Here is a 63,031-nt window from a genome sequence, read left to right on the forward strand (position 1 = left end):
ACCACGTCACAACCTAGGAAAGCCTTAATCCAACATAAACCGATATAAACTTCAAAACTTATATACCACTGTAACGGCGTGGCACGTTTGCGCGGCCTCTCGAAATGGAAGTGGCGCGGTGGCTGCGAGTGCTAAAAGGGGTTGAACGGACGTGAGAAGTTGGTGGATGTGGTCGTTGCAGGGCGGCAAAGACCAGGTTTGGGTTGGGTTTGGCAAAACGTGCCCGCTCGTCCAAGTCGGCGCGATCGTTTCTTTTCTTCTTGCCTAGCCACATTTACGCTCTTCTAGCCCTTCAACTCTCGCTTCGCCCCCGTCTTCTTTCCGCCGCGTTTTTCTTTCTTGTCATCCCTCTTGCCCGGCCGACAGCACATCGTCGTGACAACCGGAAGTTGAAGAAGCTGCTCTCGATCGATGGCGCTGTTTGGCTCGCCTCTCGCATCACGAGAAAAAAAAAGGGTGGACGTCTTTCGCGGTGAGGAACAGGCGACGACGGCAATCACGGCACGACACGGAGTTCCAAATTGAGAGCGATAACGATAACATGGCGAGACGGCTTAAAATCGAGGACGGCCGAGCGCGAAGGAACCGTCTCGAATCTTTGCGGTTTGCGCTTATCCGAGGAGACGTGCATCGAAAGAGGCCGACGAAGAAACGCATTTCTATCGGCTATGTGACGTGGCGTATTTCTTCTTCGCGAGATTCTTTTCTCGAATGCGATTTCAGAAAGGTCAATTCTCGAAGGTATCCGAGATATAGGGATATCAAAATGCAGACACATGCAAAATCAATTTTTCATATTTTGGATAACTCAAAGCTATATATCCATCGTGCCGGGATATATTAAAAATGTAATGTATCTGTAATCTAAAATAGTTTAATATTAATCTATGACGATATAACTGCATTACTAAAACATTTAAATTACTAAAACATTTGGAAAAATTATTAATTTTAAATATGTTAAAAAGCGCGCACGTCGTAGTTGTACATATTAATAAAATTTGACTATATTTTCTCTAAGTACATTTAATACTTCTTTCTTAGATTTCATTAAAATTATTACGCGTTATAATTCAACGAAAGAAGCAGGTGCATTAATGCACTAAATTTAATTTCTATTTTCCAAAGAAAATGATTAAATTTTCACCAATTAACGCGTTTAATTTTTCATTTTTCTTTAGATACAAAGTTCTGTTTACTTTGATCAAGATCAGCCACTTTCAAGAATTATCATTTAATTATTTAATCAAATATTTCATTGAATTATGCATTCGATAATTACTTCACAGATTATGGACAAAAAGATCGAAAAGTGTAGGCATTAAAAACCTAGTTAAAACTTCCTGTCTGCGGTAAAAGCGAGAAGCTCGAGAAGTCAAATGGAGGAAAGTACTTATACGAAGTACTAGACTCGTGACACCCTCGGCAATTTGCATATGTTTCAATTAGACATCCCTTAACACACTGTTCCGAATCGGTACGATCCTAATCCCGTGCGCGCAGCACTTTGCATAACTTCGCCAGTATGCCAATTTCCATGTGGGATACAATCGTCGCGAAAAAATAACGAATATTGGAAAATCAGCAGAAACCACGAATGCAGCTGTAAAGGATGTAAATTTGAGTGAAATTCGCAAACGGATATGGATCGCTGTTCATTCGTCTCACGTATATATTTCCTCACAGACGACAAGCGTTTACCGTTACACTTGTGTTATGTACGGTACGGTGTGTCATAGTAGATAAAAGAAAAGAAGGCAGGAAACTGCGGGACAAGAAAGCAGCACGAGGGAAACGTAGGAAAATGTTTTGCGTGTAGCGACAAGTCGACAATGCGCGCTTGCTTTAAAACTCGATGCACTTTACCGTGGCTTACGTTTACACGTTTGCATTTGCATGCATGCAATGGACCGCAGAGGTACCTACCTAGATAAACGTACGAAAGAACTCGTGTAGGTTGTATACTTCGTCATACGGTGTGCCAATGCAGCGAGTATGCACGCGCACTCACATGCATGGGTGAGCGTATGTGCATCCACTGTGTGTAATCCATGATCGGTATAAAGTTGCCGAGTCGCGAATCCGGAATCGTTGGCAACGGCATATTAAAGTTTACGCTATAAACCGCTTTTCGGTTCTCTTGAAACTTTTGTCGGAAGAACCGCTTCCGAGCTATGACAAAACAATTTGCAAAAGACCCGACGACCCCAGTGTAACTATAAATTCCACCGCATAAATCCTACAAAAATTCAAAGCCGAGTATTGTTGCAATCTGAATAATTAAGATAAGTAAAATATATTACAATGAATAAAACAAACGTAAACACCGAAATTCTGAGCAGAGTAAATATTTGTACTGTACTATTAATATTATTATATGCAAATATTGTTACGTATCCAATAATAATCAGAACGAAAAGTAATTTTTTCTATTCGTAAACATTAAATTAATTGGAGTTTGAATATTTGATTATATATGTACACATTACACAATTCAGAGAAGAAACTATTACTGGCTCACAATAATGTACGCGGAATATTACTAAAACTTCTATCTGCGATACAATTCGCACAGGTAGGAACGCGTCGTAAAGGGACAGCATACAATCAAGTTACACATGAAATTCATTACAAATATGAATATATAATCCACGTAGAGTAGATGAAGCACACAGTTCTACGTTGGAAAGTTCCAATGCCATCGGCGAGAGTGTTTCTCACAAGTTGTGCTTTGTAGACAGAAATGGCACGAATGTATCATACCGAGATGAGGTTAAATGTTTCCCATCCGACTTCCCTTCGAGTAGTTAAGCCGCGAGCAAATACAAGTTCGGGGATAAGTACACGGTCGGGCATCTATCTCTCGAATGTCGATCGGGATAAAGATAATTTACAAAATTAAATTCCGTTCATTGCTACTCGCTACGAGGGAGGGGAAAATACGCGCGAATTCGTATACTGGAATGACAAAATATACGCGCGCTCTCCTGATAACAATCGTCCACCTTTTCCTCCTGCTGGCAGCGGTGGGTTTAAATGCATTTACATACGCGTGATTGTACGAGAGAGTACTCGGAACCATAATTCACCTGGTGAACTGTTCAACCGCCATATTATCTACGCGCTAATTAAGTGCGAGCATTGTAATACAGGCTCATAATTCATTCATTTGGTCTTTTGATATTCGCGATACCTGAATCGGTACATAGTTGTAATACACAAATTATGCAAATCGCCGATTATAGCGTTTATTTTATATACGTTTCACTCAATTTTTACTTGCGATAAATACAATATAAAATGTCACGGAGCAAAAATTTACCACGTGCTTTACGTATAATTTTGTAATTAAAATTAATTTAATTATGAATCTAACGTGTTCTTCTATCTCCTGGTATCATATGTAACTTCGCACGTATTAAACGTATCTTCACATGTATTTATCAAAGCGTGTCAAAGATGACGTTTCAAATAAAAACATAAATTAAATTACTATTATATACAATACGTTATATACGTATTTATCATATATTACACAAAGTATATATTATTATTTTCGTTATCATTATATTTTTTATGTTACTTTTTACCATTATATTCCAAAATAACGTACTTTGATTGATATAATCGAATTACTAGACAATGATTGTGCCTGAACGCTGCCTTTTGTTAGATGAGATGTACTTTGAAACAGTAATTCTAACCGGTTCATGAGTATCTCGATTCTGTTTCAAACTGCGATTGCATGCAACTCTAGTTGCGTGCAATCTGCACTTCCAACATTCGAGACAGAGACACTGAGAATATAGCTACAAGAACATACAATTAAAACAGTTTGGTAATGGAGCGCGAGCAAAGTGATTCTTCTCGTTCTATGTGCGTACAACATACAGCGGAGATATGTACAGTCTGTGCTTCCACAGACCGCTGTAAAGTATTGTATTTTATGCGCATACTTGCACTTGATATGCTTCGTAAATATATTAAAGGAATGTGCATCCATTAATATCAATATGTATATCCAACGCTATGTGTAACTTTGCAATAAATAAAACTAAAGTTTGATTAATCTTATAAATTGGAATTATTATAATATATTCTCTTATAAATTATTCTTGTTTAAAGCTTATATTTTTAGATTTATGAGAGATACAGAAATAATGCAAAAAAATATTTTATAATAAAACTCAGAATAGTGTCTATTATTTTTGTGAATTATCGAAAGTTTCGAGAACTCTTTCATTCAATATTAAAGTTAACACACAGTTTGTATGCACGTGTGTATGTTTATAGTAATTATTAACTATTGTGTAACACAGAATGTCATTGTAACTTGACTGCCTTTTTAGTTATTCATATTGTATTATCATATATGTATATTGCATAAGACTTATTAAATTGCTAAATGCTTGTTTTTCTCGGGTTTACATAATAACTTACATAAAGAAAATAATGACAAGAATGAAGGCTACACGTAAGATGTTTTCTATCTTATTCTATGCAAATATCGACAATAGTATTCCTCAATTTCTTATTGCAAAATAGAATGAAAACAGGAACGTCAATAAAATTGCACAATTACTAAATGCAACCGTCTGAAAGGAAAGTTACTGTCCTCGATTCTAATCCACGCAACGAGATTTTCACCAGTGCGTCGCCGCACTTCCAATGGTTGTGGTCGCTTTCATACGTGACCACCTGTTTGGCAAACGTGGCACTATAATTTCTATAATGGTCGTCGCGCCATAGGACGTGTCGAAATCTCACGTGGTAAGCGCATTATCGTAAGGCGCTTATCCAATTGCTGACCAATACAATTAGATACATCACGATTAGTCGCCAACAACGATTAACGACTTATGACCCGCGAAGACTGCAAAATCGAAGAAAGCATATCAAACACTATTTTAAAAGATGTGGAAAGAAAAAAACCAGAAAATTATTTCAAGCAAAACGCGACGACTATCCGAATATAGATTGTTCCAACGCTCGAAGGTAGTGGAAAGAAAAATAAAAGAGGTCTTCATTAAGATCTGAAAGGGCACTGTTTTAAGAGCAAACGAATAAGAATAGTTAACAATAAGACACAGACGTCGTACGACTACGAGTAATGCCAGCGAGAGAGAAAGAAGGAGAGTGCAGCACAAATTTGAACGCTCCACGTTAAAATGAACATTTTCTCGAGTATTATTTACTCTTGCTCTCTTGAAGGATACAAAATTGAATTAAGTAAATTCGAAATGGATGAACGAACAAGAAAAAAGAAAGTATTGTATCATTAAATAGATTGCAATAAATCTACTCGTGTAAGTGAATCTTCCAAGAGACAGAACAAATTTTTCGTAATTATCGCAATAATAATGTTTTAGCCAAACTAAAATCATTTCCATTCATCCGTAAATTTATTCGCAAAATATTATTTTATTCGACAATGTTATATTTTATTCAATTCGTAAAAAATTTCACTCTCAGTTTTCTTTACGATAATTTTTGACGATAAGTTCGAAGCTCTTATTTAAAAACCGTGTCGCGTTTAACTTTACGAATTGACCCGAATATTTCTATGTAAATTGCTCAATATGAGTATAGTACCGGATAAAATGAAGCTTTTTAAATGCTTTTAATGTTACCTTTTTAAACGGATTTCATTTACGTTTTCAGCAATAGGTACAAAGCTCCTATTTAAAAATCGTGTCGCATTTAACTACACAGATTGACCCGATGTTTCCATGTAAATTGTCGAGTACGGATGTAATGCCGAATAGAATAAAGCAAGGCAATCACAAAGATAAGGTCACATGAGTAAACGATAAACTGATATTCATCTATATGTGTCGACCGAGAAACGACCCTCGGACAATCGGAGAAACTTCAGCATTTTTGTCTCATACATTATGGAGTAGCCAGTTATTAGACGGAAGACAATAGTAAAGAAAGCCAAGGTTCGTTTTCTGATAGCCTTACCTCGCTAACCTCGCCGTGTCCCCATTGCCATGAATCGACCGATATTTTGACGAAATATGTGATTTGAACCTTGAAAGCGCTATCACCTCCATCCGTCAGCCTGTCCCTCGTCTGCATATCGATTTCCAATTCAGCCAGATATTTTCAATATCGTTGTCATGTCCGTGCTATTTGCCATTCCTCCACCTTGTCTATATTCTGCCCAACTTTGAAAGCTCCGAACAGCCCGACAAGGTTCTTTTTTCCGTTAAAGTTGCCACGATTTCTCATTAACTCTTTTGCCAATACTTCGGTGTTTGATTTTTATTATTACTTGTTTCACGGCACTTAATAATTTAGTAATTCTTAATCATTTTTCCTCTCTACTGTTAGAAAGAACTGTATATGTATTTATTCTGTACAGTATTCAAAAAACTACATTTATTTCTCAATTATATTATAACGTTTTAGGAAAAGAATAAGTAGTTTTTAAAAAAATATAAAATTGTTAAATTATTTTTCAATAACATGTTTATTTGATGTCTTTGCTATGTCATTTCAAAATTATAAAATATCGGCATACATTTTACAAAAATATTTTTCTATACATTCTGTGTTGCGACGAAAAATCCTCTCTCTCTGTTGTAAAAACTAAATTATATTATTTTTATCAAATCATTTCTATCAGAACATCATAAAAAAAAACGAAAACCATCACGAGCTATAGCGAGGTCAGCGTGGAAAGTACGCAATCAGCAACATCGCGGAATCGAAACTAACCTATCGACAACGAGACAAAATTAACGTCCCGTCGAAGGTGGATTGAGTTTAGCCCTGAAGAAGAGGATAGGGCCGAAAGAAGCGGAAAGAGGAAGACGTGTAGAAGAAGAGGGAAAGAGGAATCACGAGAGAACTCGTGGCACTCCTAGTTTTCGAGTACTTTACGGCTCTTGCTGGTTAAGTACGTACCGGTAGCCGACGTTTGCCACCGGCACACGTAAAGTATATATCGTAAAGAGGGCACGGGGAACGCGGTGGGAGGGCGGATGTCCTCGGCCGACTCGCCAGTTCAATCAACTGTACACCCGGCAACAAACCACCGCCGTTAATTGGATCCGAGCTCGCAGACCCGGCTTTACGAGGGCCAATCGTGCCGAATTATCCGACCTGCATTTCCCGATCGCCTGCAAGCAGCGGCGCACACCGCTGCGGATGCACCACTCGAAAGTTAAAGCGCCGACCGCGAGCAACTTCCGACTTGAGACAAGGAGAGTTCGAGGATAGCCTAACGGAGGATTAAGTTGGTCCGTTTCACGGAATGCAGAGGCTGGTCAATGATAGAAACAGCTTGAAATTGGAATTAGATGTAATATCAAAGGCATAAATTAAACATCAACCACGTCTCTCTATATATGTATGTGTTTATACATAATCGAAAATTACTACTCGAAATGATTGCATAAAATCAATATAAATCTTTCCGATTTCATGCGTATATAGATAAATATTCTTGGATACTTAAACTCTATGGAATACCTATTTAATTCATTGTAACACAATTATCATTTTATGATTATGCTTGGTTAATCATTAAAGAAAAGAAATAACCGACTATGAATATTATATAATGGACATAAACACATAATAATTATTTTTTTATTTTCTTCAACAGTTAAAATTTTTGTTTAACATTAAACAAATATAACATTTCATTTTTAAATATTTTACAAGAAAAATAAAATTTTTTTATAAAGCAAGATTTTTAATTAAAAAATTTTATGTACCATATCACTGTTTTTTATCACTGCTTTAAAACTATCCTTTTATACATTTATTTAGTCCATTAATATAATAAATTCGTATTCATTTTCCACTTTTTATCAGCTTCTTTTGACTGTTCTAAATTCGTAAAATTGGATTACATAAACAAAAATTAAATTTCTGATGAAATTGCGTAATTAAATATAAATATAAAGATATACATGATATTTTATGCACGGAACTACGTACAGGCAAAGCTAGATCCTTTTGAAGTAAGAACAAACTTTATCTCTTTACGCAGACGTTTCACGTAACTGAAGTAATGATTAATCCTTGAAATATTATATATCCAGCAATTTAGGATACGATCGTATGGAAGGTACTGCGGACTAGCATTACAAGTTGCGCGGATAGTCAGATAGGCAAATATTCCGTAAAAACCACGGAAATCGAACGGGAGTCCAAATTTCCGGTACAGTCTAAGCCAGCCCAAGGGGACGAAGTCTCATTTTATTTCTTCCGTAACGTATACGTATACATATACAACCCATTTCTACCCCGCCATCATCGTCCCCCGTAAAAATGCTTCCATCGTGCGAAGTATCCTTTTTGCAACGACCCTCCATTTCCGAAAACCTATAGAGCGACCTCTTCACCTTGACGAGCCGGGAGGGTACCAAGAAAAACGAGATACTACTCGAACGTCGTCGCTACCCTTTATTTGCCACTTAAAGAAGAGCCCCGCGCGCGCGCTTAAACCCTTTTACCCACCCAACAAGCGTTCACACTGAAACACTAGACCTTCGGCGAACACACGCAACGTTGTATACGTATATGCGTACATTACGTATACGTACCACTTTACAATCGCAAACAACGTCTTTACATAAATATTCATATACTAAGCTAAGAGATTACTTTCAAATCTGAATATTTAAATATTCTAAAATATACTAATAAACAATTTAAATAAAACATATGCATGCTTACACGTTTGCACAAAATTCTATTGCTGTAGGTACAAATAGCGCAGACATAATTTTACAGTTTTCGTACTGTATTCATCAAAAGTGGCGTGCACGCTAAGCTCGGCAATCTTAATTCAATTTACGATAGTAAGTAGTGGATTCTATAATAGAAGTACGATGAACACAATGCACAATGCGTTCTGCGATCTTCGCGAAATGACGGCACGGTCGTTAAAAGTGACTTGCAATTACAATTTGGAATCCTCTTTGAGGAAAATTCCATAAATTCTGCAAGGACAATCTTAATCACGCGCATAATTAATGCTTCGCAATAATTGTAATAAATGATCACGAAGTGACGATAAAAAATAGTCTATATTAGTTTTCTACTTTAGAAACGATACCTATTATTATGTATGTATGTATGTACTTTCAATCATTAATTTATATACGACTATATTTATTATTATATACATATAAGTATATACATATAATTTATGTATTATATACATATACATACAGCTATATATATAATATTTATATGATTCGAAATAATAGTTTAATAGTCATATTTGCTAACTGATGCAACTTTTGGGAGAAAACATGAAAATAAAGAAATTCTTCTATTTATTGATATTATAATTTTTGACTCCCTCGGTTTTGTATTTTTCCAAAAATTCAATTTTTATAACAGATTTATAGCATTACACAAAAGTTGTAAAATTTAATTCTCGCTTGTTTTTTGTAACATGTTATAAATAACTTAAGAATAGTATTGATATTACAATGTCGAAAAATACTTTCCGAAATAACAATTATAAATTACTAAGATATCACATTTAAATTCTAAACTTCCAATTTAATTATGTTTCTATATTTGCACCTTTTTTTATAAACTTTATTAACGACTATTCCATCTCTCTATTTCTCTCCTGCTCTGTTTCTCTCGAAATTAATAACAAACACAAACTAATTCTTCGTAAAGATTCATTGGCATATTAAATTAATCAGATCGGAAACTTTTATAAACAAACAATATAACAACTGCTAACAAGATTTTAAAAGAAATCGAGAAAAAATGCTAAGCGGGTAAGGAAAAAGGGAGATATTTAAAAGCAGCGGAAGGAAAAAATATTAAAAAGCTTAAAAAGGGATTAAATCTCAATAATAAGCTGAAAGCGGATTTCTTTCTACTGTTGCAATTATTGATTTACTTTCTATCTAGCAATATTTTATGAATTTCGCAGATTATCAGAATCGGCAAATCAAAGTTGTTCATATAAATAACATCAAAATAGGATCAGCATCTGCTGTATTCGAAAACTATTCTTTTAATTATGTCACCGTCAAGATCTTTAATAAAGACGATAAAATTACGTAGAATAATCTCTTACTAAAATAATGAAGAAATCTAGTTCTTTTGAAAAACTTATATAATTGATAATAATATTGTGTGTGTAAGTAAAGAACCGAGAGCACTGTATGAATGGAGATGCAAAATTTTTATGCAGAATTATTAATGATCATTCGTACATGTTGCACGTTGACACAGATCCACGAACCCAAGCTTCTTCGCAAAAGGTAAGGATGTGCCAAGCAGTCAGGGAGAGATTGCGAAGGTGGATCTCGGAGCAGAAGGGTGACAAATCAATGGCGGATGGTAGGGTAGGTAGCGGCATATGAGCGCTGGTCTCCTATCTTATCAACGCATTATTCAACGGCGGAGGCTGCTCGGGACTCTAACTGCCTGCATTTGCATAAATCCATAGATCTCCCGGACCTGCTCGGCTGCCCGGCCGTGTCTATCCATCTCTGGATGCATGCATACAGCAAATTACAGTGCCCGCAAGCGGAATTGTGGGTGGCGAATCAGTGTGTGTATGTCTCTCTCTCTCTCTCTCTCTCTCTGTCTCTCTCTCTCTGTCTCTCTCTCTCTCTCTCTCTCCCCCTCCCCCCTCCTCCTCTCTCTCGGTTTCACCTCTTACCGATCTCCTCCATCCCTTTCACAGAAGGGCTGAAGGGTGCACTACGGCGGCTAGGGTGACATCCACTCTAGTTACGGCTTTGTATTGGATCGTTAACGACACCCCTAGCTTTCTCTTATTGCCTTGCCTTGTCTTGCCTTGCTAAAGAACGTTAACATAACGAAGAACATTTCACAGTTCTCAAAAAGTCGACAATATGATAACGTGATACGAAAACTTTACAACAGAATAGATTGCAGTGCACAATTTAGTGCCTTTATAATATAATTGTTCTGAATTGGTGTAATTATAAAAATACGAAATATTACTATTAATAAGGAATACTAGTAGAATATAAATTAATATTGTATCTTTTATGTTATAAAATACTTTTCAACAATGCATGTCCACATAAATCATAAATAGATCAATAGCAAAGACGCACGTAATATGACTAAAATATTATTTACGTCATTTTAAAGATGCATAAACAATTTTCATAAAACAACATAAGAAATATATGTTAATTATAAAAAACATTGACAAGATTATCACGATAAATAAAAATTTCATCTTTGTGACCGTTCACCATATGTAATTTCAAATTCAGATCTTGCTTTGGTGACGTATTCGAAGCACAATCGTCGTCAAATAACTAATCAGTAAGAGAAACAAAAGGATTGCTCCATTGTATGTATTAAGGTACCACACGGAAACCCGTTTCACCGCGTCAGGATTGCAGTCGAGCCTCTTGCCATAGCGGTTCGTTAGCAAAAGGAGACGAAACTATGAGTTCTGGTGCAAATACAGTCGATTACGTGCCAAGCAATAGTCTCGATCCTTAGTGGATTTTCGTGCACGGTGGGTTATTGATTGATACGTGAGCTCCATGAAATCAAAATCTACTGACTTATCATGCAATGTGCAGTTAACTCATTAAATAATTTCTGTACAATTACATAATTAATTTGTGCCGAGCTTTCCGGGAAACGCGACCCTTTGAAATATGCCTCTTCAGAATATAAATTAATACGTAACTCACATCTCTATCAGTGTTTCGGTCGCCGTTAATTAGTAAATTTATATTCAATGTAAATTTTAATTATATCATGCTCGCATAAATTTTCGTAATTTTATTATGTTTACTAGAACGCTTTTGTTTTTCAACGTCATATAAACATGTTTGATAATATTTAAAAAATGTTAGAAAAATGTTTATTAAAGACTAAAGATTAATATATATTAAAAGCAATACAATTTTTAATTATTGAAAATTCACCAACACTTTATTCGGCGTTAAAACGCAGCAAAAGTTGCACTTTAAATTCTGACATATATAGAATCCGTTTCAACTAGTTAAAAGTTCTCATTTTGTTATTCGACCATTGGATGATCACGCCGGTTTCGAGAACGGTTGAAACCGATTCCCGAGATTCTCGCGAGTAGGGTGCAACGGACGCGTAATAAATTCCAGGTTTACCTATTCTGCTTGCGACAGGAATTATTCGGCAAGCTCGTAGGTGTACGATCGATTAAACCAGGAGAGATGAAATACGGGGGACGCACCAATTCGTTGTGCCGGTTCAGTAGTTCTACGGTAATCTACGATTATCTCTCAATCCTCTCCTGATTGTTTCAACGGACCTTCTCCGTTCCGGCTTTACGCTTCGTCCGTTATGATTATACGATCAATTCAATCTCATAAGTTAAACGTGATATTTGCTATGTATAACATTCTGCTTATATGCTTATTACAATGAAAGAATAAAAAATAGTTTAGTTATTATACTAAATAAAAAAGAACCTAAACATTTCGTCTTCAAATAGCTAGTAAATAAATCAGATGATTACTGTAGAATAGATTTAGGCTATCACTACACGCACTGAGAAAAAATTTACTAAATTTTAATAAACATTTTTTTGAACAGTTTTAGCGAAATATTTACTAAATATAAACATATCTTTGTGTTAGATACAAGGATTTATTTTAATTCACTTTAACTCATTAACTTTAACTTTTCTCACTTATCTAAATATTTATTTATCGTAAGTAAATATTCCACTAGGACTGTTCAAAGAAATATTTATTAAACTTTAGTAAATTTTTTCTCAGTGTAATAAAAATAATCATTCTACTTATATAAACGTAATTACTTAATGAAATCTTATAACATGTTTCTATTTTTGAAAAAAATATATCGAATTATCTCCTTCCTTTTGCGTAGTTGCATCGTTTCTCAAACGGCCAGGTGCAACATGGAAGATGATGAAATGGGCCGAGCAAGTAGTTCGCACTCTAATTTAACATAGCACGCTTGAACTCGCTAGCAACTCGCGGGAAAAGCCGCATCGCGTTTTACCAAGCCCACGTATGCTATATCGCGCTCGAGGGAGCACTTCCGCGTAGGGAAAACGTGGAAAGGGCCGACGGCGGAAGTTATGCTTCGCTGCTTAGCCTTAAAAACTTCGTTCAGCCCCCCCCCCTATCTTTCTCTTTTCTCTCTCTCTCTCTCTCTTTCTCTCTCGTCGGTATCATCAACATACTATCTTACGAGCATTTCAACGAGCGGCGAAATGACTGCGGAGTGGCCAACTTAAGTCGAGTCCTTCTCTCGAATGTCCCTGACGGCGGCGGGACGAGTAGTTAATTAACACCTCCGCTCCCTTCGGTGGCAGCCGCAGCAGACTGCTGGCGTTTTCCTCTCCTGGAGTGTACTGCCAGCCCTTCCCACTCTCTCGGAAAAGCTTCGTCCTTCCAGGGAAAAGCTCTACTTCAAACCTTCTCCGCTCCCTTCGTCTATGCGCTCTTTTCTGGCAGCACTTATCGAGTCTCTTCCCTCGCTGGTATTTTCTTCGTCGCCTTCGCAAGATCGGTTGGTAATTAAGATGCTTCCACAGAGTAGAAAAAGTCACCGGCAAGCACGAGACAGGATCTCATGTATTTTTAATTTAGGTAGTGCCGTCTCCTCGCGCCGCTATTCATGGCATAAAAACCAAGTAAGAGACCACTTATATTGCAGACAGACATAGACTCAGTATACGAAAACGTACTCTCTCCGTTAATTTTGACTTTTACGTGTATTCGGTGGCCTTACGATTCCTCACATTCATGGTTTCATATATAATTTTACGACATATTCAAAAATAGATATCTTCTTCCGCGAAATATACTTAGGATAATTCATTTTTTATGCAGAGTGGCTTAATTAAATGATTTCTATTATCGAAATATCTGCTTCGATATTATTCTTTCCAAGATAAAAGCAAAATTAATGCAAATGTCGCGTCCTTAAAAATACTAATGCAACTGCCAACGGCAAGAACTTATGCTTCTACATGTAATATCGACAAATAATCCGACGAAGCCGGATCCCTTCGCGGCGAATTTTAGATGTTCACGGCATAAATATTTCCAAGAGTATCCGTGCGCGGTTGGGCGCAAACAGACGTGACAAGAACGGTAATATTCGACGCTACGGCGGCGTTGCCACAGCTCGTTATCCGTGCGATGTTAATGGTTTTATAATATCGAGACGCCAGAGGCGCGCCAATGGCGGAGACCGGCATCGGATGTATTTAGCAAGAGACGGCGCAAAATCGCAAGAAGAGATCGGTAAGCTGCCTAGAAGGGGATGGACGGGGGACACGGACTGTTCCTTTAATCCGGTAGCGACGCTAGACATCGTGGCGCTGAATAGCTCCTCGCCGCTATATCCAAACCGGTTATCGGTTTTCGATCTGTGCGACGAAGCATGAGAAACGTTGAGTGATAATGCGGTGGCTAATATCGTAAACGATAATTTAACGGCGTTCCGCCCGACGCCGACGTGGTCGGACCGATTCTTTCAACGTTAAAACATAACGCAATGTGAGTCGTTGGCATTAGCTGGTGTTACACACTTTCACGAAAAAAGAATTTTAAATATAATAAAAAAATAGATTAAAACTATTCGAACAAAAAAATGTTTGTATGATGAGAACTAAGCACAAACAAGAAAATATGTTTAACAGCGTCTATAATACATTTTTACCGATATCGTCTTTTATTCTATTTACGCTCAATGACCTTACGGGCATTAATCTTCGATTAAATATGTTTTTCTATTGAAAAAAAAAAATTTCATCTAATTATATAATATTAACACTTTCTTTTTTTTATTAAATATTATTTAATTAAATAAAGTTTGCACGAAAATTCCTAATTAAAATAATCTAAAAAATTTTTTAAATATACATATGGTATATGAAAAGCAAGTAGAAAAGGATAGATGATCCTCTTTAGTTTAATATACTAATAATTTATAAAAACACGTTTATCGTTTTATCAATTTTGTTCTAATACAACTTCATATTTCAATTCCTTTGATGTATTCTCGATATTTCAATGCAATGGCACTTCTCTTAATCGCTGACGGACCTACAAAGCGCAAAGCCATTTATGCCAAATCGCTAATTGATGCAAACGGAAATCGTACGTAGGGTTTATATACACGAGTAACAAGCGACATCGCCATAAATAAACCATTGCGGTGCGCTTGCGCGTTATAATTATGTGTTAACTACTCGGTAAACAGCACTTCGTCCTAATGACGTCATATAGGTCCTGCTAACGACGGGACAGTAATATGCGCGTTGTGCACAATACCAAAACCAGAATGTTACAGATCACTTGCATTACCCTGTATCACGCTCAATCTAATCTTGGATTATCGCCCATAGTTCAAACTTAATTGCTTTCAAACAAGCGAATCAGATTTATAATTGGTCTATATTTGTTGTAATAATCACAAATATATATATATATATATATCATTTAATTTTCTTCCAATATATGTCATCTTGTTACTTAAAATTTTAAATCTCTAATATCTGTCTGTAATATCAAATAACAAATTTCAATCGACTTCCAATATAACAAAAAAGTCATTAAACAAAGAATTTATCTTTAGCGAAATATATTAAAACGGTATACTGTTTATCACTTTTAATCAAACAATATGATATAAAGTTTCAACTCGTTAATAAATTATCTGATTGTGAGACACCTACGATGACCACGTTAGAAAAACGCAATATTATCACATTAAATAGTTCGAATCAACGTCCACTGAATGTAGAAACATTCAAATATTCGACAGCAAATATTAGTATTTATTGAATAAAAATTTCACGTAAATACCTAGCTTCACACTTTTTGTTATCTGCCATGACAACAGAATGTGAACTGCAAGGTTCAAGGTTTTATGAATCAGTCGATCCATTAGTCAATCGCGTATTCGGAGTGCCAGTTTTAAACACAACGTTCCCTTCACTCTCAAAACTGACATATCCCGACGTAAAGAATTTTCGCGTGACGTACTGCGAAATGCAATTTCCACGTATACATGGCACTCCGATTTCCTACACTGCAACGCGCTTAAGTAATTACTACGCGCGCAACGTGCAACCCTCAAATCGGATTCGACGCAGCCGCTTCCGCGTCGCGTTTACGTCCCTTCGCAATCCTCTACCACCTTCGTGTCTGCCTAACGAGGTACACAATGAAATTCTCCACTCAAATCTCTTAAATAACAATTTTTGGTCATCAAGGGAAGAACTTGCCCGAAGATGTCGACAATCGCCGGATCACCGATCGTGATCGTGGAATCGCGTCATTCCGCGGTGGTCAAGTATTTCACGTTTGCCCGATGCAATCATCCTTCCACAGCCTACCCACTGCTATCCTGTATAGCAGGGCCGGCGTTAATTGATCAAATTACAGGGCCGTGAGCCGCCATCGAAATTGCAGGACTGACGGACGCCACGTTTTCGGACCGCTCTACCCCGAAAGGGGGCCGTTATGGGGGTGCCCCGTGATACTACGTGAATTTCAACCCCTGCCTCTCCGGATACCCTCCTAACCGCCCTCGAACGACCCTACGTCCATTGGCGAAGGGGGAAGGTTGGGGGAGGGGAATAGAGAATCACTTCAAACCGATCGGGATGATGTTCCGCGAGGCTGCTCGACCGGTCAAGTGTTCATTGCCGGTTCATTCGTGCGAATTCCGCTTTTAATTAATGACTACCCAAACTCGATGATTGATCGACAGTATCGCTGATTGGCAGCGTTGCCATGTCGATCAAAATTTATCTCCTATTCGATAGGCAATCTTATTATTGAAGTTTCTTTTAAAGCGTGTCTTATTATTTATTGCATACTCTCTTTATACATGAAAAGAACGATTTTGCTGAAACATCTAAAGAATTTAGCTAGATACAGATCTGAAAATAATTTTGTTAGATCATCAAAGTTTATGTAGAATGCTTAAGCATTGAGGACAATGTATACAGTAAAAAGTGTTAATATTTTAGCAACCAGTTTCACATAATTATCTTGAACGTGCAAACAAAATTATCTTTAGATCTATCAAAACTTTTAGATACTTGAACAAAACTGTTCTTTCCAAGTCAAGTGGAATAATCCTTCTTCTAACTAATCCTTTAAAATTACTCACATAAACAAAATTTCTATAGAAATGGATTAATAAATCATTATTGCAAAATAACAGATAAATTGTATTTCCCAGTACACACTTGAAAATTCCATTCTCCAAATTATGTAGATACCATACATTACAAGTATATATGTTTATTAATTAAATATATAATAATATATATGATACAAATATCCTTTTTGAATAATTACGTGTGCAATTGCATATCCGCAATGTAATTGAATAAATTATGAAACGCAGTTATATTTCCGTAAAAATTTTTATGAAAGCCATTATCAATATTTATTGTTACTTATTCTCCGTGCAAAAAAAAATGCGTTCACGCATCGTTCATAATAAAATTATTGTATTTAGATTAATTAATACTGCACCATCATGTGTAAAATAACAAATAAATATATAAATTTAGAGCAAGTTTAGAGCAAAATTCTAAAATCCTTAGGTTTCCAACTTGTCTGGTATTTTGCAGATGGTAAACAATTAGCCATATCAAAAGGTTTGACGTGTCTCGGAGTACATTCTCTGCCGATCCTTCGGTCCGACAATTCACCGGTCAACAACGGTCGAAATTTGTTGTAACCGTGACGAGGGTCGACATAGTTAAATATGATCGACGTGGAACGAGTGCCAACGCTCGTGCTTAGTTTGCTTTGTTTATGGTTGTTTTCAACCTGCCATGGCGAAGAGAGCGCAGGAGAAGCTTAAAGCGGATTATTATGCATGGATTGTGTAATACTCGAATGCAGATTTTAATAAAATATGATTCAACACCAACGTCGGGCATTATTATTTTTATCTATTGCAATATAAAATTAACCCGAAGCTGTACGAGAAATTTAATATAAATTACATATAAAGTTTAGAATATATATTTGCGTACCACACATGCAGAATTACAAGCGCAAGCATTGGGTTTTACAACGTTTCATTTTGCGTAGTATAAAATAAATTTATAAATAGAAGTTGCAGTAGAAAAACAGTCACATACAATCTACTACATGTTTTACAAAGCATTCAGATTTCAATATAGAATTGAAACTACAGTTCTCTCTAATATTGTACTTTATAAATCGCAAGTTTCAACTGCATATTTTTCAAAAGATTAATGTTCCATATACGCAAATATTTATAATACAATATGAAAACAGAGATCGACTGCATTTTCAAACTAAACTAGAAATTTTGTTTTATTTTGAAAACTTATTATATGTTTTCTCGTTCTCCATTTGTTAATTTTTTTCTTGTTCTCCCCTTGTGCGTTTTCATTCTCCTTGTACGAATAAAATTAATCAAATATTCGCGCAAATCGATTTCGCACCGTAAGGTGGTTGCAAATATTCGCGAGTGCGTTGGACGCTTGAAACATTGATTTGTACTACTCGAAACTTCACGACGCCGCGAGGTATAACTTCCGTGGATGTTCGATACATGCGCCTAGACGGTCAATAACGCTGAAAACTGGTCGTAGGGACAAAGGGAGCGAGGGGAAAATTGACGTAATGAAATATGATCGACGTAGAACGCGCGAGTGCCATCGCGATGAAGTTATCCAGCTTGGTTTTCACACAATGGATGACTTCGTTGAAATCCGTACACGCGCCATACTGGCATACGGTGCGTATAACACGTCAAATGCGAAAATATTGATTCGGCCATTGTTGAACTCTTCGGCACGATATAGCTTCGCGCGTAACACACGCGTTTTGCGAGCTGGATTGTTACACCCATATCAATGTAATCGATGATATCCAGATGACCCTCTCAAGTATAACAGGTCGGTGACAATTCCCGAGGTCATCCGTGCAAATAGCTTGATCAAAGCAACAGCATTTAATTTTTTTTTTTTTTTTAACAAAGCTTTGCTTTCACGTGCTTTTGTAGTATTGTAAAATTGCATTCGAATTCAAAAAATTGCTTGGCCCATGGCACAGTGCATGCAATTGATGTGACACTAGTGCGAATGTTATTGAACGATAAATAATTTTTGTGCAAAATTTGACATGGCAATATGATATAAACGAGACTGTTAATTTGTTGTGCGCTATATAGTTATTAATTTTCTATATAATTGTAAAAGGTTACTTTCTTTAAACAGTGTATACTTATTTGCAAAAAGAAGAAATAAAAGAATATATACGCTTCCGTGTGAACAACCGCATTAAAAAAGATGTTAGGCATTTAACGTAGGCATACAGACGATATTTTCGACTGCACCGAATCGCGTTAAACAATTTACATGGCAAAGCGGCCGAGGAATATACGAGTTTCATAACTCGATTTCTCGATTGCGATACAAACGAAATCATGCGCTTTTCGAAGTTTCCCGGGCCAACACGACCGGAAGATCGCGCAATTCTGTGCCCGTTTATCTTCGCGAGTGTACATAGAGAAACGCGGGCGATTGAAGTCGAGGGGAAGAGCAAAGAGTAACAGGGCTCGTCAAGGGCTAAATCGATTTGCCTATACGTAGAAGCCGCCGGCGCATCCATCCTCTTACCATCGTGCCGCCAACTTTTATTTGCCGGTTTAAGTCAGTCGTTCTGTGCACATTCGTCGTCGTCGTCATCGTCGTATGTACGCAAGTTTCTAAATTCAATGCACTGCACGCAGAGCGCAACGCGAAAAGGGCCACGCAAGAAAGGACGGGCTGTGTGCGAAAAACGGTGAGCGAAGGGAAAACCGTAGACGCACAGGAACCGTGAGGCAAAAGGAATCAAAAGGGGAAAGGAAAAGGTTGCGGGGCAAAAGAAGGGCTGACTGAAGGTGGAATCTTAGGGAGAAATCGAAATTGCAGGTTTTCGTTCGAAACGCTGGACTGGTCAGACGTGACCAAAGTGCCGAAATAAGGGACACAGGACGCGTCCCTCCGCACCCAGATAAATAGGATATTTTGAGATAAATGCTTACCTACGTGCTTTCAAATGGTATCGAGTGCTACCCCGAAGTTGCTGTGCCCAAAGTACTCTCGATCATTCCCCTTCCATTTTCCCTATACGGCAGAAATTTACTTACAGGAGAACCTGGAGACGCGAGCGCGCACACACACACACACACACACACACACATACACATACCTACGCATATATACCTTTCCATCGTCACCGTCGTTCTCGCTGCAACGCGAGCATTACTCAGTCGGCGTTCCGAGAATTAAATGAACCGAATAATTGCATAGAGCACCTCGACGCTCATGGTGCCCCGAATCTCCTTTGCCTCCCTTCCGCGCCTTTTCACCCTTTCATAGTTACTAAAGTAACCATTTTATCTCGCACGACCGACTTGCTCCGAATATCGATTCGCGAGGACGCGAACGTTTTCTTGAATAGAGGACTTTATTAATCTCCTCTTGAAGTCTTGTAGATGTGTTTAATCAATTAACACTCCATTCTCGAAATTCAAGAATAAAATTACTTCGTTATTAAATGTAAGAACAAAGTTGTGTAAATGCTAAATCAGGAGACACGGGGTGTCTCGTGCTGTTCTTGGTCTTAGCGCCGAGACGCTATAGCGGTAATGTCACGACGATAAGACCAAGCACAGCGACAATAGCGTTCCTTTATGCGAAATCGCGAGTTGCGGGGGATTGAAATTATATTAGACGGCTGAACCGATCAAGTTCTATATACGCTCAATCGACAGCGTCCACTCGAATTGTGTAATGAAAGTGCTTTTATTTTTTGTCTACGTGTCCTACAAGCAAAGATATTGCGACGCAAAATATGGATCTGTCACTTTTTAAGATACGTCGTCGTCATTATTATTATATTCATCGTCCAGTCAGAACGTACTGTTGCACCATTGAGGCAAGGAACCAATCGTATTAGAGAATTTTACAATAGTAAAGAGCTGCTTTCTCTGCTAAACGTAACCAATAAATGAAGTTTCGAAAAGAATAAGTATTCGAAGGAAGGGAGAGCGCTAAAAACTCAGTCAGTGCTGTGGTACTGACAATGAGTGCGTTCGTTTTCACATGAACACCGTTGTGTGGCGCACGATTAGTTATCGATTTTTTTTTTCAGCCTGACTTGATAGAATTGGATAGAACCGGCAATGTATTGTACATGTATATATCGGAGTCAGATTCCCACCCAAATGTCACCCAGGTATCATTTTATCCTTGTTGTTTACTAAATGTTGAACAAGGATGATATGATACTTGGAAAGTTCCCGGATGAGAATCTGAATACGTACTTATAGCCTTTTCACAATTCCTGCTTATGAATGTTAAATTTTACATATGTGGTATTTATCATGAAATATTTTCCATTATCTGAAAAATCTGAAGAAGTCAGGAAATTAAAAAATGTATCTTCTGTAGCAACTCTGTCAGTCGCAATGACCGTATAAAGCAAAATGTTTATTTTGCAAAAGTTGAAACTTCTCTTAGCTATTATAATATTATTCTCTTAGATTTATTAGTATGTTATTATTCGTGAACAACATGAATAAACACATGTATAAACCGATAATTTTTGTCGCCATTTTGAGGTCGTAATGGGGATAAATAATATCAATTTGTTTCTTGAAAAATGATATATGGTTGCACTGGATGATATTTCCAAACGTAATCTAGTAAAGAGCTTGGAACTTCTATTTTCTCACTACGAAGAAACTTATAGAAGATGAAAGACAAGAAACTACTTTATTATTATATAATTCCAACTGAGCATTTGTGAGCAAACAATGAGGAAACGAATGCATGAAGAAAAAAATCGATTTTTTAATATTGAGGGGCCAGCTTCACACGAGTGAATAAAAATAATTGTAAAGGATAGAACTCTGCTAGAATTACGAAAAACTGTGGCGCCAAAATTGGTGTAAGTAAACAGCACGACATTTTTTTACAAGTGTCATGCTAGATGCAGACATTAAAAAATTAATGAAAAATACGTAGCGGCCGGAAGTCTGTTCAAAAATAATTGTAGAGTATAGAACTCTGTTAAAATTACAGAAAACTGCGGCTAAAATTGCTATTAATTAATTAATTAATTAATTAATACTACGTAAATATTTGGTTGTTCATTGTGAGAAAGAAAGAACCTCCCCTATAATAATTAATCAATACAATAGCACCTTGTGATAGCAGAATCGATAATAAAATCTGATGAAAATATCTACGTTATTAAATGTATTACAAAGGTCAATAAACATTTTTCCAAATAGTTTCGAATATTTTCTGTTATAAATACCAAACGTAAACTTGTCGAAGCGGCGGAACGCTCATTGTTAAAGCTTACTCAAACATAAAGTATTGTATCTCCGCTATTGAATAAAATTTCAATGCTGCAAAGTGATAGAATTTTTTGTTGACCCGACGAGCGAATTGCCCCAAAGTTGACACCTGCGTACACTAAGCCAATTCCCATCACCCTATCGCTTAGTCCAAAAACGTTAATAACCAACGAGCTTGTCAAGTAAAGCTTTGTATTGTTCTTTTTCATTTCAACTAATATGATTACGTTATCATCTTTTAATAACGTAGGTATATGAGAATTAAAAATTCATAATTGTGCTAGAATGTAATTTAATTGCGTATTGACTCTGGTAAATAGTCTCTAATAAAACAATATTTATAATAAAGTTTTTTTTATAATATAGTTTAGGGAACGTTAAACACGTATGTCAAACAAGAAATTTCATGAATGCTTTGTATGAAAAAATAATAAAATATTAATCTGATAAATGTTTAAAAATATTTATAATCTATAATATTCCTGTACTTAGCGAACAAAGCTTGAATTTCTCTGCAAACCTGACATAAAGATCAGATATTAATCATCTGTTGATAGCGATCGTATTGAATATCCGATAAAAAGTAAAACTTTTCTCATTTATCATTTAACAATTACGCGTGAAGTTGACAGAAAATTCTCAGAGAATGTTCTAAAGCAATTAGTTCTTGGCAAAAAGTTGAATAAAATTTGATAAAATCATGGGGGATTCTTAATACCATGCATTACAATTTCTCAATATGACAATCAATATTTCCAAACAAAATTGCATTACTCTTTTCCAATATCTTTTAATGTCGTTGTCTTGTCATTTTTTTTTACCAAACAAAAAAGAGTATATCTTTTTTCGTCACTGTTCGTGAGAGATCGTTTTATTTTGACATTTTCTTATGTATTTTTTTCATAGAAACTAATTTAAGCTGAAAACTATCATGATAATGACTCTATATTCAAGGGAAAATTGGTGGGTATAAAATGCATTAATTTGTATTACTTTATTAATTGCAAAAAAAAATACATGAAATTTATGGAACATTTGAAAATCTCTCTGTTTCAATTTATATTGTACAATAAAACACATTAAGTAGGATATATATATGTATGTATGTGTGCACGTAAAGAATTTTCTGTGTAGGAGCGTTTGAATATTTACATTACTTGCGCATCCTATTGACAAGAATTATGATCTATTCGAAATGAGTTTGTAGAAGGGGTACGAGAGGAGGAAGGCTAATTGCTTGATCGACAGCGACGTCGCTCGGACCGGAGGAGGAAAATTTCTCCCTCGATCCTTCAACGTCGTCGTCAACGTCACGTCAACAACATTCCATTACGAGGCTCGCGACGGCGACAATGTTGGTGTTCCCCTCGATCGATCTTCTTCCTAAAACGGTGCACTTTTAGTGTCGCGCCGAGCTGACGGGTAAATATGGATATCGCCAAAAATTCGGACGAAGTGCTCGAACGTAAGACGCAACGGACACGTGACACAATCGAATGATCCGCGAATTTTTACAATCTTCAATGGCAGTTCAAACGAAGAAAAGTCCATCTCGCGATCATTACGAACTACCATCGTACTTTACGCGTGTAACAGAATACTTTCCTTAGCGAAGCATCTGTAAACGCGACGTGCAGGCAGCTTGGAAAGGAATAAAAGTCGTATAAACATTGAAAACTCCAAAGAGCATTTTCGGCGAATAGGTACTAGCGTGTGCGGGCAGGAGTTCTCAAGTATGATCGTGTTACAATTTACGTTCGAGAGTGTGAGAAATCACAAAATCATATAACTACATTTGAAGTCGGCGTGAAAACCAATGTTTACGCGAACAACTTTTGATAGTGTATAGACGGATCCTAAATTTTACAGCTGCGTCAATGCGAAATGACATATCATACCGATTCTTTCACGACTAGAGATCTGATATACATAGTTCAATAAAATTTTGAATAACGATAAAGGTACGACCGTTTCATTTACCTTTTTAAAAACTATTATTACTATTTATATTTATTATAAATATTTTAATCTCCCCTCAGTTTATACAAATCTCAATATACTTTACATTTTTAACAATTCAACAAATAACTCGTATTTGACATATTACATTAAAAATGTGTTTTATATATTGAAATTTTATTTTATAAAAAATATGCACGTAATAAAATAATTTTACATACATCTTGCAAAAAAATTGTATATAATTCATATACATAATATTATTTTCATAATATTAAATCATTAACGAGAGGTCTGTCTTTTAGAATTTCTGAAAACCTTTTAAGATCAGTAAGACTTTTATAGAAAAATATATTAAGATTCTTGAATATTTAATAGCACTTGCAACATACGGAGAATGTAGGTTAAATATGCTGCTAGAGTGAAAAGTTAAAATTTGAATATGATTGCCTGAAAAAAACTACGAGCTTTTATGACAGAACATATATTTAATATGTATGTATAAGTATTTTATTTAATAATTAAAACAAAATGGAATATGTTATATCACTTATTTAAAGAAAATATTAAAACTGAATATAGAGATGTATATAAAATTCAACAGTTCTGATTTTATAATGTTTAACATTTTTTTTTATAACGCACGATATTTCTATAACTACAGTAATTATATTGAAAAGTAACTCTTGAACAAAACAATAAAAAATGTATAATACATAAATAGCAACATTAATAAAAATATTTTATCATCGAGAATAAATTGTTGTAACTTTATATTATCCTTTAAACTTTATATTGATTTAAATCAACGCACAAATTAATTACGCGACGTCATTCAGAAATCAAATTCATGCTATAACACTATGATCTCGCGCTGTCAATTTTACCGTTTGTTTAAAGCACGTTCACATTATCTATCGCATTGTTGATTCTATAGTTCCTTTACTTTTCATTATTATTATCGTCTCACTGCTCTCTCGGCACATAGCGAGCAATTTCACCGAACGATTTAACGATACCTTAATTTGGTATTCATTCAAGCGCGCTCCATCAAACTTCACATCTTCCCAGAGCGAAACACTTTGCGCCATCGTGGCCACGTCTTCGCCCGTCTTCGCTCTCGATCGTGATTTCGCGGGGGAATATTTGCAATTTAGATAGGGCCGCGTATATAGCGACGAGGACGACGCGGCATCCGGTGCATCCTCTGGTGTTCCGGGTGTGGACGAGGCGCGAAGGGGCACCAGGAGACAAATGTTTCGAGGGGAGAGGGTGGCCGGTCGTTGCTTGCTTGCTAGCATCGCGATGTTAAATAATCGCGTCGCCGGCACGTTTTCGCGTAACGAGGACGTTTATCAGGATCCAGCAACCGGGAACTGATTTACAAATAGGCCCCGAGAGAGGCAGCTTCTCCATCCTCCCCTTCGTTCCCTTACTCCTCACCTACAGACACCTTCCCCGTTCGCTCACCCGCTTACTCCACAAACTTCTCCACATCCCTATCCTCACAGCCTCTCTCTTCCTCCCGCCATTTTCTACTCTATCCTCCTTTGGTGGCAGAGACGAATCAACCTGAGTTTTCGGTGCATCGACGAAGGTGTCCTATCCTCAAACTTACAATTTGTCACGAGGATTAAGTAAAAACGAAACGTTTGTCACTAATTTATGTACGATTTCATTGTCAAATAAATATGGTATACTTAAAAAAATGATGCATATTGTAAAAATATTATTTTAAATTCTAGTTATTTTTCAGCACTAACTTGTATTCTATTAACATTTATTTAGATTTATTTCGACATAAGTGTGCAGAAACAAATTTAAAGTTGGTTACCATTTAAGTAATAATAAGAGAAAGAAACTGTACGTCATAGAAGATAATTATATCTAATTTAAAGTATCGTAGATATAAATATTATATATTTAAACATTATTTTATTATATAATAATAAGTAATATGACCTATGCTGTCTAAACTGTTTCAGAATATCTCGTAAATTAATTCATGAAGAAGATACAAAAGCAATTTCTTCGAAATGAAACTTGAAGCAAAGGTCCATCAGACTCTTCCATCAAGAAATGGAATGGTATGAGTTCGTTTCACGGATAACCGCAAGTAGAATAGCATTAATTCGTAAGAGTTTATATTCCTCTCGTATTTTCGAAGAGAGATGAACGATAAAGTGGATGCGGTTCTTTCGGGACCTAGGGGTTAACCTAAGACGTTCTCCCTTCCCTGGGCTGTCCCTTCGTCGCGCGGCCCTTCCCAGCTTTTCCTCTCCAGGGAAATCATTTTCATTTAAGATCGTACACTACGACACCATCCACAACCAACCGCCGGAGACGAACTCTCTCGCTCTCGCTTGGAATAAATTATTTGCCGCGCTCGTCCTTAGAAGTGCGAACACTCTTCCCTCCACGGTACGTTTTACAAAGAATACTCGCGCCGCGGTAAAAATAAGCGTGGAAGCTGTCTATTCAAACGTGAATCGCTTTCAACATCGTCGAATGTTGTTATTGTTCAGTGTTGGAACGTCAAACACTCGAAAAATCTCTTTTCCTTTCATAAATGAGTTATTACATGTTCCCCCTTTCAAATGAAATTTGATTGGGCCTTTCATATGGCAATCATAACTAAAACTTACGCGATTACGGACAACATGCGCTCGTTTATGCATACACGACATATACTAAGCAAACGTAATATTCCAATTATATTCTGTGAGGAATAACAATAGAAAGAGTTAAATGGTGTAAATAAAAAAACAATTAAATTTGCTTAATCTCAAAAGCAAACGGTCTACACGCGATATGTATTGGAGTCTTCTCTATCTATTGCGATCAGAGTGCATCACAAAAAATTTAACGGTGTTCTCGTGAGCGAAAATTTAGTTTGACACAATCGGACGGCGCGGCGTTTCGTTTTAACGAAGTCATGTTGCATAGAATAAAGCGAGGTGGCGCGGTTTTATACGAAGGATCAAAAAATACACCTGTCATGGCGTGAAATCGGAAAAAATCGGCACGATGATCCGAAACAACAGAAAACAGTAAGCCTGCGTGACTGAATGCCACAGATTGCCAACAAATCCCTGTGAAACTGTGTCATGTAAAACTTTTGCAGTTTCGTTATTGTTTGCGAAATATACGATATACAAAGAAGCATTGGTGCGTTACGATATGTAACCATTCAGACAAAACTGCATTTAAATAAGCTTCCTGAAATAGTCTGTAAATAAAAGAACTTTAACGAAGCTTTTCACATATAAATCAATCTTTTAGATATTGTATTACATCGAAATAATAAAGAAAAAGTTAGTTTTATCTACGTTAAGAAAATCAATTAAATTTTAAAAATAATATAACAACCACACACGTTTTAGATACTTCAGTAACCTATTCTTTCTGTGTTTATATCTAATTATTATTAAATGTTAAATTTTGTGTAAATATCTATGATTCACTTCCAGAATATTTTTTGTATATTGAACTATTTAAAAATTACAAATATGTATATATTTTCTTACAAGTCTACATTTTCATGTTCGCACCTTTTTTATTGTTATGCGATACTAGCAACACTTACTTACCGTTTTATTATATTTTTTATATCATGTTTCCTTTTTTAATTCAACAGTCTTTTTTACACTTTAAAGATTAACCAAGATAAGCAACATAACTATCAAAACGATCAATATTCCCGAATAATAATTCGCTTGTCCCCGAAGATTCAACGATTTCCCGACGTACAGTTCCGACAAATCGGTGCGGTTGAGCCTCCGGGAGTACTGGGACGACCATAAAGCTTCTTGCCACGGGGTGAATCGAAGCGCGGCGTCCACGATGTAAATCTATGCATAGCTTTTGTTCCCCCATCTACACGCGTTGTCCCGTTCACAAAAGTTTTCTTATTGCTGTATTCGAATACGGCAAAGGTGTATAACGAAAGAGATAGTATGTTTCATCGCATTGCTTTTCGCTTCCGTATAATTTGGGAAACACTCGGTTTATTATAGATACGATATAAAATCTTCGAAAAAAATTAAATTGTCTGTTTGATTTAATTTGTATTATTTTTTTACCCTTTTCAAGAATCACGTATAATTTTCCATAATTTTATTTTAACGAGTAAAATATTTTGTGATATTGCTAATTACTTAAATATTTAATGTTGGTAACATTTCGTTTATTTCATTAATTATTATTGCGAATTAACGATAAACAAATTTATCATGTAATAATATTCACGTTATGCATGAATATATATACATAGTTATCTTTTTTTTATCAAACGGCATTATTACATTATTTACTATAATATCACAAATAAGTTTTTAACTTTAATAAATACAACTGTTCTCATTTTATAAATACATATATTATACTATTTAAGATTTTTTTATTAAATTTATTATATAGATCAGTCAATAATCCTGTTTATAAACAAAATGTGAGGTGTGAAAAGATAAAATTGGAATTTCATAAATTACAAATTCATACGAACAGAATAATTCGATGGAAGCTTATTGATCATGCATACGAACTATGAACGCAACTGTTCTCTCAATACGATAAAATAACAGATATTATAGCACCTTTTTGAATCTCGTGAACGAATTACCGGTTAAATCATCGAGCGCTTTCCAATTGCCACGCTGACTGCAGTCTGACCGCCGTTTAGTGGATGTAGAGCGAGAACATTTAACGCGTAAAAATACGCTTCACTTTTGACATCGTAATGAGATTGAGCGTCATTACAAGCGCATAAACACGCTCGACGCTCAAAAGGATAAAACGCGGCTTAATTATATGCAATTAAACCCGGATGGCACCAATAGATAACAGAGTCCAAGTGAAAACGATTTAACGTACCCGCTAATGGATTAAAGTCCAATTTTCTTCTGGTACAAACGACCTAACAATTACTGACGAGAGTATCATCGACAAATACATTGACGATACAATCATCATCATTGAAAAATAAATGGGCGAGGCTTTAAAGCCATTAATATTACAAGGAAATAATTGGAATTATTTTGCGCATATTCATGCATAATAATTAATAAAAAGCTAATAATCTGGTAAAAACGCAATGCAACAAATTATATTACATGATGCTCTCTGTAATGTTGACAATGCATTATCATTATTATCAGAGAAAATTTAATAATATATTTCTACAAATTTTGATGAAAAGCAAAATATTATCTCTTAATATTTTTGTACACTTGATATCTGTATGGAACACGAAAACAATATCTCGGGGAAAATCGTTCTGAATACATCCAATACAATTATAAAATATCTCATTGCCCGGAACTTCTTTTATAAGACTCTTTTGCAATAATCTTGTTGTAAAAGCTCCGACCGGTATTTGAAATTACGTGTGCAGTTCCTGAAGACTCGACTGAAGAAACACCGAGGCGGAGTCGTTAAACTTATCGTCGCCGTTAATGAGTAGGGACTTGTAAAGAGACAGCCAACAGCATTTATCTCTCGTCGCGAGTCTTTGTGACACGGACTGCAATCAACGGTGTAAAGGAGTTCGGTCTACAAACCCCTTACACGACTAACTTCGTTGCATCGAGACTTTCCTCCTTTATCTCTCACGCGCAAGAAATCCCGAAAGACATTCGGCATTCCGCGCTTAAGAAACTTACGTCTTCTTCTATACAGGCCACGTATTCTCTTTTGTTCTTTCATGCATTTCGTTCATTGCTTCAGTCACGTCACGTCTTTAATCATCGAGCGTGTACCGGGCAGCCGAGGAGAACAAACTTTAGTTCTTCGGCTAAAACCTTCGAAGGACGGTGCGGAATTGTCTAAAAGACGATTATTGTACAATTGTGCTTTTGATTGACAAAGTTGATGTTAGAAGCCTCGGTTTATATATGATTAAACGAATAGACAAAAACAGGATTTACTATCCTTTATGTGTGAAACTCAAATCTATCTTAATAACGTATTATGGAGATTAATTATAGAATTAAAAATCCTAATGCGAAAATGTCTAGAGTGTAGTTTTCGAGTTATAAATGATCAAAATTATCGAATGTGTGTGTGTATGTGTGTGTGGTATTAAAAGTTTGCCAGATCATGAGATTCGTATCAACGTTTAAATTTACCATGATCTATTAAATGCTATAAATTCTCACAGTACAGATGATACCCCCCTAATTAGTTTTATTATTTAACTTACATGCAGATACTACATGTTATGTATACAACTAGTAGCAATTATCTGATAATGATTATTATTGATAATGAATTTTAACTTTAACACTCACTGTTTAATTTTATGTATCACACACATATCGCAAAAAAACGTTTTATTTTCTGTTCCTATATCTTTTAAAATAAATTTAATTGAAATGTAATTATTACTTTATAAATTCTTGAATTTTGATAATAAATTCAGTTATGATTCAATTTATTGTCAAAATCCAAGAATTTATACGAGAACGATAATCGATATCAAATATCGTTTATATATTGTCTATGATGTATTATGTTTATAATAATTTTATGCTCTAAACCTGATATTTTAAATTAAACACATGTTCTTCATATTTATAGCGTTATTTTCTTTCGTAAATTTTATTACCTCAAATAAAAATCAAATGTAATTTAACACTCACCGATACGATGCGCAGCAGACGGAGTTTTAACACAACTATGTTGATCTGTAAAATACAAATACACTCACAGATTATTTCAAAGCGGCCTAAAAATAATTTATATTTTAAAACATAGCTTTGCAAATATTGAATTTTTATTCACCTTTTTTTTAAAGGAATTATTTAATAAAATATCATTTTCAAAAAAAATTAATTCGACATATTTACAAATAACAAATAATTATTAAAAATTTAATAAAATAAATTATTTAAATAAATAATAAATTCACCTCATGGGTTGCTCCGCCGATGTCCAATGCCTCCCTCTTCCTCTTCTTAGTTTCTTCGACTCGCCCTTACACATCATTTGCGAAAACACTAAATCGCTTGACATTTCTGAAATAAATCATAAAGACTATATCATTATATTGTAACGGAAGAATAATGTGAAAATACATAAGACTATTGTCTGTCTACAATACGGCATTTCACAAAGTAATATAATCTGAATTTCCGCGAACCTCAAATAGGGAATAGTATTAACAATTAAGTCGTTGGCATACAAGCCAAATGCTACGTTATGAATATTAAACATAATTGCACAATTGTAATTACTAATTAGTAATTACACTAAATTCGCGTTGCGTCACCGATAAACTTAGAGTCAATCAGTTCCGTGATCACAATGTTAATTAAAGTTAATAACTGAAAAATTTGTAAATAATGTCAATAATTTCACACTGTGATACGATGCAATTAATGAAGCCAAGTTAATGGTTAATTAAAACGCGATAGACTGTTCAAAAATATATATTACCATCAAAATTCAGTATTGTGCAACACATTTGAAACGCGTAAATCTCGCTAAATAAATGTATTACTAATAAACGGTCAATGTATCGTAGTTTTCCGATGCTTGAATCATCAATCCGGTTCGCTTATTACATTTTCAATCTAAAAACAATAAACATATTACATTTATAATTAACAAAAATTTTAAGCGCGAAAACAATGCAATTGAATGCAAATATTATTAAAGAAATAATTATTGATTGTAAATATTGTAATAAAGTCATAATTTCTCTTTTTCGCTTTGATTCGCATATGCCTTAAACGACTTAAACAATTAACTTCAAACTACTCGTGAAATATTTACATTGATATTATTTTCGTCATCTTGATATGCTTACGTATCGTTAATTATAAGTGCTAGCTAATTAGCGCAAGTGGATTAACGTAAAATATTCAGAGAGAATAATCGGATATTCCTGTGTCGCCCGTCACAATCGCTTTTGAAAAGTAATATGACGATGCACAAAGCAGTACGCACCGCTACCTGCCTGCTCGACTGTTACGCGTGAATGATAGTGTGGTGACCTTGTTTACGCAGCACGGTATTGTACGTTGCTGCTACCGTAAACACATGGATGTAATTGCCACTCGAAAATATTCCCGAAAATATTGTAATGTTTTACAAAACATTTATGCCCAATATTCTATTTCTTTTTCCGAGCTAATTATATTATTAATACATGATCGATGTACCATGGCTATTCATTATTTTGAAATTACTTGATACGATATTCTCTGCGATAATTTGAGAGGCCGATAAACAAATTATATTGAAATTTACCAACAGTTCAAAGATCTTGTGTGTATATCACAATGTATACCATATTCTAAATAGGCATTGTTTGCAAAAACAAGTCGAGAACTGTGTAGCAGCCGTTATAAATATATAATGTATTACAAAATAAATCCACGAGAGATATTCGGTTTCTTATATTACGAGTAAATTAATTCGAAAACGTCATTTTATGCTTTGCTTCGTAAACTCGTTAGCACTGTGTGGGAAAATGATTAATTTCGAACAATTGTAAACCTTTATTTAAAAAATTTAAATGATTTTTGCATATAACAACATTCTAATATATATTGTATATCATGTAACGTGGATTTAATTGATTTTAAGAACGCTATTGAAAGATTGTACAGCGTAGGCATTCTCTGTAAACTATATATACGCAAGTTTTATAGACAGTGAAAGGACCAAATGTCGCGATTCGCCACAAAACCCAATAACAATGTCGATACGTTGCAACCGAGTATTTTCCGCCATTACGACGTTTTTTAACCACGGAGACGAACGCAAAATCTTTTTATTTCTTTCATAAACGGGTGCGCTGACGTGGTGAAGTATAAAAGGGCGAAGTGTAACGGAAGAAGCCGTCGTTGAAGACGAAGAAAGACAAACCACTCGGTCGTGACGACTCGTAAGTTTCCACAGCCGGTAGTACCGGGACTCTGGAACGAAACTAATCGAAGAGCATGACGCAGAAGCCTCTTATCCGTGGAGGGTCGCCGCTATTGACTTAGCAAAGTTTGGATTGCTGTGCGGATAAGACGCACAGCAGAGTCAGCAGACGAGCCGCGGAAGCTTTGGCGAGCTTCAGCCTCGTCTTCACGCGTATTCGGTACTGAAACTTTTGGTCGCATAGTCTAAGCGGTCCGCAGCGAATCGCAATGGCCAGACATGAACCTGCATTAAACCGACATTAATACTCGTTCTGTCCAGCCTCGCGAAAATACCGGAGATTCGTTGTGTACAAGCATTTGCTTTTGAGTAGTTAAATTTTTGTATGTTCAAACATTGTAAAACATTGTAGCATATTAAAAGATTTAAAGATTAAATCTGGTAAAAGTAATTATCAATAAGATGCACGAGGGCTTTATAAGTATTTTTATAGAAGAAATTAAAATATATTTATTTCTCATTTTGCGTGTATAATAATAATTACTTTATAAAAAGTAACGTATATATATCCTTTTATTGACATAACATTTTCTTTTATTAACAATTTTATATATAATAGATTTAAATTGTTTGAAAGAAACGCAGTTTATAAGTGTTAAATAATTTAAATTATTTTGTATTGTAAAACAAGTCAATTTTAGATTGTAAATAATTGTAATTGTAAATAGCATTGTCTAAAAAATTGAGGAATTGGAAATACAAAATATAGAATAGACAGAGTTGTTTATTCTAAACAATTAAATAGCTAACTATTAATGCTATTTAATCTAAACATGAAATAGTAATAAGTTGTTATAAATGCAATAATTTTATACGTTTCATCGCATTTTCTTTAACTTATAGAAACAATATAGAAAGGAATATACTTTTTAAAGCTTATGGAAATTCGAAAGAAAGAGAGAGAGAGAGAGGAGCAAATTAATCATCTGCGTGCTTCGCCCGAGGAAAGAGTTCCTTGCAAATGTCAGGAAAAGCCAAGTTAAAGGCGGAATCGAAGAATGCGTTTATATCGTTCGCAAAAGACAACGCGGTGCTCGTTGTCTCGTTAAGTCGACAGAGATCGAGCGTTTGTTCCTTTGGTCTGCGAGAAAAAGCATCGCCCCTTTTCAATACGTCAACCCCATTCAACCTCCAGGGACCCCTGGAATCTTTTCTCCGAACTGGGTAACTCACGAAGACGTCCTTTGCATAAGGGAACACGGCCTCTGATAAAAGAGAAAAAGACAAGGATCCAAGAAATAATGATGCTGCGGTACGCAAACATAGATAATTCATACGTGAAAAATATCCTTCAAACGTGATTAATTTTCGAGTACACGATGTCGATACGAAACAGCTTTGTTTTTTTTTCATGTTTAATTTATGAGAACAAATTATTCATTCGATAAATAAATGTTACAGATAATACTAAGATAGTTATACAAAATTCACATCTCAGGTCTTATTAGATTATTTATTTTATACCTACTTAGCTACAAAGAAAAAGAGAGAGACATATTAAAACAGATTATATTAGAAAATCTATTAAGTGAAACGTAGATAATATTAAGATACAAAGAAAACCAACTTAAATGTACAAAATTTTACATTTATTTTTACATTTTATATTATATTTATTTTATATTTATTATTTGAAAAATACAAAGCAACATGAGATCTTACTCACTAAAATTTCCCATTTATTATCAGCATAAAGTTATTTCTCGTAAAATTGTTGATACATTAATAGATAAACTTCTTACTAAAGATAATCTTCATGGTAATTCCCCGGTATGCTGGATGGTAATTTGCGTAATCTGCAATGAAGTAATGCGTAAAATTGTACTATATTTATTAGGTCCTATTTTTATTGTCCTATATTTATTAGGAAGAAAGTTAACTATCGTTTGAACCTGAACTTCTGGTCTTGATCCCAAAGCATAAATGAGCGCATCCGCTATGTCTTTCGGTTGAAGACTTGGTACTTTCTGCAAAAAGTCATTTATTGCACCCATAGCTATATTCGTGTTTACAATACCAGGACTAATACCCTGAAAAGATCAGTAAGAATCTGCAATAATTATCTGCATTGATAAAAAGAAGCGTGTCTGGCAACGTTTTGTACAAAAATAATATTATAAACTTCATGATAACATTTAACATTGCACTAATACAAAAACGATTGTTTATATCAAATCACATATATTTCTAGTATTTTATTATCACAAAGTGTCTATTATTAGAAATATGTTTCGTCTGCAGTTTTTATTCTCTTATCGCAGAACTTTATCGTCAATACTATATCAATGTTACAATTATATACTGTTCAATACTATTTTCTTTTCATATGTATACAAATAGTCTTCTCCGATATACTCGTATTTTGATCACTAAACAAATCCGTTTCACAAATTTAGGTATATAATATATATCCAAAACCGTAAACCAAATTCTGAAAAAAATAGTTGATGAGGCCAAAAACAATGATTCATGGTTTTTATAACATTGTAGTAGCGGTATCAAATTTTTTAAAATTTCGTTAATGCAACACAAAAGTATCAATTTTTAGCCTTAAAGTGTATTAAACAACTTTATTTTATATTTACGTTTCATATCGCTCTTTATTTTGTATGATCCAATTATATTATAGTATGTGAATAAAAAATAATCAAGAGCACTTACTTTCTATATATTACAGTATTCAAATAGAATAAAATGTCTTTTGCATGTATTGCATAGGAAAAGAGTTATTTTCAAATTGCTATATTTTTAAAACGTATAATTATTCTGAAACACACACAAAACAGAATGTATTTTAAAGTTAAAAGTTGATATTGCGTAGCATTAATAAAATTTAGAAAAATATGTGCTACCAATGTTGCAACGTCATGAAAACCCTCAATTTTGTTATTTTCTGCTGCTTGGACATTTTCTCAAAATTCCGTGTTGATAGCTAAATTGAATAACGGATTCATATTCAGCGGGCAAAAATACATCAAAATGAGTTATTCATATTATCCAAGAAAAAAAGATTAAATTTTGTCGCACAATGTGATTAATACATTTGTTATTAATTAAAAGTCATCATTTACATAACGTTAAAAAAATAACAAGAAAACAGTTTAAGATATAATTGCATCTTACCGTAATTCGAATAGGAGCCTTAATTTTCGCTATTTCTGCTCGTACTGTATTAGTCAGAGCAAGAGATGCATGTTTAGTAGCGGGATATAAATTACAGTCAGGCATACCATCCAGCGGTAAATAATGGCTCAAAATACTATTCATAAAAAATATCAATATTAAACATATTTTGCACGTTAAGTAAACATTACTATAAACCTAAAAAGATTTTTTGCAATTTTTGTCGAATAAATGGAAATTATTGAAAATTTTAAAAAAAGTTTATTTTTGACAAACTTATTTATTCTAAAAATTTATGGCGATTTAGTTAATCATTGTTAACGTAAGAATCAGTACCTGTTGATATTGAAAATGTGTCCTTCAACGTTTCGTTTCAGCATCAAACGCACTGCTTTGTTCGTACACACAGCGACTGCGAGGACATTAATATTTAACAGTCTTTCAAATGTCTTCCTGTCACTCTCTGCAAATGTAATTTATGGAATTTTTTAAATAAACCATCATAATAGAGAAGATCAAAGGCTTTTATATAATACTGCCAGCGAAAGTCCCAATTCGCTGTCATGCGGTAAATAAAAGTAAAAATCTCTTTTTCTAGCGCAATAATTAACATCCTTTGCTTGAAAAATTGCTATGTTTTGATGACTTATATAATACAACACTTGGTAATTAAAACTACATTTAGACATTTTTATTCGGTTCTTAAATTTTTTAAGCATTTTCATGGACAGACAAATACTATACGTAGATGCATACACATATCCATGTATCCTTTAAATAAATTACCATATTTGTTATTTTCTTAAATGTTATTTTTGTGAACATGTATATATTTATTAATTTCAAATTAATATCAAACCGATTGCGTAATATTATGATAAAATGTATTGTAACACACATTATATTTGTGTGTAAAAAAGTTAGTTATAAAAAAGACTTATCACTTGATAAGAACATACGAACAATATTTATTTAAATAATTTTTTATGTGATAAATAATGTGTATAGATACATGATATCAGTCATTATACCTATTACTCGTGATGATGCAACAACGCCAGCATTATTGACCATAATATCTATACCACCCAACGTCTCGATATGCGAAAATGCTGCATCGATTTCATCCTCGTGAGTTATATCACAGCATATAGTATATAACTTGCCCGGGAAACCTTTCAGCTTACATTCCGCATCGAGTTTTGCTAATCTTCCTTTCTGAACTTCCAGAGCAACCACATTTACTCCGTTTTGCAGAAGAGCATGTGTAATTGCTTCACCGATGCCGGATCCAGCGCCAGTAACGACTGCGGTTTTACCAAGCCAACGATCCATAATTGCCTGTCTGCAAGTACGACCCCATGTAGCATCAATTGTTGCAAAAAGCTTTCAGAAAAGTTTAAAATATTTCAATCTTTCATATTTCATGTGCAACAATTCTGAAAAAATTATGCAATATGTCACATGAAATGTTGCAATAGAATTGTTTCTGGAACGTATTAAACTTGAAGATCAGTACTTCACACTGTCGTTAGGACGTTAGGATGGATGGAGTTTTAATTTCTCATAAATTAAAAACCGTACAGGATAGAATAAAAATGCAGCATGATGAGATTTTTCATTTACGTTCAAGTGAGATAATTTCTTGAAGGCGAGTCTCTGAAACTGATACTCTAAAACGGTCCAAGATAAAAATAAATAGAATATATTTTGAAAATAATTTTGTTCAGCTTTGTGTAAAAATTTATTCTGATATTCCTGGGATTTCAAAAGTATTTTAATAAATGTTTAGCAGCATTTCTAATGTATTTCGAAAAAAATTTCAAATTTTTAATAATTTTTTAGTATTTGTTCATAAGATTTTAAGTGCCAGAATCGCATTTTGTTATTTTAAAGTTGTCTCAGAACTATGATAAAATTTTATAATATTTATAAGATATTTTTTAATCTAATAGATGAAATATTTCTAAGAGAAAGAGACATTTCTGAAAGATTTCTGTGTTGTGTGTTGTATGGAACATAGCTTGCAATTGACACGTCACTGTAATAGTAGCCAAACTAAAAATAATATCAAGCTCCTAAAAAGCTTAAAACATTATTCACAATCTCAGCGATATTAAACTCAACTCATTGGCGGAAATGGCATTTCTAATAATAAATAATTTTATATTTCTAAAAAAGTGGACAATCACACACACACACACACACACACACGTATATGTTTACTTACGTATATGTTGCGTATCTTCTATGCAACCGTCTACTGTACTAGTTTATCACAAAATAAATTGTAATAAAAATACGACGTGCCAGTATAGATATGATTAAAAAATTATCTGATGTAATAGGTCAAATCGGTCACATCAACGTTGATAGTCTCATACCAACTGCTAGCGAGAAAATACTAAACGTTAAAATATTATAATCAGTGTAGTTCCGTCATGACCTAAATCATTCTTTCGCTAGAAGTGGGGCTACTAAACTCGACGAGATTAGACATGATTACACAGACATATATAGGATGGAATAATAACTTTGCCCACTCGCGCGAAATATCTTAGATATTTTTTATTTGTATGTAATTTTTATATATAAATAAATATATAAATAAATATATAAATAAATAATTTTATATTTCTAATAAAGTGGACATATTACACACACACACACACACACACACACACACACAATAAATATACATATATAATTTTTTAAAAGCATTATTAGAAATTATAATATTTTTTTGCTTTATTCACTAAAGGGAGATATTCGTAAAGGAGGTTATAAGAAAAACGAAAATAGAAGTTCTAAACACACAACAAGATTGCAACAACTGTAAAAACATATGGACATTGGAAACGAGAATATTGCGCGAAGACTTGAAGAAGCAAGTGGATAGAATAATGAATATAAAGATTAGCAACAAAGCAAAAATTGAATTGCAGACTTGTCAAAAAAAAAAATGCTTGAATTCAGGTGCGAAAAGTCATGCGATAAATAAGAAATATTGCTTCTATATATATGAGGAGTTCAAAGAATTTTTAATACCACGAATAGAAAATATGAAAATGTTATCATGTGTAGAAAAAAATGTAATGGATTTCAACGATAATACTTAGGAGCCTACATATTTGAAACAAATCTTATCTGTACCAGAAACTAAATATAACTGGATCATATATGACCTAATATCCAATATGCTCTACTCGTTATTTAATAACACAATAAAGTTAACAGATAGCATTCGTAAGTAGTACAGGCTATTCATTAACTGTTAGTAAATCAAGTTTTGCTAATTTTTCTTTCAGGTCTTTAATTCAGAGCAACCACATTCACTTCGTTTTACAAAAGAGCATTTGTAATTGCTTCACCCATGCCGGTAACAACTGCGGTTTTACCAAGCCAACGATCTATAATTGTCTGTCTGTAAGTACGACACATAGTTGGCGACTCAAAAAATAAAATACCAAGCCAAAAATAATATCAATTGGAGATCCAAAAATAAATATCAAGCTGAAAATAATATCAAGATCATAAAAGCATGATCATGCATAAGCAATCGCAATTGTTATAATATTAAATTTAACCAAATTTAAATTAATTTATGTGAAAATAGTACTTTAATTAAAACAATACTAACACAAGTACTTACTTCTAACTTGCGTATCTTCTACTCGCAACCGTCAACTGCACTAGTCTGTCACAAAATAAACTGTGAAATAGCATATTTCAGTACGAAACCACAGGAATGTTTAGTAAAAAATGATCGACGCAGAAGGTGAAACCGGTCATATTTCAACGTCAATAGTTTTATATGAATTGCAAGTGGAAAGACATTATAAAGATAAAAAAGTAATTACAGCGAATCTGATAAGAAATGATTCATCCTAAGAATAGAGACTGCTAGATAGAGTTATCTAGAAGATTCCAATTGGTGGAAAAACTGTGACAAATTCAGAATTTTACGGTCTTGGAATTTGTTTAATGAAATATAAATGGAATATAACGAACAAAAATTTTAATTATTGTTTTAATTACTATAATAAATTATATTAATCACGATAGTTAAAAGAAAAACAAAACAAATCGGTATTCATGATAGTTAAAAGAAAAAAACGAAACAAATTGATATTCACAAAACATTTTATAATAACATTTTTTTTCAATTCAAATTAATATGTAAAATATTGTATTTTTACAACAAAAACTTTGAAGATAATACAAATATTATTATTAATTTAATTTTTAATTTTATGAAAAAAACATGTAAAAGCAACAAACTAAAAATTTGTATCAATATAAATCTGGTTTGTGTTTACTATTTAATATCAACAACTAATTTATTTGTTGCGATTATCTATTATGGACTTTTTTATTTTAAATAAAGCTTAAATTTTATACACTCTTAATTGACGCTAAACTAAAATAGTGATACTAAAATATCAAATTAGAATACAGAATTGACAAATCTATAACAAAATTTATTTTATCACTTTTGATTAAAAAAATTAATTATATCGTTTTTTCTGGAAAATATTAGTTTTTAATTCTGATAAAAGCTTAAAAAAGTGGAATTTTGCCAACCTTGGCTGCTATACTTGAAAATTATATATAATTACACAGACAGATGTCTGTATAATTATATGTTTTTGCAAGTGTAGCATGTATGTATAATAATAGTTCATATATGCAAATGTGTAGCGAATACTCTTATATATGCACACACAGCCATACACATATATGTTTACTCATTTCTATATGAAAGTTAAGTTATATTGTGATAATGTAACTTAGATTAAGAAGCAAAATAAAGATCTATATGAAAAAGCCATTTTATATTTTTGTTTACATAATACCTTATTTTCAAGGTTTTGCAGCTCAGTCGAGAAAGATAGTAATAACTGAAAAAATGTTCAATAGAACAGGAAAAATGTCAAATATCTTTACAAACGTGGTAAGAGAAATTTGCATTAGCATTTTGATTATCAAGAAAATTTTTCTTAATCAACAAGGTTTGTTATTTTTTACAAATTGTACAATCACTAACATATAAAAATACGAATATCAAGTTAAGATGTACAATCTTGCTGCAATAGAGCAATACTCGCGTCTATCAAATACTCTAACATTCTCTAATTACACTGTGTGACCGATTTCAACTTTTAAAATTTTCCAAAGGGCGCGTGGGTTTGATTGTGTTGGGAACACGGCCCACTATCATTTTCCCAAGAGATTTGGTAAAGTTAGATCGTAGAAGAATGGGGCATAAATTTGAAGTTATTAATTTCGAGGAGTACCAGTTGCGCTATTCTCATGGTTTTGAGATCAAATATTATCACAAATACGTACACGCACATACATACACACACTCACACTTATGCGCGCGAGCGCGAACTTTGTTTTACAAATACATGAGATAGCATTAGATAGTAGGATCTGTGAAGCTGGCACCACATTCTGTCGATATCAAAAAAATTACAATAGTTCCAGTAGCACTTTTTATAGTTCTACAGTTCTACCTAGAAATAAAAAATAGTTCCGCAGTTTTAATATGAAAAAACTAAAATTGGAAATATGGCGTGCTAACTACGCGAATCTGACACATCAGATTTCCTCTAAAGTACGAGAAAAAAATTAATATTTGCACTTTTAGCAACAGTTCCCGATAGTTCTACTAAAAACCAACTAAGATATGCATTTTCAAAATAAAATAACAACATTTAACAATTTTTATACATCCTATATATAGAAAATGGCATAAAACTTCTAGAAAAAGTGACGTACTGACTATTTCTATCAGTTTCAACGGCAGTTCTCATTAGTTCTCACAGAGTTCTATGCAATGCAATCATTTATAAACAGTGTTCCGGCCTCTACATATTTTTAATCAATTTTTTAGTACCTGAGTCCAGCATGACACTTGTAGAAAAAGCGAGTGGGAAATGGTAGTGGGCCGTGCCCCTGACATAACCAAACCCACGCGCCTTTTGGAAAATTTTTGTGGTCACACAGTGTTATTAGAATGAAGTATTTCTTCGACTCTGTTTGTCAGAAAAATATTTTTCTGATGATTTCAAGCAAACAATACGATATTAAAAGTAGTAATGGTAGTAATATCAAAGTTTAAATCGATCAATCATAAAATTGCGAAATCATTCCCTATGGATTGTGTTAAGTAGAAACAGACGGATCTGTCCAGACATCATTTATGTTGAGATTCGCTAATAAAGCTCTCGGTATAACTTGATTTTTGCGACTGAGTCAAAGCCTGATGGCGAGTGAGCACGTGAAAACGTGGGAAGGAGCGGGATGGATACTATCGTTCCGCGATAATGGCCGTAATGACGACGATAATGCCTCGACACACGCGCCGCGGAACCGGCGGCTTGATATATCGTTTAAATCACGACCGGCGTCATTACGTACGGATGTGCCACGTCGTAACAACGATTCCGACAACAGAGAGTACCGGAGTTAAGCGCACCCTATGGAGAAGACGCTCGTGTGATGTCGTTAACAGTGTCATCTCCTTGTCGTCCACCTATGCGAACAGCTGAATATGAAGTAAGCGGAAGCCACACGACGAGTCGTTTGCGACAATAACGATAGTCTGGTCATAATAACCCTCTTCGTTCATACACATTGATGGAGCTCTGCCGTTGCCAACGGAGAGATATCGTACGCGGAATTACGAGCGTTCGCTTTGTCCTCATTCAATTGCGGATGGAAATTTCAGTGTTATTTCTTACATGTACAGCGATATAAGTTTCATGAGTAAATTGATCGTTATGCGCATACAGAATGGTTTAATAGATATCATCTATTCCTCTTGTTTTTGAATATGCAAATAATTATGATTCAACAGTATAATAACATTCAACCGATATAATAATATAAGACGCAATTATGTAGCAATTCCTAGTATCTTTTAGAGTGTTGATTTTTTATTAAAAAAACAAAGAAACTTATCTATGTCATATTCCAAAATTAGAAAAAAGATAAATAGTAATCATGAAGAGATTATAGAAGATTGTTTAAAATTTCGTGATTTAAAATAGTAAAAAAATGAAAAAATAAATTATAAAAATAATAAAATATAAATACAAATTAAAAAAATATGTGCCATTTTTCGAGCAGTAATTTTTGAGATAAAGGTTTATTACTGACTAATTACAGATTGCAGTTAAATGGCTGCCTGTCCATGGTAGCTACCTACAATTACTAACTATCGATGCATGACTCGTGGACAGGCGACCATTTAATCGTAATCTGTAATTAGTCAGAAAACCTTTATTTCAAAAATTACTGCTCGAGGAAAATGGCAAATACTTTTTTAACTTATTATACTATATAATATATGACAAATTGAATTACAGCATTTATTATTGGTTAGTGCTTATATTTGTATATGTATAATATCTATAACATTTAAAGTTACAGTTTAATGTTTTGAACCTGATTACCAATTTTTATCGGACTTATAAAAAATCATTTAGATAAAAGCCTTATTGTTACCTTATAGGCAATACAGTATTTTTTCACCATACGTACTATATTAATTGAGAAATTTATCGTTTTTTTCCACAGATAAATTAATTAATATTTGTAAGAGAGAAAGAAAAATTAATATTTTTATAAATTCTCTTTCTTCTCTCTTTATTTTGCATAAATTTATAATTGTTTTAATTTTAAATCATATATCAATTCGTATAAATACTATTTAAATAATACGTAGATAAAAAAGAAGTATGAACTATTAAATTATTGATCCAATCCACGATGATTCAATACAGTGGAAATATCTATAAAATTGTACGCTGTAAATCCGAATAATGAAAGCAACATAATATAAAAGGAATTAAAGATAAATAAAAAGGAAGAAAGACAAAAAGAGAAAAAAGAAAAAGAAAAATTGTCAATATTGCACAAGAATATTACAACAGTTATTAATTTCCATTTATTTCTAGTGTTAGCGTAAACACACACATCCTGATCGGCAAACTGTCCCTTCTTCAATTTGAAACTATTATTAGTCAAACAGGTCACGTTCGCGATTGTTAGTATTTTCGCAATTTCGAAAACCACGACCGTTCGTAACACGATAGAAAATTCTCGGATGATCCTCAGGGATTATCGTCAGATTTAAATCATACGCATCCGCGTGAATGAATAATTTCAGTCGTGTATTCGTTTGCAAAGTCAAATTAATTCGTATAATCTTCGTTATCGCATAAAGCGGATACATAAACCTCTGATGCTTGCTAACCAATAATAGAATTTCTCTTCTCCGACCATGTTATTTCCGAATGAAATGGATAATACCAATTTCCACAATGCATATTGCAAATACATCTCGCTCAATAGATTTGACGCTCTCTAATGTTTAACGTTGCCGGTTTATACATTGACTTCAAAAGCGCGACCATCCGCTTAAGTAGCGAAGCTCCAGCCGAGATACATAAATGCAGAATAATTGGTGCATCGTCATTATTAATGATCTTTTTCCTCTCTGTAACTCGCGTTGTACATTCGGGCTTTATTTTCAATACATATTTATTTTGCTCTCTTATAAACAGTATTATACAAACTATAATCATATGTAAAATTGTACATTGTTTTTCAAAGCCAGTAGAAATAGAAAGACGTATTTTTAACTGTACAAACGTTTGTTATATATTTGCTGTTTTAATTTAAAACAACGCGTTTCGCGAAGCAAATCCTCTCGATTTAATATTTCGCCAGATTGCGTTTCCGCGATAGACAGTATTTTCTTAACGGACTAAAACCATGGCGCGCGCATGTTTTCTCTGGGAGAAATCGCGATCTTTCTTGTTTCTGTATTTTCCAAGCGAAGTAAACTTATCTACATTATTCAAATGATCCTTCAGAGTTCTCGTTTTAGCCTCGTCCAATATTACTCGCAACCGCTACGATGAGGAGATGGAATTCATCCTGTACCGCGGGGATCAGCGTCGCAGTGGATTAAACTATGCACGGCCATGTCGGGAATGCGTTGATAACATTATGCGCATCTTTTTCCCTCATGAATGTCGCCGAGATGCAGACGGATGGAACGAGTGGATTTATAACGGAGGCGAAAGATTCCCGCGCGCACCTCGACAAGACCACCGTGCGTAATATTCATTCTGCGAGATACGCCCCTTGTAATACAGAATGCAAAATCAAGGTCCCGCCGCGCGAGTTGCAATTCTCCTCCACGGACTGTCCTTTTCGTCAATTTATTATTTTATATTATACTAATCACTTCATCACGTTCCACGCCTCAGCACTACGCGTCCACAATACGCGCGTAAATTGCATCGAATTGAGTGCATATCGCGTGGACACGATTCAATCCATTCGGGAGAGAAAGAGAGAGAGAGAGAGAGAGAGAGAGAGAGAGAGAGAGAGAGAGAGAGAGAGAGAGAGAGAGAGAGAGAGAGAGAGAGAGAGAGAGAGAGAGAGAGAGAGAGAGAGAGAGAGAGAGAGAGAGAGAGAGAGAGAGAGAGAGAGAGAGAGAGAGAGAGAGAGAGAGAGAGAGAGAGAGAGAGAGAGAGAGAGAGAGAGAGGAAACTATTCTGCAACTTCACCGCTTCACAGATTCCCAACTACGAATTAAGCAAGGAGTGCGACAACAGTAGCAACGGCAATGTTAAGGAAGAAGCGTAGACTCTGGGGGATGTCGGAGCAAGAGATAACGTGCACGGTTTAGGCAGTATATACTAAGCCGGTCGCCGAACAAGAATACGCGCTCCAGCTACTGCAGCTGTGACGTTAATAGTTGCTACATGTACGTGCCATATTGTATACATTAGCTCGTGCATAAAAGAAAACATTCTTAGTAAAAAGACAATTAAGAGGAGAAGACGTGGGCGCAGTATTCTTAATTTAACCCTTCTTATGTAACCAGATATATTATCAATGCGGCTCACAGTGTCACGCGTTTATAAATATCAAGCTTCTCGAAAATTACAGAATAATCGCGAAAATCTCCAATTTTGTATTTTTTTGTGAATATATTACTTTATTAAAAGGATGTACATATAAGAACATTGCTTGAATCTCGTATAATGATTAAAGATTAATTCGACTCGTTAAAACGTATTTCAAAATTCTCCATATTAATTATAAAATATTCAATTTTTTGCTATTAAAAAAGAGAATATTACATTTAGTTTAGCGTGTATCTGCTCTTATGTGTATATTAAAAAAATATATAATTTTTTTCTTCCTCCTAAATAATTAAATGCTGTAGCAATGATACTTTTGCAGAATTTTGTCATTGCCTAAGTCTATCATGAATATGTTCGGGTATGCTTGAGAGAAACCGCACAATATAGTTACTCCGGAAAATAGCTTTCATTCGTGGCAGTATAATTGAGGTCACCGCACCACTCCGATGAACGCGGAAATCGGCCGAAATCCCGAAAATCGAATTTTCCGCCTTCGCTCCAATTTCAGTCGGCTTTTAATAAGTCAACAGACAAGCTCGCTCGATATTCAGCCCAGCGTGCGGTGACTATAGCACAGGCCAATACCGAACAGTCGTCCTCCCTCGGCGTCGTCGGCGAAGGCGCGCAGTTCGCGTTTCGTTCCAACGCGTCACGTGCACGCCGTCACCGCGAACCACTTCAAATCTGACACCGCATCGGCGCACGTACGCAGCCGGTTTAAGCGGGCATGTTTGCACTGCCAGTGTTCCGCTAACGAACCTATCCAACCACCCCGAGCCCTTCTCGCGAACCCTTAGCGACCCGGCTGACTCCTCGTCGTCGCTGTATTCAGCTGCCATGTTTCGTTCCCCGCTTCGCATATTCGCTTTAATGACATAAGTCGAAACGTTGCAAAACTTTTGACGCGTTGAAATCGTTTTTCTAATTCTCAATCGCGGCACGTCACGTTGCGCCCCAATTTCAGAGAAAGTGTATTCCTTTTATTTGCGTACGCAACGACTAAAGTTTTTTGTCAGAATATATTAGTAAAATCATATTATTTAAATTTTTCTGTACTCCTCTTTCTTAAAAAAAAAAAATTGTGTAGAACTGTGTGTTTATGTATAATTTCTCGCTGCATTCATATATCAATTTATTTTGTTTATTTCCAATTTCTAAACCTTTTAATAATATCATGTAATAAAAAAGAAAACAGATTCGGTAATCATGCCGTAGTTATTTTTTGGATTTCAAGTCAACAAACAAAGAAACAAGTAATGAGATGTACAATTTTCAAGAACATAGAATTCTCAACATCTTCAAAGCATTAAATTTACTCATCAATTGTTTAGATTTACCGAAGATATACTCTGAGACTAATTCAAATACGAAAACTAGAGAAACACGGTCAAACAACTGTTAACGTACGAGTCAGTAGGGAAGAGAAGGTGAGTTGTTCCCTGTCAGAAACAGTTACGAACGCATTTAAGGAAGTTAAATCGGAATGTTTGTACCTCAACATTTGGTGGCTCTCTGGTAAATTCAGGCATTTGCAAGATTAATTTCAATTCTGAACGAAATATAGCAGCCAATATACAACATATGAATGTTGGCAGGCCAAATTGCTATTAATTCCAATTTATAAGCTTGTTTTAAATCCCTGTACCGATTAGAACAGCTCGGCTTAATGCAAAATACTTAATTTCTCATTTGCACTGAGCAGACAAGTACCTGACAGTGCTAACTTGGAAGATAAACTCATCATTGCAAAATGTAAACGAGCCAAACGAAGCGACAGAATTTGGAAGCATCAGGTGTTATTATTTGAGAAAGACGCTAAAGGCACGGAAAAACAATACCAGCGCGAACGCTGCTGTCGCCCCGCGTAAATAAAGAGATAATTTATGATTGTTACACAATGATCGTCATAAATCGCATTTCTACTGGTCAACAGAACGTGCAGTTATGCGAGGAACTCCGCTTCCGCCTGTTAGCCTCAATCCCTCCCCGCACCGCCATGCCGCAGTGTCGATATTTTACCGCGGGAACGCAATACACGGCCGGCATAATTTATCTGTTTTCAAATATGCCCGCGCCGATAGATTTACATATTTTAATATAAATTCCTAAATGCCGGCCCCCGTCCATACAGACAGCCCCATGTACCAAGTACATCTTTATCGATCATCACTCTGCCGTTCTTCCGCGTTTTATACATATCTTGCTTCTTATATATACCCCCGTCCTTCCTTAGTGTAACAGCTAAAAGTACCTCAAAATGAGAAATAAAAGCAACGGATTCTTTCCATGTCTTCGCGTTATTAATTATATCGTAGCAAATAAAGTAATAGCCGCGGCGATTATCATAACTTTTAAAGCAGCTTGCAATTTATTTTTTGACAAGTTTGGAAGAAATACGCAGTCATTATGTAACAGCATTAAATATAGTTGTATGTATATATATATATATATGTGCAAGGTGTTCCAAAATTCGCGAATCAAAATAACACTCTCTAAATCTAAATCGCAGTGAATAATCCTTTGAAATAGCATTGATACTGGATTATCAGCATATCATATTAGCACTTGACACTGAATGATTAATGAAATTCAACTATAAAAAAAAGAAGATGTAAGATCATTATATAGTTAAAATACTGATATTTGCACCTTCTAGCACATTGTAATTCCAACTTTACAATAGTACGCATAGTAATACGTCTATTATAGTTACGCATCGATAGTGTTAGTGGTTACAGTTGGCAACTCACGAACAGCCGTTTAACCATAATCTGTAATTAACCAGTCTTAAACTTTTATGTATCGAAACCTATTACTCGGGACAAAAAATGACAAACATTTTTAAAATTTATTTTTTTGAAAAAGAAAACTTTTTTAAAATATTTTAATATGCAAACTATATAGGATATTCTTTATAATTTCAACTGAGTTTATAATAATCACTATAATATTGTATTGTCAAGCTCTATTAAAAAAGAAAAGATTGGTTGAATTATATATCATATGGGGCAATTTTCAAAATCAGCGATGAAAGGCATCTGTTTGTCTATAGTATATCTGATTATAACGCTGCGAGAAACGAGATCTAATCGCACAGCTAGAATACTAGGCACACACTTAGATTTTGACAGGACCCGACACCCGATGCATACCGGGAAAATCGATTTTCCTGATAACGCGATTCCTTCGAACTGCTCGAAGCATGACGGAACTTGTTTGACACCTTAACTATCGCTCGCACTCGAATGCCTCCATGGTTGACAGTTGAGCTCGGTATAGTAAGCCGCTATTGTCGGAAGTTCATGTTTAGAAGCACGCATACGAATGCACAACGCAGATATGGGAGACACACACTCGTGCATAGGAAACGCGCATTTCAATCGTTCATGTATAAATGCCAAATGACGCTATATTTGTCATACGACAAGCAGGATGTAACTATACTGGATGTGTGTAGCAGCCACTTCGTCGAAATTTGAATGCAACGATTACACACGAACGCATTGCCGATAACGTTGTTTCGCGATAAGCGGAATTGTCACAAATCGAAATATCGAGTATATCTTTTTAAAATGACACGTACAAGTACAAGGCATCGTGCGAGATAAACAACAACGATATCTGATAGTCAGTATTTCGTCTCCCTAATATATGGACCATAAATTTCATACATGCATTGTAAAATAAACGATAAATATCTTTACAATTTTTTCATGTATTTATCGTAAAACAAAGATATAAATATACAAAGTCTTTACCCCAGATTTACAGCATTATTTATTTTTATCTCTGTTTAAGTAAAAATGCAAATACATTGAAAAAGATTAGGTAAGCAAAATTATTAAGTGAAACATAGATAGCATTAAGAAGAAAATAACTCACAAACATAAAAATATTTTGTATTATTATTTATACAAAAAATGCAAAACAATAAAATTTAATGTTTATCGACCTCTAAGTTTCTTATTTTATCATAAGCTTAAAATTGTTTCTTTTAAAGTTGTTGATGTATTAACAGACAGGCCTCTTACTGATAACTGAAGATATCTTCATAGTAATTCTCCAGTAGGTTGGATGGTGAGTTCCGTAATCTACAATTAAATATAACGCGTAAAATAATTTTCCTATATTTATTGGAAAGAAAGTACGTTATATATAGTATAATGATCTTTTAAACCTGAACATTTGATCGTGTTCCAAGAGTATAAATGATCGCATCCGCTATGTCCTCCGGTTGAATGCACTGTTTTTTGTCAAAAAAGTCTTTCAAACTATCCTCATGAGCAACTATATTTGTTTTTACAGTACCAGGACTAATGCCCTGAAAAAGCCAAACAAGCAAGTGATAATTATCCACATAATAAAAAAAAAGCATGTAGTAATACTTAGCACAAAAATAATATTATAAACATCATGATAATATCCAATATTATCTTAATAAACATAAGCACTGTTTACATTTGATGATATATAAGTATTTTGTTTGTGCCTATTATTATCTCATCATAGAACGGTTCGTCATCAATAAAGTAATTATTACAACGCGTTACTTGTTAATTAAAAGTTATTATTTACATAACATTATAAAAATATATTATTGTATCTTACGGTAACTCGAATAGGTGCCTTAATTTTTGATACTTCACGTCGTACTGTGTTAGTCAGAGCAAGAGATGCATGTTTACTAGAGAAGTACATGTTACATTCTATCAAATCATTCGGCATTCTATGATGGCTCACAATACTGTGGATAAAATATATTCATGTTAAACGTAAAATATACGGTAATAACCATTACACACAATAAACTTGATCAAAAAGTCTTTCACGATCCTTGTCTCATATAGTTCATAGAAAATCAAGGAAATTTTTTTCTTAAACTTATTTGTTTCAAAGACTTATTATATTTATTATTTTACTTGATAAATTATTGGATTAATTATTACTAATCATAGATAACAATACCTGTTGAGATTGAAAATATGTCCTTCACTGTTTCGTTTGCGCATCGAAAGCACTGCTTTATTCATACATACTGCGACTGCGAGAACATTAGTATTTAACACTTTTTCAAATGTCTTCCTGTTGCTATCTGCAAATATAATACATGAAGTTGTTTTTAATGAACTAATATGATCGAGAAAACTGAAATCTTATTAAATCTTATTTTATGACCGTACATGATAAACAATAAACAATAAACAAACTAGAAGAAGGAAGGTATTTAAAATTCACACAATTATAATAAGCACTGTGATCCAGCTTCGACTGTTAATGGCTTCCTTCTTCTAGTTTGTTTATTGAAATCTTATTATAATAATTGTCAATAGGATAATAAGAGCCACAATTGGCTCTACAAGACATACGTAACAAAATAAAACAAATAAAAGTAATGATCTCTTTTTTTAACAATATTCTTCGTTTCAAAGATCACTGCTTTTGAATGACATCAATAACATTTTTGAACAAACTTCAATAACATGTTGCGATTAAAACTAGATTTTTAAATAAGACATTTAATCAATTCTCAAATTCTTCAAGTATATTCTGAAATTAAACGTGTTAACAGTCATCAATCATCAATACTTTGTAAATGCATATTTATGCATCTTTTAAGAATGAATTACAAGATATGTTATTTTTTGAAACAATTACATAAATATAAAAGTTCATAGTTTCAAATTAATATTAAATTAACTCGTTACACAATATTGCGAGATAAAATATACAACACATATTGTATTTCTACATTGGCCATAAAGAGAAATTCAATATCGGGGCATATATAAATAATACTTGTTTAAATAATTCTTAAAAAAATTCCTTATTTGTGTATTATTCTGCATAATCATCATACCTATTATTCGTGATACCTCAATGATACCAGCATTGTTGACCATAATATCCACACCACCTAACGTCTCGATATGCGAGAATGCTGCATCGATCTCATTCTCGCGAGTTATGTCACAGCATATAGTATGTAATTTGCCCGGGAAACGTTCTCGCTTACAATCCGCATCAAGTTTTGCTAATCTTTCTTTCAGGAGTTCCAGAGCAACCACATTCACTCCATTTCGCAGAAGAGCACGTGTAATTGCTTCGCCCATACCGGATCCAGCGCCGGTAACGACTGCGGTTTTACCAAGCCAACGATCCATAATTGCCTGTCTGCAAGTACGACGTAGCTCGTTGACATGCTACTAATAACTACCGAGTCGAAAATAATATCAAACTCATAAAAAGCGTAATTATGAATGTTTACAATCGCAACGACATTAAATTTAGCAGTGAATTTGTGGAAATGGCATTTCGATTAACAATACTAACGCATATACTTACCTGTGTATCTTCTGTTCGCAACTGTCAGATGTATCAGTTTATCATAAAATGAACTATAAAATCGCGATATTTTGAATTCGTGGAAGATTTAAAAAAATGTCTTCAGGAGAATGAACCGATAAGATTCCTTCAGTGTCGATAGTTTCATACAAACTGTAAATAAAATTTCACTGAACGTCAAATTATATAATCAGGATGATGCTGATGTTATCATATAAGCTGTATTATCTTTTGGTAAGAGTGGGGGAATGCTACTGCACACGAGGATTATATAAACAAGTAAATTTAGATATTATATAATAAGTTTTTTAAAAATAAATAATATATCTATTATATAATAATTTTTCATAGATAAATGTATAGATAATAGAAATGTATAGATAAATGAATGCACACATACCTTTACAAAAATCAATGTTAAGAGAGAGAGAAAGAGAGCGAGTTACATTATATAATAATATATCTATGATCAATGTATTAGCTCTTTTCCAAATAAAAGAACAAATTAAAGATTTGTGTATGGAGATACATGCGGATATTTTATACTTCTTTTTATTATTTGTCTCAACTACTTATATATTATCAATTACGAAATCATTAATTAATGTATTAATACATCTCTTTCCTGTTATTCAAAGTAAGGAAAAATATTCCTTACGATAAGAAGCAGATATGAACGGGTCATTCATTTTCTTATAATCCTCAGCGTATAACCCACAGTGAACTACTATGTTAAAAATGTTTGTACTCGTATCACAACTCTAATAGAGAATATTCTGTAAAACACAGAGACCATTTTTCGTCGCAGACATGTCCCGAACGTTGAGCACGTATAGGCCAGACGCATCATGGAGAAGGACAGAGATCCTTCGGCTTAGGTTTATCCGTTTACCCACTGGTTCCATCCTACGGTTTTGCCACGGCCTTTACTTGTTTTAAGTGAAGCGCGACGTGACCTGCCGCAATCCCCTTCGTATCCACGTACAATCACATTGGCTTCTGCGTACCGTCTTTGAACCAATCTCTTCCGCGGAGACATCGGGCAGAATATCAGGATATTTCGAAATCCTAAAGATTCCAGTAGACGACTTCTAGAGACCTATCTCGTTTCGTAAGAGGAGGATCTTATTGTCAAAAAATATACAATACAAATATCTCAATTTATGAGTGTTAAAAAGGTTTAAATTTCGAAACCTTGTAACTAAAAAGTATTTATCTATATATACTAAAAAAAACTATTTGAAATATCTCAAAAACAAAATTAACTTTAATACATCCTGCATGTATAATACCTACAGCAATATAGTGAGCAAAGGATCACAAATATCGATCACCATCTAACTAATTCAATTGATTAATGCTTAATGAATATAGAACATTAGAGAGAGCAAAACGGACGGAAAATTCTATAATCGCGTTTAACCATAGATGAAATAAGAACAGACTGCGTATTTCTATGAAATTGTCCCTGTTAGTTTAGAAAGAATGAAGTAACTTGAATCTATTGCTCTCTTCTTTTTTAAAGTATTAAGTTGAAGAGAAATGCTGATATACAATTCAATTCTTTTTAATAATAAATACAGATGCTAAACAAGATCAGAGAATGCGTAGTTCATTAAACTTGTTACGTCCATACTTATAATATATCTAAGACCGGGTTTTTAATTATTTGGTTAACTTGTGATTAAGCTTAACCTGATATTTCATCCAATAGGATTCATGCATGACATCATCATATATGGAGTCCATATAGGATAAAATCATGTTAAATCGTACTACAAATTAACCAGATAATGAAAAGCTGAGCCTAACAACCAATCGGCAAAATCTTGTTGGCGTATCTCAGCAAGCTGCGCTTACTTTGAGCACTCACGATATAAACTTCATTTTATATCTTTCTTTCACATATAATAAAACTTAATGTGCCGAAAAGAAATACAGCCTGAATATCATAATATTTATTTATTTCAAGCAAAAAATGCTTAGATAAGATTAAAGGAATGTAGACTCTTATATTTTTATTGCAGCGTGAATCAATTTCTCTATTGATAATTTTGTTATCTCCGATCTGTGATAATCTCGAATCTTGAGATTCGGAACAGAAACCGTTGCCACCAGAAACCCTCCTCTCACTCTCTCCTCTTTTTCGCAGATAAACGATACTCGTTTCCGGACGCAATAACAACGGCGTGTATTCGATCTTCGTGAGCCGGCATCTGGTACCGGGTCCGGTGCCAGGCCGAGAGCATTATTCTTGTTCACGCAGGACGACGAGGAAATCAACAAGAAAACCAGAGGAGGCTTCTCTCTCGCTTCCTGGCCCGGTCCGGCCCGCCAGATGCTACTACTACTCGACCATTTCTCAATGTTGCCGTGATTACGCGCATCGTTCCGCACTTACTACCATGGCTTCATGTTTTTTTCATAGGCGACAAATTATATAACGACGTGCAGGTATGTGATCCCGTTGAACTCGAGTGAAATTACGAGAGATATAGTATAAAAGATCGGTTTCTGCGAGATGAACAGTATCATATTACACTTACATGTATGTGAGCAAGAAGGGAGCTATACACTTTCCTTTTATAAAATTTTTCATTATAAAGTTTTCGTTCAACTAAATGTTTCCTTTAGCAAAAATTTACGACATGTTGCATAAACATACGAAATTATTTAATATTAAAATCTAAACAATCTCTCAAAAACCAAATGCTTATCTTTCAGTTCAAAAAGTTTTTAGCAAGAAGACTATATCCACATATACAGAACATATAATGTATTCGCGCGCGTTCTGATTTTCTTAAATATTTTATAGCACTTACTCCGCAAAGTGCTTTGAAGTCGTTGAAAGACGACCGTATTTCATCAGATATCAGAAATGTTCGGGCACACGACTTAAGAAGTAACGACCTTCGAATCAAAAATATTATTATACTCCGCGCCAGCTGACGAGGAAATCAAAAAGAAAGGTGGAGGAAAGCTGTGTTCTCCGATTCCGAAGCGCCATATGCTTCTGCCGCTTGGCTATTTTTCAATGGATCGTGATTACATATACCAATCCGTATTGCTACAAACCCCAAGCTTTTCTTTCTACAGTATATGTAACCATGAACTGCACGTATTAAACGTGAAACAAAATAAACTTCAGCAGATCGAAGGTTGATTATCAGAAGAAAGTTTCAGAATAAACTGCGACGCAGACATTTTTTAACGAGTCCACGTGTAATCTTTTTTAAGCGATTGATAAACAATTATTTTATTGGAAAATAAAAAAAGATTTCAATTACTGCAATCTTAGAAAAAAAAAGTCACTATACAATCTCTGCGAAAAAAGTTTTCTTGTCTTATTTATTTGCTCCTTATGTATGTTACGTGTATCTCGCCATTCCCAATAGCTTCCGTGAAAATATATAACCAGCCGACTTCTGTACAGAATCTTCGATTCTACAAAAGTTTGGCTTTACACGTCGTTTCCGCTGGCCAGATGTGGAGAAACGACCATTGGGCACCCATAATTTTCGAGTTATCGAAAAAACTTCGAATCTGAAGCGAAGCGGGTGCCCGCCGAGAATTTCCAAAACTTTCTTTCTCGCCAGGTGCAAACGAGATGCAAACAACCCGGTTGCCAGACCGTTTTGAAAATTCCGAACAGGTCATCCAAGTAGCTCCGCGTGCGGGAAATGCGAAATCAGCCGCTTACGCATTTCGCGCAAGCATCCCCCGCGGCTTCCAATAATTCTAAAACTATGACGGCTCGCGATTGAAGGCTTTTAAAATCTTAGCGTGATAAATAAGGTCGAAAAGGAACGTGAATGAAAATTTTGAAAATCCAGACTCGTTGGCCCATTTCAACTCTCTGAGTTGAAGTAGTTACTTATACTGGCGCGATAAGACGCAAACGAAGTGCGGCGACTTTACCCAACAAAAACTCGGAAACTTAGGAGTGAGTCTATCGCAAAGTTCTCCATTACCGGCTCTGCTCGGAAAACTGTTTGCGTAATATGTAGGACACAAATGGGGACAAAATTTAAGAAAGTCGCCGCAAAATTACATCGCGCAAGTCACGAGTTTCTTTCGCCCATCCGCTTAATTATTCCTCCATTTCTCAGAGATTCATATTTATCCGGTGTGAAAATAAACTCGAAAATCTATGATGTTCGCGGCAAGAAAACGCTAACTAGAAAGCGCATCGTCCCGAGTAGGGGATGAGAAAAATGAGGGAAGATTTGCCCGTTTTCTGCTTCAAAGCGCCAGATGTTCCCGCTAGTCGACCATTTCTCAACGACGCCGTGATTACACGCATCACTTTGTATTGTCGTAACATCGCGTGTTTCTTTTTCTTATAGTAACCGCAAAATATGCATATTATAAGCGAACATTGTGGAAACTTATTCCAAGTTGTATCCGTTTTACGCGATTAATAAATATTTCTTCACAATTTCACTATCGTTTTAACTTTAAAGATCTTAACTTTTACTCCTCACAAAAAAGAATGAATTATCAATTTGATAAACTGTCACTAAAAATTAACTTAACAGAGTGGCGAAAGGTAATAAACTAACCCAAAGAATTATTCACAGAGTATGTTTTCCAAACTTTAATAATGGATATACTGTTTTACAAGAAGTTTAGTAGAAATACAACAAGTGCAAATCATGCAAAAAAGACATTTGTAAGAAAGCTCGATTCTTGATTTCCGAGAGTATTTCTGATTCCACTTGACGAGAACAGAGATTTCTATGACAGCTTTACAAAGAGCTCATCTATAACGGAGGTTGTCTGGAAGTTATTTGGAAGCCTATTCGGTAGTTTAAAGGAACTATCGAAGAATAGCTGAGAACATAGAGCGAGAGGCGGCATTCAACTTCGTTTCCGAAGCAATAAACGATAACGGACGGTATCGACGTTCTTTCAAGCCATCGAACTAATCTATAAACGTGAAGTAACTGGTTCCGTGTTCTTATGATGTGTGTCAATTCCATATCTTTGTTCATCAATCTTGTTTATATAGATATATACATTTAAAAGTGATAAATGTGTACATCTAAAAAATAACATAAATATTAAAGGAAGTACTTATAAAACGCAAAAGTAACTGTTTTGCTAACAACAAAAAATACTAAGCAGGTTTACATTTAAATATCTCTATTACGATAATAGCAAGAAAAAATGTCCACTTAAATGATGCTCAACAAAAAAGATAAAATTGTATAAATTTTGTTCTAATTCGCGACAACGAATAACTACTGAAATCATATCGAACTGTTCCGTTTAAAATATAAGTAATAAGTGACATCAGTAGTTTATTTCAATAGTTTCCTGTAAAATATCTTCCAGACATTTAATGATTGCCGCCGACATCCCAACGTTGTTGAGTACATCCTGTATTGGACGTTTCTCATTTTATGAGAAAAGAAGGAGCGTTTCTCTCTCGATATTCTAATAAAAAGTAAAGAAATTCAGAATACGCAACGACGTGACTCCATCTGACAATTTCTTAATTTATGTCATTATCAAATTCTTTGTATATCAATTTCATCGATTGCGTTGTCTTATATCGATATCTATATTTTATATTGTCAACAAGAACACATCACGTGTTGTAATAAGTTTTACAAAGAATCATATATTTTTATGTAAAAGAAGTTTACGTTTTATTTCGCGACATAATACTACAATATATGTGTACAAATATCTGCACATAATTTAAATATTAAAATAATAATAAGTGCTATATCTCACCCAAGAATTAACCTGACTCTATGATAATTAAAATATGGTGCGATTAATGCTAAATACTTCAACGGCTGCGTACCCATGTTTTTCTGCCACCATCAAAATACCTCTTCGGCTGATTACTCCACGGTTAAAAAACAAAAAGGGAAATAAAGTGACCGTGCAAACCCGTAGTTAGTTTTACTCAACGCCTCGGCCATTTCCATGATCTGCATTCTGATGCACGGGTCTTTCAGCGCAGCGCTTCCACCTGTTTCCAGATCCTCCTCTGTTTATTCCTGTGTATAATTTCAGCCGACCAAGTGACTCGTTAATTTCTCGGTGCCTCGTTCGCGGTCATTCCTATCCTCTCGAGCCCCTCTGTGCCTATCCCGAGCTCGTATTCGCCATTGGTACGTCTAACGACCGAGCGTCACGATGCGGTACAGCCCTGAGACCGATCTTACCTATACATATTCATGAGGCAATAAGCCCGCCGCTGATCTTCCGGGGAATGGAACAACAAGGGAAGAATGGAAAGTAGGGACGGTGATGCTTGGGCCTGAGCAGACATCGTCGGCTCTCGCTCACTGGGGAAACACTCGTCAACCCTCTTTCGACTCTGTTTTGGCATTCTCGCGCGTTTACGTGGTAAACTTGGCCGCGTTTTATTCCACGAGCACCTAAGAAAAGAGGGCGTAGATGAGGGATACGTACGATATTATTTTACAGGCCATTTGCGTCGCACGTGTGCGATAGCCTGCTACTACAACAATTTTCCCTTTGGACCGTCAAATGTAATGCTCGACCTACTGCATCAAACATGACGAAAAGGTTGGATTGACACGAATTGCTTCTACCTGTGGCAGTTACAGTCTCTCAAAGCCATGAAATGCGCGTGTGTGTAAATGTATAAGTACGAAATTGCTTGAATTCGAAATGTCACCCAAAGAAATCTAGTGAAAGAATCTAGTGTTTTACAAACATGTAACTAGTCGATATATATATATAAATTAGGACACGTGTAAAACTGAAAGTTATTTTTTTATAATGTAATATTGATTTGGAGATTAAATATACATAAATAATATCTACTATTTGTCTCTCAGAATAATAACAGTTACTTTCAAATTTATGTATTCATAAACGCTGTTAATCCTTTGGAGCCACCATGAAATATAAACCACGGGCATCGTGAAACCACACGGTAGTTTTATGATGCTCGTACTCAAAGGGTTAATACCGACGTCGCAATAATAAACAGTAAATAAATAATATAAGGAAGCGAGTAGATATACGAGCAAAGACTAAGTTCTAAATATATCACAAAATGCGTATTATAGCACAACGTAAAAACAATTACGATCAAAATTTAAGTCAAACATATCAAGTATATAATTTATTTGAAAAAAATTGAATAGAACATCTCATGCATACTTTTTCCTAGATATTTTAAATTTCTATGAGAAATACATCTATGGTGCAGATTGCATAGAAATCTCGAGGTACTTTCTACGTTTGTATTCCAATACAAATCGAATAAAAGCCACGCCAACGTATATCTCAATTTTGAATTCGAATTTTGCGCATCGATCGTTCTGCATTAACAGCAGCCGACTCAAAGAGTCCGCATGGCGGAAGTATTTGCGTCGCAAACATCGTGTTTGTCAGAGGCTGCGACGCCTCCATCTAACTATTCGTCCCCTCGCCGCGTCTGTCCTACCCTTTTTCAACATTCTCCATCTCGGGTTGTCCTTCTGCCTCTCACACTCGCGAAATGTCGTGGCGTGAATACGAAACCGTTTGGCACCTCTGAGCTGAATTCGAAATTCACTCGACGACAATGCGGCGATCAATAGAGATAGTACGGTTCTAATCTCGCCTTCTCATTAGCCGCGTTTGTTATTCACGGCAGCCATGTCAATCAAAAATTATTAGAGAGCGAATGCGACTCCACAGTAAAGGAAAGAAACAGGACCTTGCCGATCTACACTTGAAATTAACGATTCGGTCGAGATGCATAGACGCGCGATCGTGCATTTTAAAAACAAAGACACTAGAAGACGTTATCTAAATTATTAATGATTATCACGCGAGTTGGATACGGAGATGTAATAATTGATTGTCTCTGTCGCATGCCAATTAAGTTTGCCGAAAAACTCTGAAGGATTTTTCGTGACACGCAATTTATTTCGCCCACGTTACTCACGGACTTATAATTAATTTTGTATTTTAACTGTAAGAGACAAAGTTTAAAATAACTCATCCGATATTGTCAATAGCAAGCAACAGCCTGTCGTCGACAACTCCTCGTCGCTTCTCGTCGTAGCCAAAGGGCACTCGACTCGAACAAAGAACGGCTGTTACCGGGTGTCTGCGACTTAAAGCTTCAGAAAATGTCCCGCCCAGAAAAATGCATCGTTTACCATTTTCGAAGCGTTACATCGAAGCGTCGTACACAAAGACCTGATACTGTTGACTCTATCAACTACTGGGGAGGGATGAGAAGGATTCCATTCAATTCCAAGTTAATTAGAACCGTGCCAATTTTCCTGTTTATCTCGATTTTCTGCGCTCTTATCTCTTAAACCATTTGCATAATACGACTCGGCCGCGTGGTTTAACGCCAAGTGCTCTCACGGAGCTCAATTTTGTTTGAATCAATAAGAGTGTATTTCCCGCGCATTTATTCGCCGTGGTCTCCGCGGGCAAGGCGCGTTACGTGCGCATACGATTTTCAATCAGCAACTTCCCCGTACGCGCTAGCATACCGCACAATACAACGTCACTCATCCAAAGGGGACAATATATCCCGGAATCCATTGATAAAACGCACAATACTCGCATTCGAAAGCTTTCCCTCCTCTGACATGCAAATGCTCATGCATTCTCAGATCACTGCGTATCGCTCCTATTCCACCATAAATGCGTTAGTATTGCAGCGCTGCACATTTATACTCTCAATATCTTGATATTGTGATTGTGGTTTATTGTCTCGGATATTTCACTTAATCGTATCAACGAATCAACAATCATTTAACTGATTTAACAGAATGACTAGACTATTTAAAAAAGCCTTTGCTTACGGTCGTTTATGTTTAAAGCTATTAAAACGTACAAATAATATGTTAACTCAATTAATATCGAATTTTAAATATCAAGAGTTTCAAAAACGTAGCAATAAATAAAAACTACGTAAAATAAAGTGTACTATAATTAGTATTATTACATATTACAGAAAAAAATATCTTTTTCTGCTCTTTCTGCACCTTTAAAGATAAATTGAATCTTAACGTATTATAATTATCTCTATCACTTCCTTGTGCATCAAATTTCAAATTTCGATAGCAAAGATGGATCGAAATAAATGTAATAATAAATAAAAAATAATATGAAAAATAAATAACAGAATATTTGAACGTGATGCCTTAAGTATTTGAAACGGCAATAATACGATTTGGCCTTGGTCTTTATTGTGTGCAGCGCCCTATTGTATACGCAATATCGCTGCGTTCACATTCGTACACGCAGTCAAGCGAGCTGATAGCGAGCTGATGCGAGCAACTTCATATATCACGTTATGATATTATTTCTAAAGCCCACGTTACACACATATATAATTTACGATTAAATTCGGAACAGAATTCTATTTATAATATTGTGTATTGTGTAACACAGAAAACATTTGAAGAAGTAAAATACGTACCTATAATATATATAGAAAATATGTATCATCAATATATATTTTCTATGTATGTGTATTTACTTCTTCAAATGTTTCCTATATTACACAATTATATATAATATATACATACATACATATGTGTGTATCTTAGATTTAAACTGCAAAACTTCTTAATAGTTTTCGATCGATTAAGTTTGCAAATCTCGTGAATTCGGTAAACACTCGACGTCCCGTCTGAAGAATGACTATAAAAGTCCCTCTTTCAAATCAAAAAAGATCGCCATCTAGTATCCCAACTTTTGTCCAATAGCAACCCATGGCGACGTTTCTGCTATAATGACGCTCTCGACGAAACATCGTTTGATTCTCGCGTCCCCAAGTGACAAGTTATTACGTTACCCATGATTCCTCGCTACGCAGGATGGTCCACTGTGGTTTCGGGTGAAGGCTAAGTACAGCCCTGCGGCCTTTTCGCACAGTAATTGGTCCTCGGCGAGTGCGGTCTCACTGCTTCATTACGCAAATTGACTAGCAGAGTAAGTGGCATGAGCATCTCGAAAGCTATCTACCGTTCATGATTCTGAACTCTGTCTAATGTGTTACCTGAACGAGATTCTGAGCCCATGCTCTGTAAATCCTTAGTAAATCTTCCTCCTTTCGTACTCTAGCGCACCAGCAATATACGAACTCTGATAGCAGTGTCTTATTACTCTTGCTAAAAGTACATGAAACCACAAAACGAGACTTACTCTTCCTTTACTATATAAGTCTCTTAGACATTTTCAAGTGACTTACGAATACTGATATAACCGTGCAGCTTTGAATCTTTAATACAATATCTTCAATAAGATCATATGTCAATGACGTCATACATTTAAGAGAGTAAATAATGTAAACTCTCTCTCTCTCTCTCTCTCTCTCTCTCTCTCTCTCTCTCTCTCTCTCTCTCTCTCTTTTTTAT

At 34.8% G+C, this 63,031-nt stretch overlaps 2 protein-coding genes across 3 annotated transcripts; both read right to left on the bottom strand.

Moving 5' to 3' along the window:
- Positions 1-34,970: 34,970 nt before the first annotated feature.
- On the bottom strand, positions 34,971-40,088 carry LOC108772941 (farnesol dehydrogenase). Of its 2 annotated transcripts, none has more exons than XM_018538614.1 (6): positions 40,028-40,088; positions 37,407-37,720; positions 36,712-36,838; positions 36,376-36,511; positions 35,145-35,282; positions 34,971-35,048 (listed from the first exon to the last, which is right to left on the bottom strand). In XM_018538614.1, the coding sequence occupies exons 2-6, from the start codon at positions 37,708-37,710 to the stop codon at positions 35,007-35,009; spliced, it is 747 nt and encodes a 248-aa protein (XP_018394116.1). In that variant the 5' UTR covers positions 37,711-37,720; positions 40,028-40,088; the 3' UTR covers positions 34,971-35,006. The 2 variants fall into 2 exon arrangements, with proteins under 2 accessions (XP_018394116.1, XP_018394117.1); XM_018538615.1 differs by lacking the exon at positions 40,028-40,088 and adding an exon at positions 38,606-38,682.
- Positions 40,089-50,282: 10,194 nt separating this feature from the next.
- On the bottom strand, positions 50,283-53,082 carry LOC108772674 (farnesol dehydrogenase). The gene is made up of 6 exons (XM_018538251.1): positions 52,671-53,082; positions 52,186-52,499; positions 51,294-51,420; positions 50,937-51,072; positions 50,506-50,649; positions 50,283-50,419 (listed from the first exon to the last, which is right to left on the bottom strand). The coding sequence occupies exons 2-6, from the start codon at positions 52,487-52,489 to the stop codon at positions 50,378-50,380; spliced, it is 753 nt and encodes a 250-aa protein (XP_018393753.1). The 5' UTR covers positions 52,490-52,499; positions 52,671-53,082; the 3' UTR covers positions 50,283-50,377.
- Between the last annotated feature and the right edge of the window lie 9,949 nt (positions 53,083-63,031).

The sequence above is a fragment of the Cyphomyrmex costatus genome, unplaced genomic scaffold (assembly GCF_001594065.2).
Source record: "Cyphomyrmex costatus isolate MS0001 unplaced genomic scaffold, Ccosl1.0 scaffold193, whole genome shotgun sequence".
NCBI classification, from domain to species: Eukaryota; Metazoa; Arthropoda; class Insecta; order Hymenoptera; family Formicidae; genus Cyphomyrmex; species Cyphomyrmex costatus.

Coding starts and splice junctions, on each gene's coding strand:
- LOC108772674 (XM_018538251.1), bottom strand. CDS start 52,489: ATGGATCGTTGGCTTGGTAAAACCGCAGTCGTTACCGGCGCTGGATCC. Junction 50,650..50,936: donor AGGCACCTATTCGAGTTACC/GTAAGATACAAT, acceptor TGGCTTTTTCAG/GGCATTAGTCCTGGTACTGT. Junction 50,420..50,505: donor GAACACGATCAAATGTTCAG/GTTTAAAAGATC, acceptor ATTTAATTGTAG/ATTACGGAACTCACCATCCA.
- LOC108772941 (XM_018538614.1), bottom strand. CDS start 37,710: ATGGATCGTTGGCTTGGTAAAACCGCAGTCGTTACTGGCGCTGGATCC. Junction 36,512..36,711: donor CACATTTTCAATATCAACAG/GTACTGATTCTT, acceptor TTTTATGAATAG/TATTTTGAGCCATTATTTAC. Junction 35,283..36,375: donor AGGCTCCTATTCGAATTACG/GTAAGATGCAAT, acceptor TGATCTTTTCAG/GGTATTAGTCCTGGTATTGT.